We start from the raw sequence: 72,089 nt of genomic DNA, 5'->3' as shown, positions 1-72,089 counted from the left end.
CTGTCCAACCATGAGTTTCAGACCCTGCCTATAGTGACCAATCCAACCAAGACTATGGTATCCAACAACACCCCTCGTCCAAACAAAGCTGATTCCTCCAAACATGGCTACATACACCCTGTCCAAACATGAGTTTCAGACCGTGCCTATTGTGACCCCTCCAACCAAGGCTATGGTATACAACAACACCCCTCGTCCAAACAAAGCTGATTCCTCCAAACATAGCTACATACACCCTTGTCCAACCAAAGCTGACTCCTCTAACCATGGCTACATGGCATCTACGGCTCGTATCCGCTTAAGACTTGTACAGCCAAGCAAGAGTGATCCCTCCAAACAAGGCTGACAACTCGAACCATGGCTAATTCATGCAACCAAGGCTGAATATGTCGACCCTGGGTGGTGTCCAAGGACTGCTTAGTTGTTCAGTAGCATAATCAATGAACCTTGCTCTTGCACTGCTCACAGCATGCCCGGTCTACATAGTCCCTTTGTAATCATTGTGAACCATAAGCAACACTATTGTGTTTTTGGCCGTTGCTAATAGGGTGAGGAAAGGAACCGTGGGGTGTATGTACTACGCTACTTTCTCTTCTGTAGAGGTTGTATCTAATGGTGTACAATAGAACCCATGGACACAGAATAACTCTGGTATCATTGTTTATTTCGATGGCAATTACAACAGATATGGGTCACAATCATTTCAGGAAACACAAGCAAGTCTACCAGAACAAGTACAAACCGGCAATTAACAAGGTGCCTGAGACTTCAAACGACGGTATGTGTCATAAAAATAATCAAACTCTGACTTCGTCTGAAGATGTGAAGATGAATAAAGATGTCCCCAGTGTTCGGTCTTGACAAATATCCTACGGCAGTCATTCTTCAAGTAGCTGAACACAGTGTATCCTTCTGGGTAAACGTGAACACGTCTCAACCCCTTATACTCGTTGAATATGTGGTCGCCATTGCAGAACAGGAGGCTTTTAGTGGTACATTCGTGCCGCTGTTCTACCTTGTACAAGGTACACGGGATCCCGACCAGCTTCTCGACCTCACAGAGTGTCATTGGCATCATAGTCTCGAAGTAGCCACGGATTGTAGTCTGCTGACAGTGGCACTCAGTTAGGCCCATAACATGACAGTTGCATAGCAGGTCCGGACCTTGGTCTCTGGCAGACGGGTACACCCAGATGTGTATGTAACTGCAGGTCAAGTTATTCAGTCTGGCACCTAGAGCCTCCAAGGCAGAAGGGACGTACGGGTCCACGAGAATACGCCACTTGGTGGAGCATGCCAGCTGGGAAGACCTAGTAACAACACCCTTCGGCTTAGTTTGCCTCAACACGGTTTCTCCTTCCAGTGTCAAACTCGATACACCTTGCATCACTGCTGTATGGTCACATACCTCCATTGATCCAGTATACATAGAGCACAATCACCTTCTTGGTATAGAGGTTGAATACAATTGTGAGTACTAAGGAAGAATCAGAGTGCATGTAGTTGAGTCTGGTCAACGGACCCCTTGAACAGTGACACTACCTTCTCCATACCCACACTGAAACATCCATCGGTGGATACAACCTCCCCCTACACACAGTGTAGGTTGGATACATGAACCCTAGCTTGACATGTCCTACTGTCATATCTGTGCTTTATTGCTACTCTAGACTCTATAACTGAACCTTGGCCAGGTAATCCAACCTCCCATCATAGTTGTGTCTCACATCTTCTAGGCTATCATGTTTCCTATAAAAGCTAGTGGTGTAGATACTCTTTCAACAGTAGCTTCTGAAATGGCATCGAACTCAAGCTTCAATATCAAACCCACACAGGAGCCTTCAATGTTACCACTGGTATGCCAAGGTAGCAATCGCTTCCTGATGTTAACTGACGAAAGCAGCCCCTGGCTTCGGGCTGAGACGAGTGATACGGCCGATAAGACCGATACAGCTAATGATATGTTCAACCGTATGGTCGGATTTGCTACATCAGGCCCTCCTTTCACATTAACTTTCAAAGTGATGATGTCAAGCTACGACAGAGTCAATACGTTTATCTCTGTGGAGGGCAACAGAAGAATGATGGCCATGTTGCAGGATATACACGAGTGCCCGTATAGGCACAGCACCTATCACACCTATATGTATAGGGCTCACATGGTATCTAAGTCATTTATAAGCGCTGTAGGTGCTGCTGCTGACAAAGCTCCAGGAACGTCTTCTTCGGTGTCAAACTGCTCCGGCGACGTCAAACAACCAACCCAAGACGACTTTGATGTTTGCCTTACCATGGAGATTGATCAAACTCTACAGCATCAGACTAGGATTGAGACTGGTCCTAGGTGTTCCAAGAACATGATACTCATCTTGAACAAGGGACGGTGTTATAACATGGAAGACATCTGGTGCGCAATGAAGAATGTGGTGTGCCGAGTGTTGTTATCTACCTACCTGCCACTCTGCGGACTAGATGGAATGGGGAGGGATATGAGCAAGATGATGGAAGGAGCAAGTGTGGAAGGGGCAAGCTCGGAAGGAGCAGGTGTGGATGTAGGACAACCGGTAGCTGCCACGGATGAAGGGTCCGGTGTGGATGTTGGACACCCGGCATGTAACAAATAGCCCAATCTGCATTGCCAGGATAGTGGAGCAAGTTTGCTTTTATTATGTATCACTTCTATATTGTTGAGAATATAACCATGTCAATGTACCATTGTGTCTGTATCCATTGCAAATGATCCACTGCAAATGAACAATAATAAAATGATGAAATGCTGCAGAAGTGTGTGTGTACAATAAAACTCACGAACACAGAGTGCATCTGGTAACATCATGTATTTCATGTACAACTGCAACAGAAAGTGTTCACAAGCATTCATTGTGTCAGAACAAGTGTCATCTGGAGCCATGTGTTCAACTCTGGTTAACAAGTGTGTTGCACGGGTACAAGTTACAGCCTGGATCCCATAGCGGTCTTAGTCTCGACTTAGCGGTCAATCGTAGCGGCGGGTGGAGAGTGGCACTCAGTGGTTATCACATCATGCGGAGCACTTTATATATGCATCATGTCCAACCCAGTACATAGTGAGAGGGGAGTAAAATAGAACAGTATTGCCATTTCCAAAGCAGTCAAAGCCTTGCTTTGTGCACAACCAAAACAGATTTTACCCTCTGTGTAAATAGACAGACCCGGACATGCTATGCTCCCGAACTGGGACTCGGTGAGATCTCTCACGGCGATATATCCACTCAGGCGGAATGCAAGTGGAACTCCGTTATCCTGGGGTCTCTGAACCTTGGGGGGGGATAAGGAGACAGAATCAATGTGTTACACAAGCTCACTACCTTACCCTTGTCCATTTAACACAGTGACAGTGTATGACTTACAGCGCAATCAAGGTATTTCCTAATGCACATCTTAAGGTCTGTCAGACCCTTGGAGCCTGGTCCATTGTCAAAGGATGTGTTCTCTAACAGTGTCTCTATGGACAGGATACCATTCTGTGGTGAGAAGGTTCCATTTATCTGGAAGTGTAGGTGAGACCGGTATAAGTGCTGGGCCATTCTTGCAGGATAACAGCACCCTTTAATAGTGAGGGAAGATAGAACAGGTGTTTGTAGGACAGGTCCTCCAAAACTATGTTCCAATTACCAAGCTACAAGCATCATCATGGTTATATTACAAATTAATGGCTGGACTGTCTTGTCCTAATCGGTTCCTCAAAGGAACCATTGTCGGATTACCAAGCTTGAGGCAGCATCATGGTTGACTTGTGCATCTGTGGTTGGATTGGTCAGACAGATGTGGAATACACAGCACTGTTTGGTCAGACCTTAACAAACCCCTCAAAAGTCAATGAGGCTATATATAAACCACTGTAACTGAACCACTATACCAAACAGAATGGAGAAATACAAGAGAGGCCCTGTTTTAGGCAACGGTGCATATGGAACCGTGTACAAAGTTACTTGTCTGACTACTGGGAAGGAGTATGCCTTGAAATACCACACCCGCGGCGTAGAGGACACAACAGTCAGAGAGCTCTCATGTCTCGCAGCACTAAGGGGTCACCCATATGTGATTCACATGCACGATTGCTTTGTAGATAATGACACGATAGCCATGCTCATGGCCTACGTACCCTACACCTTGGGTGACGCGATCCACAATGGATACGGTGTGAACTCGTACTACGAAGAAGATCGTTACCAAGAGTGTCTCCCGTTCAGTTTCGTTGCTCACTTTAGTGCACAGGTGGCTAATGCCCTGTCCTACATGCACAGACTGAATATAGTACACAGGGACCTGACGCCTTACAACGTGCTGCTGACAGAAGATCTCACAGTGAAGGTGGCTGACATGGGCCTCTCTAGACAGTCCTCCAACTGGATGAGCCCAAATGTGGTCACCGAGACGTACAGGGCCCCTGAATTGTTCCTGGAAAGACGTAGATCTACAGAGTACACATGTGCCATAGACATGTGGAGCCTAGGGGTTTTGATAGTGGATGCAATGGAAGGGAGGGTTACATTCGCTAGCGGTGACGCCAGACGTGTGACTATGTCCACCTACGAGATTATCACAAGGACTCTATGTCCCAAAGACCACCCCAGTGCATCAAGTACACCCTGTAACCCTGACATCATAATGCCTAAAGTGATGCAGTGTGAACTGGTGAAAAGGATAGTCTTCAGATTGCTGAAATTCCATGCCCCAGAGAGACTTTTGGCTCATGAGCTGCTTCAGGACACAGAATGGATGCGTGCTGCTGATATGACCAGGGAAGACCAAGTTATAGTTAGAGACCAGATACAGCGCACTAAAAGTTCTGAGTGGTTGAGGTGTTGAGGTGAAGACAATAACACCAACAGGACAGTGTGTGATGACTCGTTTTACATGTTTATTCAATATCCTTATACATTCATGGTTGATATGGTATCATTGTACTGTCACAAAAGCAGGTATATCATCAATAAATGATTTAATAAGAAATGCATCGCATGCGTCCTATATGTCAGTGTTATATACACAAGTCCAACAGTAGAGGGTACACTATTGCTTGCACTACACAAGACAAGCTACAGGCAACATATATATTCGGCACATGACTAAATGGACATGATCAGTGTTGCCATCGTAATGAACAGTGGTGTCAGGGTGTGTGTTTGGAGGTTAGTTCCAGCAGACGGCCAAGACTTTTCCAATCCGTCTATCATCCTCTTCAGGTTCCGTATACCTGTAGGGGAGAGACAGGTTGAGCCCAATGCAAATAGTAGTAGTACTGTAATTAAAAGGAAAGAACGTGCAACACACTGTCACTGATGTTGAGCAGTTTCACCGGTCTCCTCACATCCTCCAACTCCTTCAGATCTGGCATGGTCAACATTGGGTTTCTTCGGGTTGTTGTAGTGGTGGTGGCACTCGCCGAGGCTGCTAGTTGGACATTGGAGCATGACATGTCAGCTTGCCCATGTCTCTGATACATGAAATAATGGTATTGCTTATCACCATATCCCCCGAACGTGGTGCCTTCATTGATAATGATACAGCACTGGTGTGGGCTTAACATTCTGCTCATAGTGTCATTCCACACTTCAATTAAACTCCACATGTTGCGATTTCCAGGTTCTATGTAGAGCATAGAGATTGTAATGACACCATTCAGCGGCTTAACAAAGGCTGCCCTCTTAACCGTGTCAACCTTGGCAGTATAGTAGAACATAGCACATGTGCCTGACTTCACACTCAGAGTGAAGGTCTCATTTCCTATCCTGTAAGTGCCTTCGTCGGTGCACGTGAGGAAGCGAATTATAACCTGGGACCCCACTGGGGTTGCCGTAACCTCATATATGTGTTCCCTAGCATACACAACGTTATTGTTTTTATAGAAAGGCTCAGCGGGACTCTCCAAGTATCCCGGCAACTTGACAGTGTTTCCCATTGTTGCTACAATGGTGATGGGTTCAGGTCTCTCAGGTGTAAGACCTGGCGCTCTTGTCAACGCACAACACTCAAATGTACTTGCTGCAGTGAACAGCATACACATGTTGATAACAATGTGCATTTCCATAGTGGCCGGTTCTATACAAGTGCTAGACAGAGTGGATTCTTGACTGTGTTTACAGAGAGTGCAGCCTATGAAAGGCTCCTGCGGGAGCAGTTGCTTCCTTTTATACCCCATGAAACACATCCCCTTCCCCTTACATCTATGTATCATCCACCTATGGCTGATTCAACCTACCCAATGTGAAGTCTATGAGGGGTATGATTAAGATACATACAACTGACAAGTCCACGTACAGGGGTTCCAGAGAGCTTCATCCTAGCTCTGTCACCAAAACACTGATAACATTGTAGCTCTGGGTGTGTAAAGAGAGTGGTTATCCCATATTTCCAACCAACGTATGTGGACACAGGATCAGGTATGGGAATGCTGGACTAGTAGTAAAGTGTTGAGTGTGAAACGCAATACAAAGTCTCATACACAGGTGTCACTGTTTATTACAATAAATGATACATATAGACCCAAATGTATATGCTACATAGCCTACTGAATCAGGATCAAAATATATACGCTAACAAGGAAATAAGTTTGTTCAAGAGAAACACACTCTTCAAGGAGTGAAATTCACGGATAAAGACAATTCCACCACAGGGCTGTACCACATACTGACAGTTACGCTTCCTCTCGAACACTCCAGCCTTAGATCTCCACTGTAGCTTAAGACGCATGACATACTGAGACATTGTGATATAGGTGATATGGTCCTCTGTGTACAGGAGATACGTATCCAATTGAATGTCCTCCTCCTGCTCACCGGACATGAGTGATAAACGTTTTGCGTTGCTCAAAGGCACAGGTATGTAACTGTCCAGAACAGCATCAGCATCCAGCAGATAGTCAGGGAGCTGTTGTTCAGCACTCCACTTGTCCACAAACACCGGGTTGCACAATGACTCTCCGTTCACCACATACACCTTGTTGAAACATTTGAAAAAACAGGATATCATGTCCTTCCTAGCTCCTGTGATCGAGATCAAGGGTCTGGGTATGTAACTGGAAGACACAAACAGTATGCGCCGTTCCTCTTGCTGGCATGTGCTTTCAAAGCCCTTCAGTCTATTGGTTATGTACCGTGTGTATTCATGAACAAGCAGCTCTTGGTCCAGAATAGAGCTGTACTCTCCCCTATACGATGAGTCCAGGTCTACTAAGAAGTCGTACTTAAAATCTTTATCCATCACAGTGTCATTCATAAACAGACCATGTGAGTCGAGCTCCTGTTTACCCCCTCTAATCACTATGTAATCCACAGAGAAAGTACCGTAAGCACCTCTTGTGTTCGACATTGTATCACCTGTACTGACTGTGCTGGGATTCAAACCAGTTGCAGTACTATTAACCGGAGTCACTGTTAAGTATACGAGTTACGGTTGGATAGATGTTACACTCCCTTGGCAAGGATGTATCTATTACAGTAATAAAATATGTTACAAAACCAACACATTTGATAAAAGTGCTTCCATGAAACATCAAGTCACAAGGCTTCCAGGCAAGGGAGACCAGTCACGCCTTCTGTGTGTCGTTTACTGGTGTCCTTGTAAGACCGCATGGAAGGTGTTGAACAACACATAATAGACAACCCTCTCCATAGACCTCCAGACCTTACAAAGGTCCTCATGAGTGTCCATTGTCAAGGTCTCCTTGAGATCATCGGAGCAGTTGTTGTGGACATCAATGTTGGTGTGATGTGTGAGAGCTTGATCGACGCTTAAGGTGATTGTTAAATCGAAGTCTCCGTTGTCCATTTGTCTGGGGCAGATGAACTCCGAGCTGAGCGGAGTTTGAGGCTCACTGACGGCACTTCTCCCCTTCTCCAGATAATAAACACACGGTGCTTGTACCTCGTGCATAAGGCGGTGGAAGGTGTGGTGTTCAGAGCGCAGTGTCTGTATCTCATTCAAGGTTCTATTCAATCCTGGAAAACCTAGACAGGTCATAGTTGTCTTGTATCTGGCAAAGCCTGAAAGTCTCACGGTGTAGTTCAGTTTGAACATGGGTGGAGGCATACCCAGTGCGATCATACGGTCTAGAAGCTCTCGAGTGTCTCTTTCCAGCTTGGATCGAGTGGAACACAAAGCTATCGGTACAGTTTGTTTCCCTGTGTCAAGGCCATGTCGCCGCTGGTCCACCAGGGCTTTGGCCATCATAGAATATGCAGTAGGACCTAACTATCTGATACGATCTGGAATGAGATTGTGCTGTCTGCAAAAATTCGGAGACGTTAATAGGTCAGAACAGTTCCTTGTGCAGTTGTAAGACAAGAGGTTGGACAATTGTAGAGATATACAGCAAATGGAACTGTGACTAGTGGCTCAACAGAGGCTCATGAACTACACCACATTTCACATTTACGAACATCTGCTGTATATAGCCAGACTCTCGTGACACCCATAAGAGCGTTTCGCTCGACGCATGTCCACATGTGCAACTTTTTCGAAACATTCACTAATCTGTTCCAAAAGATCACCAGGATTTGTATGGCCAGAGACACACATCTCCCCTACCAGTACAATGTACTGCCCTTTGAATGATCGGATGACTCCTTCGTAGCCGCTAGCATGAAAACAGGGGTATATAAACATCAAGGTGTCCGCTCCAGTGTACTTTTCAACTGCGTCGACACAGGACAGTTTTTCCACCATGCGGTGAGGAGGCTCGATGTCCGTCATATGAACTGTCGTTGCACCAAGTACCTTGTAAGCAATGTAGCATTCGGTTAACCCGAACCCACTGCCCACTGCTAGGATGTCATTCATCCCGGACACAGTTAGATGTGACATGTTTTCTATCAAATTGGTAAAACAACTGTTTCCGTATTGGAAACGTAGAGGTGTTTCTTTCAAAATACTGTCCATGAACACAGCTGCACCTTCCCAAAAGTCATCACATTCATCATCAACACCAGCCTTGTTCAAGTAAAGCTTCTTGATCATCTCTGAAGAGACTGGTTGATGACTCACATGCCCACACCATGCATCACATGAGAAGGTGGTGTCCACAGACACACTATCCGCCATAGTAGAGGTGAAGGGAGAGGTGAAGGGAGAGGCCGATATCACTTATGAGGTGTGTTAAAGGCTCCTTCAATGTCACAGCAGGGATTGGGCTATCCAGCAGTGGTTGGACGACGGAGCTTTGTATTGATGCTCCAAATTCCATTGGTTGGATCACCAGCAGTGGTTGGACATCCGGAACTCCATAGATGTGACATTTATTGGCTGGACAAATGAGCTTGGTTCTACAGTTCCACTTACCATAGACATGTCTTATAAAGGCTCGTGTCCTGTTACCAAAGGTGTCAGTGGCCTGCTATATACCTACAGCTCTACAATGGACTCACTTGCCAATGTCACACTGGATAATGTTACAATGTTGAATAGACCATCACACTACCCAGAGTCGGATTCACATTGTTATAGTCTCTATGAATACAGTCGCACCATTTACATCCCTTTCTTTCACACGCTGGTTATGATCACGGGCTTGGTTGTCAATTTATACATGGTCATCACGCTCTACTGTTCCTGTTCAAAGTACTCGGGGAGGCAAAGGAAGGTCCTCAGTGATGTCGACGTCTTATTTTCACATCTGGGGGTCTGTGACATAGCCACTTTGCTGACTATCCCAGTGTGGGTTACGCAGACGATTCTCGTGAGGGGCTGGGTGTTTGGCTTCGTGATGTGCAAACTGCTGAAAGGGGTGATCTCGGTAGGTAACAGCAATCTTAGCCCATGAGGACATGTACACATAAGCATGTCCAACCAGCTCAACTAACGACATGTCCTTTGTTCCCTTATTCCTTACAGTTCTGTTTCCAGTACGGAATATTTCTCATGGTCTATATCAACATAGAGAGATACATGAAGGTGGTACACAACAGGACAACACTGAAGTGTCTGGTGAACAGACGTGCTGCAAGCAGAAGGAGAATCGTGGCTCGATTGTGTGCCTGTGTACCCATGCTCTCGGCTCTCTTGGACATCTGCTATTACACTGTTCGTCCCATATCCGAGACTAACATGATCTGTGTCAACGCTATGCATCCGAGTCTCTGGCTTACAGTCTTCTGGGTGAGGATGAGCATTTGTTTCATCATACCTATTGTCGTTCTCGTTTACTGCAACGGCATGATAGTGTACAGTGTCAGACAGCACGTGAAACGGAATTTGTTTGGACTCAAGATGAAACGGGCACAGATCTTGACCTTTCTCACTGCCACGTTCTTTATGTGCTGCTGGCTACCCTTCATTGCAAGCACCATTTACTACCGCTCCCATGTCCAGTGTGAGGAGGTGAAGTACGTGGTGCTCAATGTCTGCATAGCTATAGGGAACATGCACTGTATCACCAGTCCCACCTTGTATCTAATTATGAGGGCCCGCAGGGGTGCCCAAAGCGCCTTTAGTCTCCGAAGCAGAGATACTCCTCCACCTGAGCGAAAGGGCACTGGTGCAAACACAGCCTGCTAGTCCGAACAATCCACAAGGTGTATCTGTAATGACTAGGTGTAATCCCCCCCAAAGAAGGGACATTTCTATGTGTGCAACAAGCCCAGCTACTGTATGCCAAAAATGAACTTGGACCTCAGGCAGTAGGCGAGAGGCTGGATGTCATGATGCTGTTGAAGTTGTTACCACTGATAAATGACCTTGAATCATCCATGATATGTAATATCACTGTTACATGTGGACATTGTGTGTGTGCCATCTCTGTGAAAGACATATCTAAACTAAATGTATACTGTGTATGATTCTGAATAAAACATGACAAACCCACTTTAGCTGAATGTTAGACGTGCAGTTTATTAAAACATAAAATATAGTCACTGAAACACCATTGTGCTGAAACTACACCATATCCACAGTCATATCCATGGTTTGACAACCTAGGTTTGATATCGATCGCACTCGCCCACTCGATGGGGGCATACGTCGAAGAGCTGAGCATTGTTATGCAAGGACATATCAAAGAAGTCTCTACACTGGATCTTTGGGGTGATGTCCGAGTTCTGGTTGTTGATAACATCTGTATGATGCATCGAAGGATCACTATCAGCAAATAGGTCTTGGCTGTTATCGGCCCATGTTGGACACGTCTGCCTCACAGCAAGGCTGTTCTGCTCAGGATCATCCAACCTCAAAGTGTTGTACTCGACCCAGGTTGGACACGTCTGCCTCACAGCAAGGCTGTTCTGCTCAGGGTCATCCAACCTGACGTGTCCGGTTGTGCTCATGTCATCTAACATCAAGAAGGCGCTGGCACATAGAGCTTCTATCCTCTCGAGTAGTGCTGTGTAAGAGCTGACAAAATCATCCCCGTACACCCTGTACTGATCCACAGGCATGCGGATGAACTGGATGAAACTCGTGTTCTCAAACGACATGGCAAAGCGGGACATTCCCATGACACTGAGGCACTTACTAACTAGAGGGTTGAGCTTAACCTTCTCCCGCCTCTGCTGCCTCTCTCGCCTCTCTCGTCGGTGCTGTTGAAGAGATCTAGACCGAGAATACATGATGTATGATGCACAGTCCAACGTAGTCTGTAACGTATTGTAAAATAGTATGACTTTATGGAAATGTAACTTAGAGAGCATAAGGTTCACTGTGAACACTGTGGACTGATATAGATAGCTTTACAATTAACCAGGTTGTCGTTGGTTGTATGTGTGAACAAGTCTATGTGCCTGCAGTCAATGACTGAATATGTCTGAGATGTAGACCCTTTTGTACCTAATGTCACTGCTTATGACACATGATAAATGAAAGCAAAGTAAACAGTTGTCCAACGTGTGATCTCTTCATCCAGTCATAATCTGTCATACCCATAAAGGACATTTGCCATATCATATCAAAGAGGGTGATATAATAACATAATCATTATACAGAGGTTACTGGGTTGCATGTACACTTTATTTACATGGTGTTATTTACATGGTCTTTGTTATATGTCACAACAACCATTCAGGGTCTACCAATTTATATGGGCATCTGCTCTCACATTAGTCTCAGCTGTTGTCTACACCCTCGAACCTGGGGCGTTTTCTTTTTTCCACTCTCAGCCTTTCCACAGAGCCTCTGGGCTGGTGATCATTATTAGTCCTTTTATGTCCCTTGCTACTTGTCCTGGGTACTTGATCTAGACGTTGCTTCTGAGTCCTACATTCTTGTGTGTCACTAGCAGGCCTCATACCCTTTCTCAGGGCAAGTGCTGAGCGCCCGTTTGCCTCGAGCAGTCCAGTTGTCATGGCACAGAGTTTCCGGGAATGCCAAGGCCTTGCAGTTATCAACTCTCCCTTTACATCCACCATTGTCGCAGCGTAGTCCCGTTTCAACATCTCAACCGAGAACACGTCAGTGCCGTGAACCTTGTTGAACACGTCGGTCGCGTCCTTCCACTCCCAATCCTCCTCTAACTCAGCTAAGTGACCGCGAGTGTCTCGGTTGACTCTCAACAGTATCTTTTCCTGGTGATACACGGTCCGTGTGGTGCAAAACGAGCTAACGTTTTTCACGGGTACACCAGAGTACTCCGCTGAGTAAACGCTCAGTCTGGGTCCGTGAAAGGTGCCTCTCAGGCCTAGTCTAGATTCTTTCAGGTGTCTTTTATCATAGGCTTCCTTAGGTGCATTCGGCGACATTGCCTTTCTGACAACCCCCCCATAATACAAGGGAGCAGAGCACTGGAAAGTCTCCCCTCCCAGCACGCACTTGTTGAAAGTGAGTTCGTTTAGTGGTTCTATTGCAGCCGTGGCTTCCAGTATTAGGGACCGCAGCGGATCCTTGTTGAAGTCCAAGGTGAATATCAATCTTGGCATAGGCGGCTGATCTTCACTGCTTTCATTGGCAAACTGCCCAAAAGCATTCACGTCCTGGAAGTGTCCTTTCTCGTAAGCCTCCACCATAGCTTCACCCAACTGATCCCAAAAGCCTGAGTGAGACCTTGGAGCGTATAGGGCAAGGATATCATATACCGCTTCAAGTGGAACTGTGACAGAACCTACTTTCTTGCAATGATTAGAGGCTCCTCTCCTGATATGCGGAGCATTGTGGTTTGTGGCGTATCTGTACGTACACAGCTTGTAAGTTGTTATAGCAGAGTTCGTACCCTGCCGAGCCGGGACCTTGCATGTGGAGCACAGCAAAAGCATCCCGTTCGCAACATCGTTGCCACCCTTGATCTCTTTATCAGAAAAAAACATAGCATCTATACCCAAAATGGACAGGTGTCCATTTTTCAAACTAGTCTTCAGCTGCTGCTCATGGATCTGGGTTAAGATGTACCCTAGCACCTTGCAGGCAAAGTTACCCTGTATGTCGACCGCACGGGGACATATGTCCGGAAGACAGGCCGCAGTGCACAGCTTGTAGACAGCGTTGGTCTCTAGGCAGATCTGTCCGAAGGAAAGCTGGTTCAGAGCTTTCAGCCTGTTCTTGTTCATCTGCTTCATGTAACCCCTCAGGTGGGGATAATCCTTCTCATCTGGAATCTCTGTCCACGGAGGGATCCATATGTCAAAGACAAAGTGGCATGCCAACTTCATGGCCTCAGCAAACACAAGCTGGTTGATGCAGAACGAAACCCTCCGACTGACGACTCCCGTGCACACAATGTGACTATCGTATAATGCTGCAAGGCATGCATCCCTGCTGGTGTCGAACCTCACACCGAACTGCATTATCTCGGACTCTGCAATCATGGTCGCTGACTGTATCAGGTTCTGCCTATACAGACACACTGCAGCTATACGGTCCATCTTGAGTTTGACTACTGTGTCCTGTATCTGATTGGTGCTACGCGTGCGAGTTACATGCTCGGGAAACTCAGATTCCATGATCAGACACCGGTCGGCCCAAGCGTCGCTCACAAAGCCCATTGTGTTGGTGTTCCACACAAAGCCGCAGTTGTGGACAGCGTGGTACTTCACAGTGTCCACCTTGCCGCTGCTCATGTCTCTGGTTACCACATCGCTCTCCAGTACGCTGGTGTCTAACAGGTTCTTGAACGTATTGGGGATCACGTTGGACTCTTTGTCGACTGATTTCAAGTTCTTCTCGTGTGATATATGAGCATCGTCTATCATGACTACACACGAGTTCCTCTTCTGCTTGTACTTGAAAGATTGCGGGGTGAAAGAAGTCAGAGTCTCTATGCAGCCTTTTACCTTCCTGAACTGGTAGTTTAGCACGTTGTTTGCGTAACTCTTACCTTCACCGGGACCCGTAACGTTTAAGAGCATAATCCGTTCGATGGTGTACCTGGGAGCGGTGTTGGTGATAATGTAATTGAACGTTGTAGACGCCTGAAACAACCTGCCCACTTGAAGGCTGTCACAGAACAAGTAGCGCACCAATGCTTGGTCGTACACTTTCACCGGATTCAGAGGGTCCGAATGCTCCGGATAGTCATCGTCATTGCCAGGCGCCAGGTATAGCGACTCGTGTATCTCGGTGAGGTCGTGACCGAGAGACAAGCTCGAGTTTCTCATGTTGTCGTCTATCACGTCTGTCAAACCTTGGTATAGTGAGTCTTTCTCACTGAACTGGTGCCTGACAAGGATATTGAACACCATATCCACTATGCTCTCGAACTGTCTGCGGCCTCTGTACCTGACTTTCATTTCCTTGCTGAGGCGCTCCAGTTTTCCCAGATGAGGGTACAGGTGCGCAAAGTAGTAGCTGTGGTCGTCTTTACTCACAATGAAGGGGTGATGCTCTGAGGCGTTGTAGAAACAGGAATATGAGGTCTGACACTCTCCGCTACACTCTCCAATGTGGTCCTTGGTGAGCATTGTCTTGCAATAACACTGTCCTTTCTTCAGCAAAGACGCGATAGCTTTAGTTCTGCGTCTACTCTTTACATCACGTAATACCCTGGCAATGCGGCTCTTGGTGACGGGCATGTGCCTGTGGATCAGAGAGTTGAGAAATAGGTCCGGGTTCTCCCTGTCAATGAGTTTCTCCACAGAGTACCTGAATACCAAGAGACCTCTGATGTCAACATCCATGCTTCCCGAGGACCTGTTGAGATCGACCGTGAAACGTTTCAGTCTTTCCACAAATCTCATATCCTCGGGAATGGTCGAGTTGTAGCACGTTTCAACAACCTTCTGTTTCAGCCATTGCATGCTCGTCAGTTTAGACATGATTGCTAGGAACAAGTTCTTGGATTCACCTTTGCTTGTACTGTCTGTGATCCTCCCTATGGAGGTCTCCAGAACATTGAGATTTAGGTCCATTATAGACTCTGGTAAGAAAACCACCTGCCTCCCTGACTGACAGGCTGGGGTGTACATGGAACCCTGTAGTTCCTTCACCTTCTTCCTATCCACCTTGGTAGCATTCAGTGTATCACTGCGGATATCCACCCAGTCGAACATGGAGCCTAGCTCTCCCTTGCTGTCTCTCATCACTATCATAGCATTGTTGATGGATGATGCCCTTTTCCTAACCAATTGCAGTCGCATGAAAGCGTTGAACGCCTCCTCAAAGGCTTCTGTCATGTCATTGTCAGTTGCTTGATGTGGGGACGTGTCGTAATTGGTGTCAGACCTGGCGTCATCTCCTCTGAACACATCCATGTTCACACTCATGTTCATGAGACTGAGCAACTGGGTACTGGACACATCCCCATCCGTATCACCAGAGGCGGCCAGTGTGCTTAACTGGGACTGTACAGCGAGGCTAGACGATGGCGTATTTGTTTCACATGGCTCCTCCTTACTCATGTCTAGGATAAAACAGAATAGGCGCCCCTGAGCAAAATCCTCTCTGATAGGTGGTGACATACTGCAGAAATCTGTGTTCTCCAGAGTTACTTGGAGAACCTCGCCTTTGCAGCAATATGTCAGGTAAAGGAGAAATTGGAAAGTAGCTCTGTCCTTTGGTGACAACGCTCCGAAAGACAGCTCATCTGATATCCTGTCGTGTAGTATGTCAGTGTCAACCGCTAAGAAGAAGGCTCTCCTATTTGAAGGCACCTTCACTGTTTCTAACACAGCTGTATTTGCTTGTCTGTGAGGCAAAACATTACAATAGGTTGACACCGGTGTATTTTTCTTAGTGGCCATGCTTTCATAGTGTTGTCTTCTCTGGTCTAACACAATTGAGAGCTCTAGAGCCTACTTCCTAACTCCTTGGCATACATGTTACACTAAACCTCATGTCCTTGACAGGTTACTTCAGCTCTGAACAGTGAAGTCAGTTTCTCAGAGTTGGATAAGTCAGCCGTGTTTGGATACATGAGCACGTGACTGAACCGGACACTTCAGCTCTGAACAGAGAAGTCAGTGTCTCGTATTTGGATAAGTCAGCCGTGTTTGGATACATGAGCACGTGACTGGACCGGACACTTCAGCTCTGAACAGAGAAGTCAGTGTCTCGTATTTGGATAAGTCAGCCCTGTTCGGATACATGAGCACGTGACTGGAGACAGATAATTCAGCTCTGCTCGGATGAGCCAGCCGTGGTCGGGCACCTCAGACTTGGTCACAAATGGATAACTCAGCCCTGTTCGGATACATGAGCACGTGACTGGAGACAGATAATTCAGCTCTGCTCGGATGAGCCAGCCGTGGTCGGGCACCTCAGACTTGGTCACAAATGGATAACTCAGCCCTGTTCGGATACATGAGCACGTCAGACTTGGTCACAAATGGATAACTCAGCTCTGCTCGGATGAGCCAGCCGTGGTCAGGCACCTCAGACTTGGTCACAAATGGATAACTCAGCTCTGCTCGGATGAGCCAGCTGTGGTCAGGCACCTCAGACTTGGTCACAAATGGATAACTCAGCTCTGCTCGGGTGAGCCAGCCGTGGTCAGGCACCTCAGACTTGGTCACAAATGGATAATTCAGCCCTGAACGGATAATTCAGCCCTGGTTGTGTAGGTCTGTACTTGGTTTCGATTAAGATATTTCATCCTTTGCTCTCCACATGCTCCTTAGGTCAACATTTGATATCTTAGCATCAGTTGGATGCTTGATACCATACAAAGGGTATCAGGTTGTCACTGAACAGTAGTTCTATGAAAAGATGTGAGTACACTCTGTAAAATAAAGTCCCCTAGGTCTCTTGAGTAACAATCATGAACAAAGCCGTGCCTTTCGTGGATTACTTTCCTGACATCTACCCTGAGCGTAGAGTTGTAAACTCTGACCTTGAACCTAATCTGGTAGGGGTGATGATCAAGTCTGTCCTCTTTAACAGACAGGAGGAGGCGCTGTTATGCAGAGGGTTGGTGGTGCAGGCTCGAGATATCAAAATCTACACTACGGTACACTTCAAAGTTACTGGTATAGCTCCTGTTGTGGGTTATGACCTAGACTTGGGTCGCGATCAGGATGGCGAGGAAGAGACCTGGGAGCTGGTTGGTAGAAATTGGTCTAAACACTTTGCTGCTGAGCCAGTGAACGTCCACGTTCTCCATGATGACATTAAGCGGAAAGTAAATGCTCTCGTTTTCCCGCTTAAATGTATATCCTTGGCCAAAAGGTATGTAGAATCTGTAAGGGGAGCACTCACTTTTGGAGACTTCTGCCCCGACAAGGGCTACTACATTGCTCGAGACGGTAACACGCCTGCCTTGTGCTCCAATGTCATGTTCGGTAGGGTCTATTTCATGTCTGCAAACAAGCTGAACCAGGTGCTCTCAGTGTCCGAACTCATCTATGATCACGACCTGTCTGAGGCTGAGACTAAGCTCTTTGACAGTAAACACGTGGCCTATTTCTACAAGGCAGCGTGTCTGGACATTGAGACCGTGTTTGACAAATCATACCGAGATATGTCCCTAAGATGCGACTCATTCGCTTACAGGTTCCCCTACTGCACCGAGCGTACGGTCGAGGGCATGACAGAGTACAGGACTAAGCTGGTTCACATGCTAAACACTGGCAGGTCACAATTGCCAAAACATAGTAAGCACGTCTCTATCCCTACTCTATCGCCTGACATGCCAGGTCAGCAGCACGAGATAACCTGCATCTCTCTCGTGATCCTCAACTCCCACATACCCAAGACTTCACCTGACCACCACAGGAAGAAGCTGATAGTTGTCTATAATAAATGTAAGGTAACACACAACCATCAACCAGAGGCTGACCACGAACTAGCCAGGGGTGCCGGTATAGACGATGTCACAAGGATTATGTTTTACCCGTGCTCCGGAGAAGTCGCAGTCCTGGAGAAGATGATCCAACTGCTGTACAAGTACGGCATAGAACTGCTGTACGTGTTCAACGCCGAATTCGATGTGAGAGTGATCGAGCAGCGTGTGCATTTTTACACTCAATCGAATTACACCAAGTTCCGAGACGCCGTTACCCAGGAACGAGGAGCCTCGCTATTGCGAGCCTGGTACGGCCTCTTTGTCACCAAGGCCCTGGCCCATGACATGGTACCGTTCTTCCAGTTTGAAAACGTACGTTACCTTGATATGTACAAGGAGATGCTGAAGAGCGTAGGCTCTGTGTTGCTCAACGGAACCTTGACCGAGTACAAGCTCCAACTGATATCTGTGCACATTCAAACGTTCAACAAAGAGAAGGCCAAGCTGGGCCACTTCAAGATGAACAGCTGCGGTATGAACATCATAGATCTGTACAGGATGGCGGGGACCAGAGATATAAAGTTTGCGTGTACCAGCATGAAGTTGAACGACGTGGCACCCTTTGTCATCTCCAAGGTCAGGAAGCTACACAGAAAGGCCCCAAAGGACACCAGAAAGCTTTGCAAGCTAGCGGACGTGGGTTACTCTAGCATGGACGAGATGATCAGACTCGGAGGTAGGAGTCTATTTGCCGTGCTCCTCTACAACTTGGTCGACTCACAGCTGTGCGCCAGGCTGGCTAAAGTTCTCAACCCAGTATCAGCTCTGTTTCATCGATGTAGGGCCACACTCAATATAGACGTGGTGGTACACGGAAGAGGGGATAACTTTTGCGGCTTTGTGCAGAGCATTCACTCGGTTCAGATCCCCCAGCTCAAGTTTACACTCGATACCCTCAGAGTGAAAGCGGGACCCCTGGGCATGGAATTGAACAGCCGACTGCGATGGGATCCTAATCTCGCCTCAGACAATGGTGACAGTGACATGTGGAAGGGAGGATCTGTGTGTGACCCACTCACTGGCCTACACTACTCGGGGCCAGGCATGGGTCTGGAGCTGTCCTTTGACTTCTCCAGTATGTACCCCTCGATCATGTGCGCTCTCAACATCTCACCTGAGACCACCATCCCCTGGCCTCCCGTTGACTTTCCCCACGATCTATCAGGTTGGGTGTGTTACAACTGGGAGGCCGAGGGGTTTCAGTACGCATCGCTCATTCTCAAGTACGACCACACCCAAGGCTGCTTTATCCGTGCCCCGGGCATATTCTCTTCCTCTGTAGAGTACTATCTCAACCAGCGAGCTGAGTTCAAGAGGAAACTCAAGAACCCTGACATCAGCGAGGCCGAGCGGGTCTACTACAAGCTCCAGGAGGGAGAGTGTAAAGTCCTAGCCAACTCCTTCTACGGAACCGCTCCTCGTCCCTGCGGGCCTCTCATATCTGGCCACGGCAGGCAACAGATTGCCGTTGTAAACAACTGTGTGTCTACGTTCTACCAGCACAGCTGCCCTGTTGTCTACGGAGACACTGACAGTGTCATGGTCTCAGTTGGATACGGTCCCCGGGACATCCCCGAAAGGGACGTGTCTGATGTAGTCGTGCACAGAACAGATACGCCCCGGTCCGGGGACACTGACATCAAACTACTCGAGAGCTTTGCCTGTAAGGCCCGGACGGCTGTGGGTGACATGTTTAAGAGGGCTGGTGCCCAGGTGCCTGCCTTTCTGGACTACGTGCACACGGCCTTGGTGTAGGACACTCTCGAGAGGATGTACGTGATAGGCAGAGGTAACACACACCGAAATGTAGTCAGAGACCCCAAAGGAACATTCACCAAGGAAGGATATCCCGTCTTTGTGGCAAGAGTCCCTGGGTCCGAAGAAGTTGCGGATGTCACAGGGCCCTTCGTTAAAGACAGGAGAGTCAAGCTGGAGTATGAAAACAGTTGCTCGGTCTACTGTCACGTAGCTAAGAAGACCTACGTGGCTCTCAGTCACAACCTAGACGACAAGGGTGATCTGTCTTCGATCTCCGTAAAGGTCAGGGGCCTGTCGGCCTTCAAAAGTATGCGCTCCCCTTGTGATTCTGCGGTGACGGACACCTTCATATCCTGCGTCATGAGGGGAGACTGTGTCAAACTGGAGACTGACGTGTTATCCTGCTTTTCAACCTCTCCCTGGCACCAGCTCAAGGCTGGAGATGTAATCTTATACCTGGAGAGGGAACCGATCCTGGACGATCTCGGGCAGTGGTTAGACTTACATCGAGCTAGTTCCTTCCTCACCTCTTACAGAGTGGACGATGTTATAACGTTGAAGCTGGACTCTGGGTTCTCTGCGGTCTCTACGACACTGGTTCCCATACAGGGCTACGAGTCTGCGTCGAGCGACACCATCACAGTGAGAACGCTGTACAAGGATTGGAAATACTGCATGAACCACATGTTCTCGCGCAAGGAAGCCATCCTCAGAGATCTGTTAGCGTGCAAAGCATCGCAACTCATCGCGTCCAAGATGGCAGCAGGGTTCTTTCCTTGGAGCAGTCTCATCAAATCATCAAAGAACAAGCACTTTAGTCAACAAACACTGGATCGCTTGAAGGTAGCCAACTCCAGTGTTAAAACGACCTACCTAGAAACTGTGAAGACGTGGCTACAGCACATTACAGGACTCTCTGTCAAGCCAGTCGAATGCCCAGAGTATCACAAGTGTAACCCTTGCGAAGCAGCCTTCTACAGATACCCCTTGAACCTCCAGGCTAACACAGGGTGTATCACGGCCATGTTCGGTGGATCGCTCATATGCGAGGCCAAGTGTTCCTACACAAGCGAGGTGTCTGACGGTGATAATGAACACGGGTCCAATCCCGTTAGAGATGACAACACGGAGGAGCATCACACCCCGGCCCCCAGAACCCTAACTCCAAACGATTCATCATCGTCTTACACAGAGATCATTTCACACCCCTACCAGCCTTTCAACAAATGTTTCGCCAACTCCAGGGTGCTGATAGCTCACTATGCAGACTGTACCTTGGTGAACCGCTCTGGAAAGCTTTTAGCTCACTGCATTATAGACTACTGCTTACCCCGCTACATGTACAGTTCTGCTCTTGGCTCCCACAGCCTGGATGATTGCAAAGAGCACTTGCTCACCTCAATCTCCTCAGTCAGACAGAGGTTGAAGAGGGCAACCATGGCTTTCAACACGGTAATGAACAACTGCCCTGAACACATGATACCCGTCTGCGGTAGTAGTGAGTTGGAGCACCTAAGAATGAACAGGGAAACTGTGGCGCGTCTGCCCGGTGAGAAACTCGAGGTCTGCAGCAATGTGATCACCAAGGACATGTCCCTACAGCCCCGTGATGTCTACAGGAACCTAAGCGCCTCGCTCGGGAAAAGGCTCACGGAAGCCATATCGGAAGGCATACTGTCCCTTGTCGACAACGACTCTTGCTCTGACGCCTCCATCTTGCTTTCGTTGCCGATTGTCATGTTGCAAGACGCTGGGATCACCTACTCTACTACTGGTAGGCTTTCCATAGTGAGAAGCGAGCTGTGCGAGAGGACTCTAGTTGACCTGGCAGGCCTTCTGTATCAGACTGTACTCATGTTGCAGATACAGACCCCTGACGCGTTCAGCTCTGGGCCTGTTATGTACCCAGAATCTGTTCTTTGCATCATGCCGTACTGTTGCGCCGACGCAAAAGTCATGAGAACCTGGATCGAGACCTTTAAGGAGAAAAAGTGGATCACCCCTGTCCGGGCCACGCTCGGAAAGAGGAGACGTCCTTCCTCTGACTGCAGGGTGGTTACGTATCATTGCACCGGTTGTAAAAACTTCTACAAGGACCTGTTCACCAACAATATCCCCGGTCACAGGCTTATCCAGCGTGTCTACGGTGAAGACAAGAAGAGAAGGATAGGACGGTGTGTCAATGAAAGACGGTGGCTCTCGTGATCCTGACCCGGCCTGGCAACGGTGACACTATTCAACATTTGCCTGAACGTAGATGGAGACGAAAAGCACTGTATATACCATTTTGTATACATGCATTGAGTACAGACCGGTGATAGTATACCTTTAGCATCCCAAGTACGGGTAAAGATGTCTTTCAGTCAGAAGGAGTATGTGTTCACCCAAACAATGAACAAGGTCAGTGAAGCACATCAGCCTACCATGTTCAAGATTGACTTGCAAGGGCTCATACCCTTTGGAGACTGCAGCACTCTGTTCATCATTGACAACATGACAGTTACCGCATACAAGCAAGGCACCTTGGACAAAATACCAGTCAAGTTCACTGTCCTCAATGACAACAAGACAAGGATCCTGACTAATGATCCATCTAAACTTTCATCCCAGTGGAACGTTGACATTAACGGTGGCTCCTGTATCAAGATAGCTGGCACTGACACAGTGCCTTTCAATCGAACCCTATCTGTCTATGATGACGACAACAGGCAGGCTCTCATCAATGTCTTAGCCTTCATGATGTCAAACAGTCTTTGGGCCTCGGACAGAGCGAAAGGAGCTTTAGACGTTCTGGTCGCTTCTACCCGAGGGGAGTTTCAATTCATATGCGGCCTGTGTTCGGCAAAAGGCTTTGTCAGCATTACCAGGGGACCCAGTGGAATAGCATCCTTTTCTTTCCCCCAGTGTGCAGACAGCTACGTGTGCATACCTTGCCATCAACTCAGCACTGACAAGGACTATGATGCTCTCAGAAATGTCCTAGCTCTTTGGCGATCTGCCTCCCTTGACGACCTTGGAATTCTCCACAGAGTCACTCAGGAGATGGCAATGGCAACCCCTCGAGCCTTCCAAGACCTTGACTGTACATCTTTCCCTCCTAGACACATGTATGGGGGAGGCATTGTCATCCCATATGCTGTGATGAAATACGTCACCGCACTGTACCAGACCATGAGTGAGTACGCGGACAACATTGCCATTGTAGACGAAAATAGGCCTCACATCAAAGTCTTGATCCAGAGCCCCTCTGATAACATAGGTGAAATCACTGGCCATCTCTCAATCACCATACTCTATGGAACAACACTCTGGGACATATACACCAAACTCATCCATGGGCTGAGGCTTGGGGAGGGATGTGAGGAAGAAGACATTGACAGTCTTGCTACTGTCACACAGTTAAGCACCGAGGTGTTGATCAGGAGAACCCAGTTGAAGTTTATGTTGAATAACCATATGTCCTTAAAAGATTGGTATAAGTTTTACTATGGGGTGACATATATGGACTAACAACACTGGTGTGATATGTGCAGGTGCAGGTGCACTATGTTATGCAGTAATGTTTCCTATGAATAAAAAGCAACACACATCTCTGACTGATCATTAATGAACTCCATGTTCTGTCCAATAAAGGCCAATTGCCTGGTGTGTCTTCCCATCCAAGCCGTTTTGAATAGACTTGATACTTCTTCCCCAGTGTTGAGACAGGCCGAATGTTGTAAGAGCCAAAGAACAGACCTTGCTATTTAATCATTTCCCTGTAATAAGGTTGGGTACACACCTACTACAGGCTTGGCTGAGTGCCCAGGGCTAGATAAACAATTACATTTGGAAGACTGGAGACCAGACACACTTGGCTGAGTGCCCAGGGCTAAATAAAAAAAACATAGTTGTAAGACTGGGGGAAGGGTTGATAACCCTGACAGGGGTTGAGACAGTGAGCCTGGCTGGATACAGCCATAATCTCTGGGTGGAACATGTGTGGTGGTAATGTGACTTCTCTTTGTAATCTATGTGAATAAAAACAAACAAGGCTCTGAAATGACTGGTGATTCACTTTATTGCTGTCACGTCAAACCAAGGACACATAATGGTATAGTATAATGACACACATATACTGCCTGATATTCATTGAGATGCAGGAGTTCAATGTTCATGTCCTCTATCTCTTTGCATATGGACCGGACTGCATGAAGTGTTTGAGATGGGGTGGAGTTTCCATCTCCCATTGTCTCCTGATCGGTCCTGCTACATTTTTCACCATCCTGCTCCTGCAGAGCTCTTGCAGTGTAGGAGAGGGTCTTGGTACAAAGGTCACCTTTTCAACCTTGCTCATATAGTCCAGCAAACGTGCCATGGTGTCGAAGTGTAATGCTGTGTCAATCACATTGTTGACTACTACATCTTTTACAAGCACAAACCCGTACTTATCAAATGTTACCTTGTATGAGTTGCCGTTAGCGGTTACAAGTTCGAAGAGGTATCCAATGTCGTTGTCGTCCATATGACAGATTGCTGCAGCCGGATTGGGGTGTTCCTCTTCCATTTTTTGTAGGTCCTGTATCACTTCAATGTGCTTGTATGACCCTGAGGAACTGCCCGTTAGAAGTCCCCACCATGCATGCTTTAGTTGCTGTTTCATGTAACGCATGCCTTTCACCGCAAGTGTGCCAGCCGAATTGTTCGGCCCATCGGGTATGTCTCCCGGTCTAGCCATCAAGTAACCTTCTGGGACTGCTTTAATCACATCCTCTATCATCGCAGCAGGATCACCGCTGTCCCAGTCTACAAAGTCTGTGCATTTGTAATAGCCTCGGGTGATGTATATAGCAAATGGGATGAGGCTATTGTCGGGGCTCTTCACCATACCTGAACACACACCTCCGGGCATGTCACCAACGTAGGCCGCGATGGCAATAGCTCCTACAGTAACATCGGGTCTATTTAGGTATGATATTAGCTGCTCTTCGGAGACGGAACCCCACCACTTCTCACCCAGAGATTCTAACAGTGGAAGCCACGATCTGTTCAATAGAGGCCAGTTGCCATATTCATTTCGGTAAGAGACACGGATTGAATCGAATTGTCTTCCGTTTACATAGGCCATTGTCCAAACCCGTACCTATTTTGCTATATGTGTGTAAATGGTATGATAGTTCTTTTGAAAAAAGCAATGATAAGTACCAGGGAATTGGAAGCATATCACAACCCGCAAACAGTCAATAACCCCAGGGAAAGTGCCTCATGTTTATAACTGTTGTTGCTAGGGAGGTGGCTAGTGGCTCCTCAGGATGATGCTGAGATGTAGCTCTCTGAACAGCTTACACAGCCACAATGCCTATGCCTAACCGTAACCCATCATGGGAATGTCGGTTGACCGTGACACCTACTGCAAGTGTCACGTTTACCAGCCACATATAGAACTCGTGGCACAAAAGTTACATTCCTAGCCCTTCTCATGTAGTCAATCAACTCTCGTATGGTGGAGAAGTGTAGATTGGTCCCACATCGAAAGCCAGACCTATCGAACATGACCTTGTATGACTTTCCTTTCCCTCTTACAATGTCAAAGAGGTATCCAGAGCGGTGTTCATCCATGTAACATATTGCAGCAGCAGGGTTGATGTTTTCACTTTGCATACTCTTTAGACTGTTTAACAAGGCAGTGTGCTCACATGACCCTGGGGACCTACCATTTGGCGACTGCCCAAGAGACAGTCCCCACCATGCACTCTTCAGTAACTGTATCATAGTATGCATCTCTTCCACTACACGTATGCAAGTCCCCTTGCTTTGACCACCAGGTATGGTTCTAGGTCTAGCCATCAGGTAACCTCCTGGGTATTTTGCAATCATGTCTTCTATAATTTTTGCTGGTTGACTGTATTCCCACTGTAGGAAGTCGGTGCATTTGTAACGGCCTCCAGTGACATATATGGCGAATGAGATAATGCCATAATCCCCTGTTTTCATCATACATGAACACACTCCTCCGGGCTCCGCTCCACGGTAGTCCGCTATGGCAAAAGCTCCCACCTTCACCTCGGGTCTATTGAGGAAAGATATCGTTTGTACCTCAGATACGGAACCCCACCAGTGGTCACCCAGTGACTCTACAAATGAAAGCCATGATCTGTCCAATAGAGGCCAGTTTCCATAGGTCACTTCCATCCCAGTCATTTCGAATACACACTTGATATTTCTTCCCCAGTGCTGAGACAGGCAAACTGTTTTGAGATCCTAAGAACAGACCTTGCTATTTAACTGCCTCCCTGTAATACTCGGTTGGGTAAACACAGAGAGGTGGACGAGTGCCCAGGTTGGACGAGTGCCCAGAAAAGGTTGGATGAGTGCCCAGGGCTGGATAAACAAGTAGAGCCGTTGCCCAGGTGACGGGAAGATAAACAGACTGAATGTCAGAGAAAGTTAGCCTGTGTATACAACAGCCACCTTATGATGAGTGGTAGATGAGTTACTAAACACCCTAGGTTGGATTATGGAAAGGGCCTTATGTTTTCTAACTGTTGTTGCTAGAGACCTGGCTAGTTGCTCATCATGATTATGATCACATGCAGCCTTATGAACAGCTTTCACCTCTGTACAACCACACCTAACCCATAACTTAACCCACTCATGAAAAGGTGTTTCACTGTGACACCTACTGCAACTGTCGCATTTACCAGCTAATCATGGAACTATATCTCCTTACCTCAGGCAATTGTGCATTTCCGACCTCTGATCATGTCAGAGGAGAGTGGTATAGAAACTGACAATAGCGAGCTGAGCCCGGTAAGATACACACATGTTATATCATACTCTATAGCCACCTCTTTCATAGACCATGCTAATCATAGGCATTTAGCGTGTACTGATTCTAACACTCATCTCTGTTCCACAGGTATCTACCATAATCCTGAACCGTTCTGTAGGTACTCGGTTTGATGTCCTTTCATTCACTGTTGTAAAGTATACCATGTATAAGTGATACATTTCCCATGTATTTTATACACATTCAGGAGAATGATTACATACTATCGTCTGACGATGAGGGACCTAGGAACCTTGTCTTGGATCAAGCTCCTCCACTGTTGCCCCGAGAAGTCGTCAACCAGCCTCAACCTCACCTAGCATTACCTCCTCTTCCCCAGTTGAACAATGCAGAAGATGAAATGGTAGATATGGTAGTGTATACTGTGATGACACTTTTGCTTGTGTCTATGACTTGTTGGTAATGTGGTCATGTCTCTTTTGCTCAAGTATATGGCCGATGATGAGGATGGAGCTGATGAGGATGGAGCTGATGAGGATGGAGCTGATGAGGATGGAGATGATGAGGATGGAGATGACTAGGTTGCAATGTGTTGAGACCTAACTACACTGAACCCATTTTATTCATTTTTGAGCTGCCACTATGTCCTACTTTTGGTATGGATGTATGTAAATGTTATGTACTCTGTAAATAAATGCGACCTGGTATTCATGCTCAGGATAGTATTGTCTTTATTCACAGAAATATATGGACATTGAATAATACACCACAAGCACTTTGTAATGGCACATTTACCAAGCGACATGACAGTGATTACATGTGCTCTCCACCTATATCTTTCCTACTCTAGACAGTGTGTCTGGCATCTGTGACACCTGGGTGACGTTCCAGGCCTTCATCCCCAAAGATGTGGTTCTTTGGTCGGGCTACAAAGGTTGCATCTTCAAGGCAGCAGATGCGGGAAAGAATAGATGTGATATCTGGAAAGCGTGCACCTGTCCCAATCGTAAACCCCAAGTTATCAAACGTCACCTTGAATCTCTTTCCCTTGGCAGTTACAATATCAAACAGGTATCCCAAACTGTCCTCATTCATATAATGGATTGCGGCAGCTGGGTTGGTGTGTATGTTTGTCCTCATTCGTAGAAGCTCTATCACTTTACCATGTGGTGGGGACATTTCCAAACTGAGGAAGGCAGTTCCCCACCATGAGCCTTTTATCAGCTCTACAATAAAACACAGCTCGTCCACTATTTGTGTCATAGCAAAGCATTTGGGGTTATGAGCCATCCACCTGGGTCTACGTAGCAAGTGTCCTTCGCCCAGTTTACGCACCAGAACTTTCATAATGTCAATAGGAGTTGAAAATAGACCTTGTACCATATCGGTACAGATGTACCTGCCTCGACTAATAACAACAGTAAAGGTCCTGACTGAATCCTGTGTCTTCACCATAATCGAACACACTCCTCCTTGCATGCCACCAAAGTGTGCTGCGACGACAATGTCCCCTTTGCGACTGTTAGCTGTATCCATGAATGTGACAATCTGCTCTTCAGAGACTGATCCCCACCAGCGCTCCCCCAGCCATTCTAGGAAGGAATGCCATGATGTGTTCAGTATAGACCAACTAAGCATGCTTTCCATCGAATGTTGCTTTCTCAAATCTTCCACAGCTGGAATCGAGTCGTGACCATCTTCACAGCAAACCTGTACCTCGCCGCCCTCTTCGTTGTAGCCTTCGTTGCTGTCCACCACCTCGTCATCGTCAACCTCGTCATCGTACACATCTTCACCGTCCACCACCTCGTCATCGTAAACCTCTTCATCGTACACGTCGTCACAGTCCACCAACTCGTCATCATCCACTTCTTCACATTCCATGACAGCGCCGGTGTAAACCTCTTCACCATAGACCTCTTCACAGTAGACCACCTCTTCGTCGTCAACCTGTTCACAGTAGAGATGTTCACTGTCGACGTCTTGGATGTGGACCTTGTAGTCTGACTCCTCGGAATCGTAAATGTCATAGTCCACAAGACTATCGGTTGAACGATAATGGGGACTAGTTTCAGCCTCCTCGTCTCTGGTTTCCTAATGTCAGCACCGGGAGTATTTTGGTTATGTGTATAGTCCTCTTGACAATAGTCCTGATAATCATCACACATCCAATCCTCGTAGTCACCTGACATGGCCGCTCCCGAACTGCTTTCGGAATCAGATGATTTGGAGCCTGAGGACCTAACTGCTTGTGGTATATGGCTGTTCCCAATCTCATAACCCTGGCAGTAACCGTAACAAGAGTGAGTCTGAGGCCTCTTGACACAAACAACTGTCTCATAATGGTTCTGACTATTCTCCTATATACCCTGCCTAGAGACCTGTAAACCGTTAGATCTGTATTCAATCCAACGGTTGGTATAGTATGTATATATGCTCACACCCAACATGTCTGCTGCAGCTTGAATCTCCACTTCGGTCGCCCAACTACCTAGACAGTCCATTTTAGATTTCGTAATGTACTCTGACACTGAACGGTAACACACTCTCAGGATGGTCCTATACGTATGTTGTTTGCTCTGTAGCTGCTGCACCACAGCATTTCGAATTGGCTCATGGTACTCCTCTGTACCACATAGTGCTTCACTGACCGCTCTGAAGAAACAATTTCCGTCACCTTTTATTTTCACATTCTTACACGGAGCACCTAACACACCAGACACAGTATGACTGAGAGACCTCTTCTTGCACTGCACCTTCAGCCTAGTGCACAGCAACTGGGCATCTTCAACTGTAACAGGGTTGAACTGCAGCTCTCTGCATGTGCTGCCACTAACAAAGTCAATGTCTGAGTCGTCGCTACTGTCATTGTCATTTGCTGTATTACAATATCTGAGTGTATAGCAAGACTCTGATTTCCCATGTGCCATTATACACTATTTTCTGCTTCTTGAGAGACATCCGTATAGTCATTAATATATCGCTTTGGCCCCTATTGTCAGAGACCCACAGCTCTGCAGACTGAGTCATGATAGGGCGGGCCTAAGGAAAGCGTCATAAATTACACAGAGCTTGACAGAAGCCACAGGATCCCATAAGGCTTCCAGGCTTGCTCACTGTGAGGGCTTGGGTAGCCATGTTATAGTTTATAATGCTGTTGAATGCAAGTAAAAATAAAGTATGCTCAGACAAGCAACTGTCAAGTGTAACCACTGTACTTTATTGACAAAAGAGGTCCACATCACCATAGTACCAAATTAATACAATATAACATTTCAACTGATAATTACATCTCCCCCATACTTTCTCGGAGCAGTGTCAGATTCAGTGAGACCGAAGCCGGGTCCATCATCATCACACCTTCAGTCTTCAGTACACTGAGACCCAGGGAATGTAGTCTGGCACCAGTGTTCACGTTGTATCCGGTACAGTCCACAGGACAGGCTGCGTAGTAAGGCCGATCTACCACGGCTGTTCCGGGCCCATCCATGTCTCTTCCAGATGCACAGTTCAACAAGATCTGTACACCTGCCTTGTATTGTGATCCGCTAGGTATTAGAGAGTGAATAGACGTTGTCTTCCAGTTAAACACCACAGAGAACACTGAGACGTCAGGCTTTCCTTTTCCGTAGTAGTGCACTAGAGTGATAGGCAGACATTTACCATCAAGTTTATACACTTGGTATTGTTTCATCAATGTCACTCGGTAAGTAACGTTCCAGATGTCAAATTGCCTACAAATGTTCCTGTAGCAATAACCTTTCTCTACCCCAATGAGGTCAGGCATAGAGTGGTCATCCGAACCACCTTGGATAGAGCGGGCCACTCTAGATCTCCCTTGTAATCCGGGTCTGTCAAACTCAGGGCCTCCGTTCACAAACTCAGGGCCTCTGTTCACAACCCCATTTTCTCCGTCAAACTCAGGTCCCCCATCCATACCACGATATTCTCCGTCAAGGTCAAGTCCCCCATCCACACCCAGGTACTCTTCTGCAAGCACAGGTCCATCACTGATTGCACTGTGCTTTTCGTACAGATGCACACATAGAGACAAGTGGATTGTTGCAACGAAGATGAACAGGTTACCCATAATAGTCGTACTTGTTATAGCTTCCCCAGTGTTGATAAATGTAAACTCTTGGATATTGTGGCTTTTGGGTATGGTTGTTGTTACATAATAATTATCCCTCCCGTTGTCCTCCTATTATGCCTAGCACACAGTGTCCCCCCCGGGTCACCCTGTCCCGTCTTGGCTAAAGGCCCAGTGGGCACAAGTTTGACAGTATGCGTGTGAACAGCCTTTGCAGATGTATTTCTTACACCTGCAGCACGCGGTGTAGGTCTTGGCGTCCTTCTTGGGTGGGCAGAGCTGACACCTCTTCCTCTTACTCGCCACCGGCGGGGCGGTGGGCCCAGTTCGTAGGAGGTGAAGAAATTGTCACACGTGACGTTGTGACCGCCCGGCAGTCCCTCGGTCAGATCGAGGACGACGCGGGCGCCCTGGTTCTTCTCGGGGCCTCCGCCGGCCGCCTTGCCGGTGTAGACTTGCATCTTCCAAGCGTAGCTGGACTTGGCGTCGCAGGCCACCCACGACTTGATGCCGTATTTGGCCGGCTTGCTGGGAATGTACTGTCGGAAAGGACAGCGTCCTTTCGGTGGGGAGAAGGGAGGGGAGAGGAGATTAGCAGCGTCATCGTTAAAGCGGGGACACTGCGTTTATGTTACACAAATCAAATCAAATTTATTTATATAGCCCTTCGTACATCAGCTGATATCTCAAAGTGCTGTACAGAAACCCAGCCTAAAACCCCAAACAGCAAGCAATGCAGGTGTAGAAGCACGGAGCCGCCGCCGCCGCCGCTACTGCGGATTGCTACTACTGCCCATTGCTACTACTGCCCACGCTACTAGTGCTACCTCTCTATGCTACACGCACATACACAGATACATAGACGGTACCTCTGAACGGGACCAGTTGTTCGTCCACCGTCAGGTCGGGTCCCGGGTTGTAGAGGGCCGGCAGCCGCTCCTCCCACAGGTCCCATACCTCTCTTATGGCCGCCAGTCTGTCGGTGGCGAGTCTGGCGGGTCTCGACTGGCGGTCGTCGAATCGCAGCAGCCTCGAGTACTTGTGAAACACCTTGAGCGGCATGGTGGCGCGGAACACGGTCCTGCCGCTCTCGGCGTCCCACAGGCTGGCCGCGGCCTCGCCTCGGGACCTGTAGACGCCGGCTAGGATCAGCAGCCCTACGTAGGCGCGCAGGTCGGTGGAGTCCATGGGTCGCCAGCCGTCGCCGTATTTTCTCACCCCCTGCAGATTTGTCATGTCCACAATGATCCTTTCTATCGCCGGTGTGACAAACAGCCGGAAGGTGGACTCGATGTCGAGCGCTCGCGACGCGGCGTAGGCCGTGGGGCCCGGCGTCACGACGGAGCCGGGGCGGCGGATGGCGCGGGGCCGGTCCGGGCCGCGATAGGCCACGGATGACCATTTGATTTTGCCGTTCTTTGACAGCAACGTCTCCCGTTGGGCTCGGGCGGCTGCCGCCGCGTCCTCTCTGTCTCGCTCTGGCTCTGTCTCTCTGTCTCGCTCTCGCTCTCTGTCTGGCTCTGTGTCTCGCTCTCGGGCAGCGGCCGTGTCTCCCTCTCGCTCTTCCTCCGAAGAGGAGCACGACCGTGAGGCCGAGTCGTCGTCGTAGTCGTCCGCATCACGCTCGGGGTTGTATTCCTCACCGTCTTCATCTTCCGAAACGTCCTCCTCTTCGGATTCCAAGTAGTCTTCCTTGTCTTCTTGGTCGACACTGGAGGATATCTGTTCCAGGACCTGAGCCGCGCTCAAACAAGGACTGCGAGGCGTCGTAGGCGGAGGGCTCGCACTCGGCGGGGTCGTATTCCTCCTCATCATCGTCCTCATCATAGTCCTCATCTTCTTCTGCTTCTTCTTCTTCTTCTTCTTCTTCCTGACAATATTAGTAGCCTCTGTACGGCCGGCTTACAGTCGTAGGCGGAGGGCTCACGCTCGGCGGGGTCGTATTCCTCCTCGTCGTTGTCCTCGTCGTCTTCTTCTTCTTCTTCTTCTTCTTCTTCTTCCTGACAATATTAGTAGCCTCTCTACGGCGGCCTTACAGTGGCCACGTGAATGGGACGAGGCACGCGAACGGACGAGGCGCGCGGTCGGCCCTGTCTGCTCCTTCGGACCCTTCGGCCCATCCGGTACGCTTGGCTGGCCTCCCCGTGTGATTGCAACGAGGTCTTGCACTGAGTTCTTGTGGACAAGTGGTGCCAGGGTCACTCTGACCCGGCCCAGACACAGGGGAACAACTCGTAACACAGGGCCAGGGTCACTCTGACCCAGACCAGACAGTGGTAGGAGGGTTACAACATAAACCTTGCTAACGCTGCCGGGGTCACTCTGACCCACACAGACAGGGGGGAATCAACTCGTAACGCTGGCCGGGGTCACTATGACCCGGCCCAGACAGGGGTAGGGTATTGTAACAACAACCATACCCAAAAGGCACAATTTCCACAACCAAAGGAAGGCAGTGTAGCAGGGGGGCGTTTTTAGAATCAATACCCAAACTCACAAGGGGCCCAAGGGCAGTACGCGGGGCCCAAGGGCAGTACGCACACAGGGCCCTTGCCCGGAATGTGGCGGGTGTCAATTCTGGGGCAGGACCTTTGACTAGTGTCCACCAGATGGTAGTGTTGGGTCACTATGACCCAGACCAGACAGTGGTAGGAGGGTTACAACATACACCTTGATAAGGCTGCCAGGGTCACTCTGACCCACACAGACACGGGGAATCAACTCGTAACTCTGCCCGGGGTCACTCTGACGTCACTATGATCCCGCCCACACAGGGGCGGGAGGGTTACAACATACACCTTGCTGTTTGACTAGTATCCACCAGGTGGTAGTGTTGGGTCACTATGACCCGGCCCAGACAGGAGTAGGAGGGTTACAACATACACCTTGCTAAGGCTGCCAGGGTCACTCTGACCCACACAGACACGGGTGATCAACTCGTAACCCTGCCCGGGGTCACTCTGACCCACACAGACACGGGGGATCAACTCGTAACCCTGCCCGGGGTCACTCTGACCCGCCGAGACAACAGGAGGGTTAAACAATTTTAACTAATCTGCTAGAGAACCAGTTCAGATTTAAGTGCAACTTTTGTATGACTGAAGCCTTTAGTGAGAGGTCTAATATTTATATTTTTAGTGAGGTCTAATTTTTAATAATTTCTGCCCTCTGAATTCATATTCATTATATAAATAGGCCCATTTATTTGGTCTGGCTTACCGTTCCAAGTAAAATGGATTATTTTTACTCATATAATTTCAAAAACAATTCGCTAGGTGTAGGCAAGGACATAAGCAAATAGGTCAAGTGGGATATGACTAAAGTTAAATCAGGGTGATTTTTTTCCACAAATAGACAGGTATTTTCCTTACCATGTTATTAGCAAGATCTTATCTATTTTTGCTAACTTTCTATTAAAATGTATTGCAGTGCGACCATTTCTCACACAGTCTACTCTGAACAGTTGATGTTGAGATAGGCGGCAGCATTTTCACTTGGATAGAAAACACTCTGAAGTTTCTAAAACTGTTTGAATCGTGTCTGAGTATAACAGAACTTATGTAGCAAGCAAAACCCAGAGGACTAACCTTTCAGATTTTTTTTTCCCTGTTCAGTGAGTTCTCATTGGGAAACGGTATTTCTTTGGAACTTGTTTTCAGTTCCTAACGCTTCCACTGGATGTCACCAGTCTTTGGAATTTGGTTGAGGTTATTAATTTGTGCAATGATGTAGTACGGCCATCTAGGAACTGCGTAACACTGTTGAGAGTTGCACAAGACTTGAAAAGTAGCTTGGTTTGTTGTCTTCCTGTATTAAACACAGATCGACCCGTCTACAATTTGATAGATTAATAACGTTTAAAAATACCTAAAGTTGTATTACAAAAGTAGTTTGAAATATTTTGGCAAAGTTCATAGGCAACTTTTGAAATATTTTGTAGTGACGTTGTGTTTTTTGGAAGCTGTTTTTTCTGGATCAAACGCGCTTTATAAATTGACATTTGGATATATATATATATGGACGGAATTAATCGAACAAAAGGACCAATTGTGATGTTATGGGACATATTGGAGTGCCAACAAAAGACGCTCGTCAAAAGGTAATGAATGTTTTATATTTTATTTCTGCGTGTTGTGTAGTGCCTGCAGGGTTGAAATATGCTACCCTCTTTGTTTACTATTGTGCTATCATCAGATAATAGCTTCTTATGCTTTTGCCGAAAAGCCTTTTTAAAATATGACACGTTGGCTGGATTTACAACGAGTGTAGCTTTAATTGAGTATCTTACATGTGTGATTTAATGAAAGTTAGATTTTTATATAATTTAAAAAAAATTGCAGCGCTGCATTTTCCGTTATTTTTGCCCAAGTGGGACGCAATCGTCCCCTATACCATAAGAAGTTAAGGAAAGAAATTCCACAGATTCACTTTTAACAAGGCACAGCTGTTAATTGAAATGAATTCCAGGTGACTGACTACCTCATGAAGCTAGTTCAGAGAATGCCAAGAGTGTGCAAAGCTGTCAAGTCAAAGGGTGGCTACTTTGATTTGTTTAATACTTTTTTGGTTACTACATGATTCCATATTTGTTATTTCATAATATTTGATGTCTTCACTATTATTCAACAATGTAGAAAATAGTAAAAAATAAAGAAAAGCCCAGGAATAAGTAGGTGTCCAAATTTTTGATTGGTGCTGTATATATTTCCAAAGAAGTGTGGATCACCATTATTTGGACCGTATAGATTAATGAGCCAAATCTGTTTCACCATAATGAGATACAAGTTTCAATTATATTTATTATAACATGTTTGTAAACTTACCATTCAAAAGTATGATTGAGTGTCCATATAGCTGTACCTTGATATTTGCATTGCTGCTAAGTAAAACCGCCGATAGTTCTCCACTATTCCACCTGCTAAAACTTCCCCTGTCCCTCTGGGGCCTCATTTATAAAAACAGACTTATGATCAATTTTGATCTTAAGTACGATTTACGCAGAAAACCACGTGTAAGTATTTATAAAACCTTACTTTGTAGTGGAAATGATCTTATCTCTACGAAAAGTCTAGACTTCACGTAAGTGATTTTCCTGCTGGTTATGTATGGCTATCCTTTTTTCCCCATCAGCCTTGCTGCCCCACCTTGTTCACTGCAGTGGCGACACACACCCAAGCTACCCGTTTGGCTTTGTTTGTCAACTCACTATTTTGTTCTCCGAATAATACGTGTTGCCTAACTTCAATCTCATCTACGGTCGCTGTGATCTCGTCTTCCAAAAAGCTTGCTTTTCTCATGTGGTCCATGGCGATTCCTGACTAAATCCTCATTTGTGTTAGCATTCTATAAGAGGAATCGCTGATTGTAAGGCACGTTCAGGTGCCGTCAATTTTAAGTTAATTTGAGATTGATATATCACAGGTACATAAGTTACAAATGGGCTTCTTAGAACCTGCGTAAGCAACTTTTTTATGCTCAGTATCTTATGAATCAAACGTAAGCACACTGTCGGAAATGAGCTTACAACTAAGTTCAAGTATAAATCTAAGATTTTTTTATTTTTATAAGTTTTGTCACTAAAGCACCTTATACCACCCACCACTGCGACTTGTATGCTCTAGTCGGCTGGCCCTCGCTACATATTCGTCGCCAGACCCACTGGCTCCAGGTCATCTACAAGTCCATGCTAGGTAAAGCTCCGCCTTATCTCAGTTCACTGGTTATGATGGCAACACCCATCCGTAGCACGCGCTCCAGCAGGTGTATCTCACTGATCATCCCTAAAGCCAACACCTCATTTGGCCGCCTTTCGTTCCAGTTCTCTGCTGCCTGTGACTGGAACGAATTGCAAAAATCGCTGAAGTTGGAGACTTTTATCTCCCTCACCAACTTCAAACATCTGCTATCTGAGCAGCTAACCGATCGCTGCAGCTGTACATAGTCTATTGGTAAATAGCCCACCCATTTTCACCTACCTCATCCCCATACTGTTTTTATTTATTTATTTTTCTGCTCTTTTGCACACCAATATCTCTACCTGTACATAACCATCTGATCATTTATCACTCCAGTGTTAATCTGCATAATTGTAATTATTTGCCTACCTTCTCATGCCTTTTGCACACAATGTATATATAGACTCCCCTTTTTTCTACTGTGTTATTGACTTGTTAATTGTTTACTCCATGTGTAACTCTGTGTTGTCTGTTCACACTGCTATGCCTTATCTTGGCCAGGTCGCAGTTGCAAATGAGAACTTGTTCTCAACTAGCCTACCTGGTTAAATAAAGGTGAAATAAATAAAAAAAAAATAAAAAAAAATAAATGAGGTGCCTGGATCCTATGGCCTTTGAAAGATTGGGACCCAACCTTTGAAAAGAGCACACAATTCCACCCACAGAACAGTAGCAGATCAACCACCAAAATCCTTGCCAACGCACTCACCTCGATTGTATTATATACAGTTATAAGATACAACTATTGCATATCTTAATTTATTTCCACAATTAAAAAAAATCTGCATAATAATGTAGGCAGTTCATGCTAAGGATTGTTACCTGTAACCAGGATTGCCATTACAACAATTACATTTCTGGCAAGCAATTATTTTGGCAAACAGTTATTGTGATTCATCCTATTTTGTCCTTAACATCATTACTCCACAGCAACAGATGTGGAATACACACACACTCCCCACCCTTCCCCCAGAAACAACCACAAGCTCAGATGTTCAAGTTGTTCCATTCCTGAGTCCAACTCAAGAAAGGACTTGATGTGCGAATGCATTTACAGTTTTAGCAGTTTGAGAGTCATGCAAGATTTTGCAATAATGGGGATATTTCATTAACCAATGTCAAGTCCTAGCTGATGGAGATCTGATACACACCATACACGTTTCCCGATGTGATCATTTTCCCAAGCATTTCTGTGCAGTTCTTTGATTATTTTGTGCTATCAGGGCCACAATAATTTGCCCCCTCTCTGACTGTATGACCCCCGCCCCATGCGTTACTGCAGCTAGTGTTGCCAGTACTGTCTCTACCTGGGTGTGGGCACCTCACCGGAATTCCCACCACTAGGTGCAAGGTCGTCAATGTTCTCATTAGCAGCTCTGAGAAATTCCTTGTATATTATGCTCACCAATCCAGGGGCTTTGGATTTGTAAAACCAACCCTGCAAGACAGGCTCAAAATCTTTAGGGGGCGGTGCTGCTTTAGTGGGTCTCTTACCGCATTTATCTTTCTGTCTTGTCTGTGTTTAGCCTACTTGCAGTAAGCCTATAAAACAGATAAGGTCTTCTCAGTGTATGGGTCACTTATAATGTATTTAAAAAAAAATACATTTGTCCTTCCTAACTCAGTTGCTGGATAGGAAGGAAACCACTCAGGTATTTCACCATGAGGCCAATGGAGACTAAAGCCATTCAACTCTGACTGTTTTAATCGCTTAATAATAGTAAAAAACTGCAAAAAAACTTGGCATTTTTTAAAACTTTGTCCTGAATACAAAGAGTAATGTTTGGTGCAAATCCAACACAACATCACTGAGTACCACTTAATTTTCAAGCATGGTAGTGGCTTGCTCATGTAATGGGTATGCTTGAGCTAAGCACAGGAAAATCCTAGAGAAAAACCTGCTTCAGTGTGCTTTCCAACAACACTGGGAGACAAATTCATCTTTCAAATTCATAACGTGTAATTGACTTACATAAATTAGACATTTCTGTATTTCATTCTCAATAAATGTGCAATACAATTATTAAACTCTATACATTGACAGCTTTATTATAGTAATACCAACTAAATTAACAGTAAATTAAGATTCAAGCTGTAAAAAAATGGGGAGGAAATTATGAGACAGCATACAGCTGAACCAGTAAAAAAAATGTTTAAAAAAAAGCACGATCTTTCACATTCTGTTATGGTTGGCAAGTCAGTATACATCCCTGGTGTAATGTATGATAAGAGGCAGCATTTACAGTTGAATTGTAGAATATAGCAAACCAATGGTGCAACAATTCAAAATTCCCTTAATGGAGGGTACAAGAGCAAATACACCAAACATTAGGAACACCCTCCTAATATTGTGTTGCAGCCCTCCCCTTTGCCCTCAGAACAGTCTCAATTCATGGGGTCATAGACTTTACAAAGTGTCGAAAGCATTCCACAGGGATGATGGCCCATGTTGACCAATGCTTCCCACAGTTGTGTCAAGTTCGCTGGATATCCTTTTGGGTGGTGGACCAATATTGATACACACATGGAAAATGTGCAGCGTTGCAGTTCTTGACACAAACCGTTGCGCCTGGCCCCATACTACCAAACCCCGTTCAAAGGCACAAATCTTTTGTCTTGCCCATTTACCCTCTGAATGGCACACATACACAATCCATGTCTCAATTGTCTCAAGGCTTAAAAATCCTTAATCTCTACACTGATTGAAGTGGATTTAACAAGTGACATCAATACGGGTTCATAGCTTTCACCTAGATAAACCTGGTCAGTCTACAATGGAAAGATCAGGTGTTCTTAATGTTTTGTATACTTCATCTCTTCAAACATTTTTGCTTTAAAAATCTAAATCTTCAGTCAATGTTTTGACCAACAGCAGTTTTACAATAAAATCCAGAATTACCTGAAATGCTTTAACATGACCAGGAGGATATACCTGAAAATAAGGGTGAGGAAAAAGCTTCAAACTCAACGCCTCAAAAAAGAGCAGACACTGTCAAAACATTTTGAAAATAGCATCAAAATTGCCATAGGACAAAATACTGTATGTTCAAACCCCTGACTATTGCAGGAAAGTAGTGCACAACAATACATTAAAGATACCTGGTAAATAACACAAAAGATACACAGGTATCGTAATACACAACTCCATATATTAAAATATATATTAACCATTTGGCAGATAGAAGATTAATCTTAACACGTCTGAAAGCACAATTGTTTACTGACAGCCCGGCTATCTTCGAGAAGAACATAGAGAGTAGGGGTAGCACTCTGCTAAGACCCCAGACTGTCTGTACAGGTAGCTCTAGTCCCTCAGCCATTTCAAAAACCTATTTTATTGCAGCACAAGTTAATCTAACTCTGCAAAAGACTTCCATAGTTTTATACATCCCAATGAGACTCAGTCTGTCAGGAATGATTGTTCAAACGCAAAAAGGTTACAGCTAGCTAATACCTAAGAGGTTTTAGCATCACTGAGCCTATGCAGATGGCACTGATCGAAAGCCCCGAAATAAAATAACTAACTAAAAATAAAAGCATAGTCTCTGTGGTTTAACTGGAATCGAAAGAATGTCAACTGATTTCTATCCTAAACACGGTTCTGTTTACTGAGTCTTTACTAAACAGCGTCACAATCCACTCCCTCTGTTTTATATGAGACTGCTGGGAACCTATGAAGAGCTCAGTTTATCTACCAGACAGTGATGAATGTGAAATTGAGGTCGACTTTTCCACATTTTATTACGTTATAGCCTTATTGTAAAATGTATGAAATTAATTGATTACCTCAATCTACACACAATACCCCATAATGACAAAACGAAAACAGGTTTTAAGAAATTTTATAAAAACAAAAATGCCTTATTTACATAAGTATTCAGACCCTTTGCTATGAGACTCTAAATTGAGCTCAGGTGCATCCTGTTTCCATTGATCATCCTTGAGATGTTTCTACAACTTGGAGTCCACCTATGGTAAATTCAATTGATTGGACATGATTTGAAAAAGGCACACACACCTCTATATAAAGGTCCCACAATTGACAGTGCAAGTCAGAGCAAAAACCAAGCCATGAGGTCGAAGGAATTGTCCGTGTCGCGGCAAGGACTAGGGGAAGGGTACCAAAACCATTCTGCAGCATTGAAGGTCCCCAAGAACAGTGGCCATTCTTTCTTAAAAATCGAAGAAGCTTGGAACCACCAAGACTCTTCCTAGAGCTGGCCGCCCGGCCAAACTGAGCAATCGGGGGAGAATGGCCTTGGTTAGGGAGGTGACCAAGTACCCGATGGTTACTCTGACAGAGCTCCAGAGTCCCTCTGTGGAGATGGTTGTCCTTCTGGAAGGTTCTCCCATCTGTGCAGCACTCCACCAAATCAGGCCTTTACAGTAGAGTGGCCAGATGGAAGCAAGATTCTCGGTTCTGATGAAACCAAGATTGAACTCTTTGACCAGCATGCCAAGCGTCACATCTGGAGGAAACCTGACACCATCAGCGGCAGGGAATGGGAGACTAGTCAGGATCGAGGGAAAGATGAACAGAGAAAAGTACAGAGATCCTTGATGAAAACCTGCTCCAGAGTGCTCAGGACCTCAGACTGAGGCGAAGGTTCACCTTCCAACAGGACAACGACCCTAAGCACACAGCCAAGACAACGAAGGAGTGGTTACGGGACAAGTCTCTGAATGTCCTTGAGAGGCCCAGCCAGAGCCCGGACTTGAACCTGATCGGATCATCTCTGGAGAGACTTGCAAATAGCTGTGCAGCGATGATCCCCATCCAACCTGATAGAGCTTGAGAGTATCTGCAGAGAAGAATGGGAGAAACTCCCCAAATACAGGTGTGCCAAGTTGACTCAATGCTGTAATCGCTGCCAAAGATGCTTCAATAAAGTACTGAGCAAAGCGTCTGAATACTTATGTAAATGTGATATTTCCAAAAATGGTTTGCTTTGTCATTATCGGGTATGGTGTGTAGCTTGATGAGGGGGGGAAACTATTTAATCAATTTTAGAATAAGGCTGTAATGTAACAAAATGTGGAAAAAGTCAAGGGGTCTGAATACTTTCCGAATGCATTGTAAGTACTAACTTGTTGCTCTTAAAATACAAGTTGATATTCAAGGCCTGTTTAATATGATGTCTAAAGCTCAACTATCAGCCATTTTCACTTGATAAGTGCCATTTCACCTGTGTCATTTCCTGCAATCTAGAGCAAAAACAGTTGCCTTATATGATAACTTTATTTGTTAAGTATTTTATTTCTCAAAGTGGCGCAGCTAGTTCACAAGGTGGTGCAGCGCTCCTCTTACAATCTTTGGGGAGAACCCTCCAGTCAGTGCTTAAAGGAACAACCACTAGTGCTCCTGTTCAGTGACAGTGTGGTTGAGTGCTTGGGTTGGGTTGGTCTGCTCGTGCAGTTGGTCGGTGTGGTCAGCTCAGGGATCACAGGTCACATGCAGTCCACCACGTTGCTGGAGCCCTGGCCCACGTCCCTGATCTGGCTGATGTGAGAGGAGCAGACAGCCACTCCTGCGCCGGCCCGACAGTGAGACACCGACCCCACCAGCTGCCATCTGAGGAGACACACAGATCAATATAAACGTCAACATCAGACTAACTGCTCTAAAATGTAGAATTTCCTTTCAACTGTAAAAAAAACAAACAGGATACTATAAACGGTGTCCAGTGTACAGGTGCTGGTCTAGTAGGCCAGAGATACTCTTTTATAAAATGGGTTCGCTTGATTTAGCTGACCCGATACAACCCATGTCTCACCTGAACAGAACCCCTTCTCATCCAGCTCCAGCTCACCTGTTCATACGGGGGTCAAAGGCTTCCACTGTGTTGAGGTAGATGTTCCCGTTGTGACCTCCGACCGCAAACACGCAACCCATAACCGTGGCCACACCCACTCCGCCCCGGGGCGTGGTCAGCTCAGAGATGTAGTCCCAGCGACTCAGACGGGGGTCAAAACGCTCCACAGAACTCAGCGGGGAGTTGTCATCAAAACCACCTGACAGCGCAGACAGACCGAAAGACAGAATCAAATACAAGTCTAAGTTGTACTCTTGAAAAGCTGGCTCAGTTGGTAAGAGTGTGGTGCTAGAAACGCCAAGGTTGTGGGTTGAATTCCCACAGGGATCACAAACATACTAATCTATGCACTCACTGTAAATTGCTTTGAATAACAGAGTCTAAGTCACATATCAATCCACAGTGTGATATCTTGTTTAAGTCTTGAATAGCATTATGCAGTCAGTGAAGCTGCAGACATTCAATAAAGAGCTACTCCATCCACTGAGGTCAATGCATAGACTGAGGTTATCAGTAGCTTTTCCTCCTCCAAACACACCAATGCTGACTCATGCAAACTAGGGTCAGCTAAAAGTCAGGCCAGAGCTCTGAAACAGCTTTAGATGATTCTTCAAATTCAGCAACACAATAAAATTACCCCATCCATATGGATCGCTTTTAATTAGCAACCAACTTGACAAAACAATAACTTTTCTCCCTCCTGTTTCATGTTTACAAGCCAACAACTATTGTGTGTAGTGGTGTGCGAGTGGGGGGGAGCATGTGCCCCATAGCAATAAGCAGCCAGTGGAATGATGTGAAGTATGAGAAGAAGGTTTCGTTTCCAATGATGTGGTGAATCGAAATGTGGTCGTTTTACCTACTTTGATTGAATGCACGGATTGTAGTAGAGGTCGACCAATTAATCGGAATGGCCGATTAATTAGGGCCGATTTCAAGTTCTCACGGATTTGGCCGTTTTTTTTTTTTTACACCTTTATTTAATCTTTATTTAACTAGGCAAGTCAGTTATGAACACATTCTTATTTTCAATGACGGCCTAGGAACGGTGGGTTAACTGCCTCGTTCAGGGGCAGAACGACAGATTTTCTCCTTGTCAGCTCGGGGGATCCAATCTTGCAACCTTACAGTTAACTAGCCCGACGCTATAACCACCTGCCTCTCGAGAGCTTGTTACGCGAATGCAGTAAGCCAAGGTAAGTTGCTAGCTAGCATTAAACTTATAAAAAACAATCCATCAATCAATCATAATCACTAGTTAACTACACATGGTTGATGATATTACTAGTTTATCTAGCGTGTCCTGCGTTGCATATAATGTGACTGAGCATACAAGTATCTGACTGGGCGGTGGTAGGCAGCAGCATTCGTAAGCATTCATTCAAACAGCACTTTCGTGTGTTCTGCCAGCAGCTCTTCGTTGTGCGTCAAGCATTGCGCTGTTTATGACTTCAAGCCTATCAACTCCCGAGATGAAGCTGGTGTAACCGATGTGAAATGGCTAGCTAGTTAGCGGGGTGCGCGCTAATAGCATTTCAAACATCACTCACTCAGACTTGGAGTGGTTGTTCCCCTTGCTCTGCATGGGTAACGCTGCTTCGAGGGTGGCTGTTGTCGTTGTGTTCCTGGTTCGAGCCCAGGGAGGAGCGAGGAGAGGGACGGAAGCTATACTGTTACACTGGCAATACTAAAGTGCCTATAAGAACATCCAATAGTCAAAGGTTAATGAAATACAAATGGTATAGAGGGAAATAGTCCTATAATTCCTATAATAATTACAACCTAAAACATCTTCGCTGGGAATATTGAAGACTCCTGTTAAAAGGAACCACCAGCTTTCATATGTTCTCATGTTCTGAGCAAGGAACTGAAACTTTAGCTTTCTTACATGGCACATATTGCACTTTTACTTTCTTCTCCAACACTTTGTTTTTGCATTATTTAAACCAAATTGAACATGTTTCATTATTTATTTGAGGCTAAATTGATTTTATTGATGTATTAAGTTAATACATTAAGTTAAAATAAGTGTTTATTCAGTATTGTTGTAATTGTCATTATTACAAATAAATAAATACCTTTTTATTTATTTTTAAAATCGGCCGATTAAATCGGTATCGGCTTTTTTGGTCCTCCAATAATCAGTATCGGCGTTGAAAAATCATAGTCGGTAGACCTCTAATTGTAAGTCACTCTGGATAAGACCATTTGCTAAACAGTAAACATGTCATCCCCCACAAATTATGCAGCGCCCTCTCAGGCAGATGGGCCAATTAGTAACAATTATTGAACAGGACAGGAGAAGTGCTTGTTCAAAGTACAGAATTCAAGTCGATTACTCTAGCGTCCCCCCTTGGACAAATCAGTGTAATTTTGTAAATGCCAGCTCTCTACTGCATGATGTATCATTCACTCAAGTTTCATAAAAAAAAAGAGAAAGAAATCGGGCCAGCTGGTGCCAGATATTGCGTGACTAACGTACATACAGAGACAGATCCATAGTCCCCATCCCCCCCCACGATTACTCAAATGTAATTGCAGGGGTGCTGAGCTGTGTTCTTACCCACTACATAGAGACACCCGTTGAGCTCGCCGACTCCGTTCCCTGCCCGTCTCTGGCCCATCTCCCTGACCTCTGTCCACTTGTTGAGATGTGGGTCAAACCTCTCCACACTGGATAGAGAGGCCACACCGTCGTTACCCCCCACAGCATACATGTGATTCTGACAGGACAGGAGAGTGTTAACATAAAGGTCTAACTCTGACAGGGGAGGAGAGGATTAACCCATTGAGTTCCACCACGACACCAGTGTGATTTGGACTTCTAACTCCTTTTAAACATGGTGTGTTTGAGCTACAGACTTCTGGGTTGTACCATTGGATTAATTCTATTGCTGCATCCATTAGTATGTGTGATTAACTAGGGCTGAGCTAGAGTGGCGTTTGTGAGACAAGGACCTGGGGCCAGGTCAGAATGGTTTGAGCTACACATTAAAAACTACGAAAAGATGCACAAACATGCTCATGTAACTAATGATGCTCACAAGCTACACAAGAGTCGTTAGACGTTAATGGGTTCATCGACATAAAAGATCATAGGAAATCCAAGGACATAGTCAAAAATACTGTAATAAGATCACATAGTTGCTGTCAAACTCCACAAACTTGTCACTGACTAGTTGTATATTAATTTCCCACTGAGCAAACAATTTCTGTACCTTCATCTATCAGGGTGGACCTTATTTGTTTATTGACATTGGTCAAACTCATGAATGCAACTGTTTATGTCAACTTGTTTTGTGTTCTACTTGAGCCCTGGTTGACCTGAAAAGAAAATGGTAAAACTCTTCATTGTGAGGCTAAATAGAGTAAAAAGGGCAGTTAAATGAAAGTCAGATAAATGGAAAGCAGATTTTTCCTGGGGTCTCTGGACTGATAGGGTTAACTGTTATTATGGCCTGTTATTATGCACACGAACACAGACTTCAAATCACAAACAGCTCGGGGGATAAAATCTCTTTACTCGATGTCAATGATAAAAAAAATGGTTATAAAAGCATCTGAGGATGTCATGTGTGATGAGTGTATGTATAAATGTGATGTAACACCTGGGTCGTGTCAACTAGGCACAAAACAGGGAAGAACTATCGGAATGAAAGACACTTGTTTTCTGCTGCACAATGTTTTGAAAAATGTTGCTATGGTGTGCCCTAATGAACACTTGATCCATAATATACTCAGCAAAAAAAGAAACGTCCTCTCACTGTCAACTGCGTTTATTTTCAGCAAACCTAACGTGTAAATATTTGTATGAACATAACAAGATTCAACAACTGAGACAAAGTCCCACAGACATGTGACGAACAGAAATGGAATAATGTGTCTCTGGACAAAGGGGGGGATGGAGGGGGGGGGGGCAAAATCAAAAGTAACAGTCAGTATCTGTTACAGCATTAAGTACTGCAGTGCATCTCCTACTCATGGACTGCACCAGATTTGCCAGTTCTTGCTGTGAAATGTTACCATACTCTTCCACCAAGGCACCTGCAAGTTCCCGGATATTTCTGGGGGGAATGGCCCTAGTCCACAACCGCCGATCCAACAGGTCCCAGACGTGCACAATGGGATTGAGATCCGGGTTCTTCGCTGGCCATGGCAGAACACTGACATTCCTGTCTTGCAGGAAATCACGCACAAAACGAGCAGTATGGCTGGTGGCGTTGTCATGCTGGAGGGTCATGTCAGGATGAGCCTGCCGGAAGGGTACCACATGAGGGAGGAGGATGTCTTCCCTGTAACGCACAGCGTTGAGATTGCCTGCAATGACAACAAGCTCAGTCTGATGATGCTGTGACACACCGCCCCAGACCATGACGGACCCTCCACCTCCAAATTGATTCCGCTCCAGAGTACAGGCCTCGGTATAACGCTCATTCCTTCGACGATAAACGCAAATCCGACCATCACTCCTGGTGGTGATCTGCCACTGTGAGGACGATCAGCTGTCCGTCCTGTCTCCCTGTAGTGCTGTCTTAGGCATCTCACAGTACAGACATTGCAATGTATTGCCCTGGCCACATCTGCAGTCCTCATGCCTCCTTGCAGCATGCCTAAGGCACGTTCACACAGATGAGCATGGACCCTGGGCATCTTTATTTTGCTGTTTTTCAGAGTCCGTAGAGAGGCCTCTCTAGTGTCCCAAGTTTTCATAACTGTGACCTTAATTGCTTACTGTCTGTAAGCTGTTAGTGTCTTCACGACCGTTCCACAGATGCATGTTCATTAATTGTTTATGGTTCAATGAACAAGCATGAGCAACAGTTTAAACCCTTTACAGTGAAGATCTGTGAAGTTATTTGGATTTGTATTAATTATCTTTGAAAGACAGGGTCCTGAAAAAGGGACGTTTCTTTATTTGCTGAGTTTAGTATATGATCAGTCTAGCCAGGTGTCTAGAGTGTCCTGTTCTCACCCCTAAGGCCACAGAGCCCACTCCACCTCTGGGCGTGTTCATGGGTGCCACAGCACTCCAGTGGTCGCTCTCGATGTCATATCTCTCTACATCGTTGAAACAGGAGTTGTCATCGAGACCACCGATGGCGTAGATAGGACCTTCCAGAGCTGCCAGAGCTATGCCTCTCCTTTACACAGCAATTAAAATAGTTCAGTATGAGTAGTATGAGTGTGAGAATAATTAGGTATTTTTTGGCTGTAAAACTACATTTCTACTTAATTTGCCTTTTGCCAGACATTACATACCTTTTAGTGTTCATGGAAGCTTTCATCATCCACTTGTTGGTGAGAGGATCAAACATCTCCATGTTGCCCAGGTGTTCACTACCATCATGGCCCCCTACTGCATACACTTTACCTGAGGAAGGATATAGTAAAAAAAATAAAAAAATCAGACTTCCCAGAAAGTGTTTAAGAAAAGCTTCTAGTGTGGAATGAAACCAAAGAAGAGCTGTAGATGCTTTTCTCCTGTTTTGTTCATAGCCTGAAGCTAGTTTATTTCAAGCGAATAGGCTTTTTAGAGTGGAAGCAAGCTGAACTATCAGTCTCTGTGCTCAGACCATCCCTGGGAGATTATATAATGCACTCCAAACCTAATGAAGAAAAGAGACCTATGAGAAAACACACTACTGAACTGAACCAACATGTATCCATCATATGAAAGCTATTCTCTAGGGATGTGCATCTCGCCATACAAGCACAATTCGATACACATCTAGATACTGTACATGGGCTCTGATACAATACAGGAACAATATTTTTAGTTTGAAAACATTCGGTGCGATTTGATTAGTGGAACAAATTGATGCGATTCGGTTTGATGCAAACACATTCCAAATTAATATCTGATACTGATGGAGCTCAGGAGCTGAGCGGAATCTGTCTGAGCTGAATTCTCTGAGCTTGTGCGCACTTGTATACTATCCTCGTGGGTATTGAAAATCCCCAGAAGGATACGAAAACAAGGAAGATTCTCCAGGTCCCCACGTGGACAAAGGCTAGGAGGTACAAAGAGGCACAGACAACAAAAACAGGTGGAGTATTAGGAGGGGTTCTGAAAGACACTCACGGGGTTGTCCACTGAAAGTTGAGTAGCAACAACAACTGGAACCTAGAAAGACACCCATCGTGAGCACCCACTAAATTTGCCTAAGAAGAAGCAGATTAAAAATAAAAACCCACACCAAACTTAAGACAGGAAGCAAACCAAAATGGTGGAGCAAAACTAAAACAGGGAAGATCAGACAAAGGCATGCTTGTCTAGAAATCAAATGCAGTTCAATAAATATATTTGATAAAATATTTACTAAGTAAACTAAAGACTAAACAAGTTTAATCAAAATGCAACAAGAAATGTAAATAATAACGAGGATATATATACATATATACGGGGTGCAGAGTCAATGTGCGGGGGTACAGGATAGTCAAGGTAATTTGTAAAGTGACAATGCATAGATAAACAGCGAGTAGCAGCAGTGTAAAAACAAAGGGGGGGGGGGGTCAATATAGATAGTCCGGGTGGCATTTGATTAGTTGTTCAGCAGTCTTATGGCTTGGGGAGCAATCACTAGGCAGCAATCACAGCCTCGAGTCGTCTTGGGTATGACGCTACAAGCTTGGCACACCTGTATTTGTGCAGTTTCTTCCATTCTTCTCTGCAGATCCTCTCAAGCTCTGTCAGGTTGGATGGGGAGCGTCACTGCACAGGAATTTCCAGGTTTCCAGAGAATTCTTTCGGGTTCAACTCGGGCTCTGGAGTTGAGACATTGAGACCCGTGGCTTCAGTCTGACCACTCTACCATAAAAGCCTGATTTGGTGGAGTGCTGCAGAGATAGTTGTCCTTCTGGAAGGTTCTCCCATCTCCACAGAGGAACTCTGGAGCTTTGTCAGAGTGACTATGAGGTTCTTGGTAACCTCCCTGACCGAGGCCCTTCTCCCCCGATTGCCCAGTTTGGCCGGGCGGCCAGCTCTAGGAAGAGTCTTGGTGGTACCAAACCTCTTCCATTTAAGAATGACGGAGGCCCCTGTGTTCTTGGGGACCTTCAATGCTGTAGAAATGTTTTGGCGCCCTTCCGCAGGTCTGTGCAGAGACCCAATTCTGTCTCGGAGTTATAGGAACAATTTCTTCGACCTTATGGCTTGGTTTTTGCTGACATGCACTGTCAACTGTGTGACCTTATATAGACAAGTGTGTGCCTTTCCAAATCATGTGCAACCAATTGAATTTACCACAGCTAGACTCCAAACAAGTAGTAGAAATATCAAGGACGATCAATGGAAACAGGATGCACCTGAGCTCAATTTTTAGTCTTATCTGCATAAGGCATTTGTTTTTATTTTTAAAACATTTGCAAAAAATCTTTAAAATCATTTTTAATTTGTCATTATGGTGGATTGTGCATAGATTCAGGGAAAACAAAATACGTAATAGATTTTAGAATAATGCTGTAACGTAACAAACTGTGGAAAAAAGCGGTCTGAAAGGCCACTCACCTCTTCACTGTCGACGTTGAGACTGGTGTTTTGCCGGTACTATTTATAATGAAGCTGCCAGTTGAAGACTTGTGAGGAGCCTGTTTCTCAAACTAGACACTAATGTACTTGTACTCTAGCTCAGTTGTGCACCGGGGCCTCACACTCCTATTCACCACTATTCTGGTTAGAGCCAGTTTGAGCTGTTCTGTGAAGGGAGAAGTACACAGCATTGTACGAGAATTTCAGATTCTTGCCAATTTTTCGCATGGAATAGCCTTCACTTCTCAGAACAAGAATAGACTGACAAGTTTCAGAAGAAAAGTCTTTGTTTCTGGCCATTTTGAGACTATTTTGAACCCACAAATGATAATGCTCCAGATACTCAACTAGTCTAAAGAAGGCCAGTTTTATTGCTTCGTTAGTCAGAACAACAGTTTTCAGCTGTGCTAACATAATTGCAAAAGGGTTTTCTAATGATCAATTAGCCTTTTAAAATTATACACTTGGATTAGCTAACAACGTGCCATTGGAACACAGGAGTGATGGTTGCTGATAATGGGCCTCTGTACGCCTATGTAGATATTACATAAAAAATGCTGTTTCCAGCTACAATAGTCATTTACAACATTAACCTCTCTGGGATAGGCGGGATGCAAATGTCTCACCTGGCCAATTGCCAGGAAAAATGCAGAGCGCCAAATATAAAAAAAAAATTAAAAAAAATTCAACCTTTCATTAAATCACACAACCAAATTAAAGCTACACTCATGGTGAATCCAGCCAACATGTCAGATTTAAAAAAGGCTTTTCGGCGAAAGCATAAGAAGCTATTGTCTGATGATAGCACAAGCGTAAACAAAGAGACAATAGCATATTTCAACCCTGCAGGTACCACACAAAACGCAGAAATAAAATATAAATCATGCCTTACCTTTGACGAGCTTCTTTTGTGGGCACTCCAATATGTCCCATAAACATCACAAGTGGTCCTTTTGTTCGATTAATTCCGTCCATATATATCCAAAATGTCAATTTATTTGGCGAGTTTGAGCCAGAAAAAAACAGCTTCCAATTTGCGCAACGTGACTACAAAATATCTCAAAAGTTACCTATAAACTTTGCCAAAACATTTCAAAGTACTTTTGTAATACAACTTTAGGTATTTTTAACAATGTCTACACTGACAGTTTTACAATCCAGGGTTACTCCTCAACTTGCTCAACTTCCACATTATTTATTACAAGATTTATGAGGTTTAGTGAATGATATGTCCCAAATACAATGCTTTTAGTTTTTGAAATATTTACGACTTATTCCTTGCCACCCATTATGGAACTAAGTGCAGCTCTGTTAACTTCTTATGGCTGGGGGCAGTATTGAGTAGCTTGGATGAATAAGTTGCCCAAAGTAAATGGCCTGCTCCTCAGTCTCAGTTGCTATTATATGCATATTATTATTAGTATTGGATAGAAAACTCTCTAAAGTTTCTAAAACTGTTTGAATGATGTCTGTGAGTGTAACAGAACTCATATGGCAGGCAAAATCCTGAGTTGAAATCAAAACAGGAAGTGAGAAATGTGAGCTTTGTATGTATTCAGAGTCCCCAATGAAATCCCCTGGAGATATTGATGTTGCACTGCCTTGGGGTACCACTAGATGTCAACCAATAATATACATTTTAATGAGACTTCTATGGTGTTGTGGGAGTGAATGAGAGCAGAATGCATCAGGTGTCTATCAAGCGGCCATTTTCTGATCACGCTTATTCCTCATGGTACCCACTTGCGTTCCATCTATAATTCCATGTGTATTATCATCTACATTTATGATGAGTATTTCTGTTGAATGATGTGGCTATGCAAAATCACTGGATGTTTTTGGAACTAGTGAATGTAATGCGCCAATGTAAACTCATATTTTGATAAATATGAACTTTATCAAACAAAACATACATGTATTGTGTAACATGAAGTCATATTAGTGTCATCTGATGAAGGTCATCAAAGGTTAGTGATTCATTTTATCTCTATTTGTGCTTTTTGAAACTCCTCTCTTCGGCTGGGGGAAAAAATGGCTGTGTTTATCTGTGGCTATGTGGTGAACTAACATAATCGTTTGTGGTTCTTTTGCTGCAAAGCATATTTGAAATCGGACACAATGAGAATACGAGAATAGCTTTAAAATTGTATGAGATACATGAATGTTTGAGGAATTTTAATTATGAGATTTTTGATGTTTTGAAAATGGCGCCCTACACTTTGACTGGCTGTTGTCATATCGCTCCCGTTAACGGGATTGCAGCCATAAGAAGTTAAGCTCCCTCCCTCGTCATGTCGTTGTGTAGCAAGTTGCCATATGTTGTGTCAGTCTGCCAGGGACCTTCTCCTAATGTGTATGTTTATTCTGTGTTATCATTTAGTTCATAATTAAACCAATTTGTGTAGTACTGAATCATAAGTAAGGCTGGGGATTTTGCAGATGCAGGAGTTTACGACTGTTAAGAATATGATTAATACGTTTTTTATGGACGTAATAAGTAAAGACATTAAGAGAATTCAGGAGATGGTAACTCTAAACAACCGCTCTCGTGGTGCCCCATATTCGTAATGAGTTAATTATTACATTACTATTTTAACCTTTCTAGTGCAGGCGTTCCGCTAGCGGAACTCCTTGACAACATTCTGTTGAAAAGTGAAAGCACAACCTGCTCCTGCTTACAGCGAAAGCACAACATTGGATTATGTTAGGTCATAGCCAAGTAAAAAAAAAAAAAGCAATTTTTCCAGCCAAAAAGCAGAAATATAGATAAAATGAATCACTAACCTTTGAAAATCTTCATCAGATGACACTCATAGGACATCATTTTACACAATACATGTATGTTTTGTTCGATAATGTGCATATTTATATCCAAAAATCTCAGGTTTACATTGGCGCCTTACGCGCAGTAATGTTTTGATTCCAAAACATCCGGTGATTTTGCAGAAATACTCATAATAAACATTGATAAAAGATACAACTGTTATTCACATAATTAAAGATAGACTTCTCCCTAATACAACCGCTGTGTCAGATATTTTTTTTTTTTTAAGTTACGGAAAAAGCATAATCTGAGAACAGTGCTAAGAGCCCAAAACAGCCAGAGAAATATTCGCCATTTTGGAGTCAAAAGAAGTTAGAAATAACACCATAAATATTTGCTTACCTTTGATGATCTTCATCAGAAGGCACCCCCAGGAATCCCAGTTCGACAATAAATGACTGATTTGTTCCATTAAGTCCATCATTTATGTCTAAATAGCCACTTGTTGTTAGCGTGTTCAGCCCACTAATTCATCTTCTTGAGGCGCAAGCACTTCGTCCAGACAAAAACTCAAAAAGTTCCGTTACAGTCCTTTAGAAACATGTCAAACAATGTATGGAATCAATCGTTACGATGTTTTTACCATAAAACATCAATAATGTTCCAACCGGAGAATTCCTATGTCTGAAGAAAAGCACTGGAACGAGAGGTAACTCTGTCGGGAGCACACGTCATGAGACCAAGGCACTCTGCACGACCACTGACTCAAAGAGGTCTCATGAGCCCCTCCTTCATAGTAGAATCCTCATTCAAGTTTCTAAAGACGGTTGACATCTATTGGAAGCCGTAGGAAGTGCAACTTGACTCCATAGACACTGTGTATTCGGTAGGCCAAGTTTTGAAAAACTACAAACCTCAGATGTCCCACTTCCTGGTTGGATTTTTCTCAGGTTTTCGCCTGCCATATGAGTTCTGTTATACTCACAGACATCATTCAAACAGTTTTAGAAACTTCAGTGTTTTCTATCCAATACTAATAATATGCATGTATTAGCATCTGGGACAGAGTAGGAGGCAGTTCACTCTGGGCATGCTATTCATCCAAAAGTGAAAATGCTGCCCCCTATCCCAAAAAAGTTAAAATAGTTTGCTGATTCGATAAATAACAGTCATTGGATTAATGAAAGTAAAGTCACAACATTGGCTTTACTCAAAGCCAGTGGCATGTCATTGGTAAAGATTGAAAAATGTAAGGGGCCTAGACAGCTGCCCTGGGGAATTTCTGATTCTACCTGGATTATGTTTGAGGTTTCCATTAGACAAGTAGCTCTTTATCCACAATAAAGCAGGGGGTCTAAACCCGTAACACATACGTTCTTCCATCAGCAGACTCTCGATAATGTCAAAAGCCACACTGAAGTCTAACAAAACAGCTCCCACAATCTTTTAATCATCAATTTCTCTCAACCAATCATCAGTCACTTGTGTAAGTGCTGTAAATGTTGAATGTCCCTAAGCGTGCTGAAAGTCTGACATGATGTCCAAACAAGTTCATTCGGACTAAAACCAAGAGATCCCTGAACAACTTCCTACGCTGCAAAGAGTACAAAGTCCAAACGTTGAAAATAATTTCACCAGGGCCTTAACGATACTGGGAGTCGTGATTTTCCTCAGTGGAATGGCCTCAGGGAAACAAGTGGCAGCACATCTTGGCTTTGGGCAAAGGAACAACGCAATCCACCAGAACCCTGCTGAAAGGTTTGTCAAAAGCAAGAATAGGCTTCAAAGATGCAACCACATAATGACTAACGAGGTGATGCCAATCGGTGCGCCCTAAGTGATAACGAGCCATACGTGCTAAAGTCCAACATCAAAACATAATTGAAAAACCAAAGCCTGTAACAATAGTAAAACATATGCTGCGCCTGCATGTATGATGCAATAGTGTAGACTGACCATCTACCACTATAAGATGGGAAAGTTGTTTTCATCCCCCCACTTTTTATCTGAAATCCTCATCACCCACTGATTAACTTGTCATGTAGCAGATAAAACAATTTTGACCTAGTAATATGTCAACACTTACCTTGAGAAATTATGACTAGAGCCATATTTTTGACTAGAGCCATATATTTTTTGGTCTGATACAGCGGGGAAATGAAAAAGTGTGTACTCATTAAGAAAGAAAGAAATTCCACAAATGTACTTTTAACAAGGCACACCTGTTATTTGAAATGCATTCCAGGTGACTACCTCATGAAGCTGGTTGAGAGAATGCCAATTGTTTGCAAAGCTGTCATCAAGGCAAAGGGTGGCTACTTCGAAGAATCTCAAATATATTTTGATTTGTTTAACACTTTTTTGGTTACTACATGATTCCTATACATGTAATTTCTTAGTTTGTCTTCACAATTATTCTACAATGTAGAAAACAGTAAAAAAAACTGAATGGAGTAGGTGTGTCCAAACTTTTGACTGTTAAATAAAAAAAAATTATAACAGCTTCAGATTTCACCTCTGTCTCAAAAGCAAATGGTTTTGACCGTTTGGAACTTTACAGAGGAGAGCTGCTGTCTTTTCCGGTTCCGACCAGTACGGCTTGCAAAAATTATTGCTGATTGCTATGAAATTACACCTTTACCCTGTTCATGTAAAAATGACTTTTTAAAGGAGAACTACCAAAATCATTTCATATGGATAATCTGGCAGTCAAAAAGCCCCAATCAGCAGCTAGAGGTACAATCAGCAAGATGTGAGATGTGTCCACTCCGGTAGCCTACACAGCATATTGGTAACAATGACTCAGCAAATTACATGGGTTATCCCTCAATTAATAAAGCCCATGATTTAATATTGCAAAAGCCATTTTACAAACATCTGAATGCTAAAGGTGCCGCGCAGACATAGCCTACGAATATTTGAAAAAGGGATAGGGTAGGCCTACCTCTTGTTGGCATGAGCAGCTGCATCTCCCACACTGTACAAACAGTTGTTATCTGACTTGTAGATCAATGTCATACGCAGTTACATGCATAAAAGTTCAATAAGCTGAAGGAGGACGCTTCAATTCAAAAATAAGTATTTTTGGAATAAGGCAGAAAAAAAAGAATGAGTAAAAAACGTTAGTGAACCAGCAATTCGTAATGTTGTAATCGGTTGTCATTTGGATCGGTTTTGGCTTCCGCATATTGATGCACTTGCATCTTAAACAATTGAACTGGGGACCGATGTGTATCGGTGAGTCGCTGCATCCATGTTCTCCCAACACCATAGACATCGCATCACTGTATCCGTCTAATTAAGGCGTCAGAGCATGGACAATGCCATTGAGGCCATCTCCAATTTTCTTCTTCACAAGTGTAATTCATTGGCTGATCCCTCTTGATGACCCAGTTGGAGTCATTTGATCCTTCCTTAACCCATTGGAAGTCCCACCCTGTTGACTCCTTCAAAATGATGAAAGTCCTCAATGGCGCTACCCATGCTAAAACAGGCTTTTGGCCACTAGAATCCTATATCCATCTATTCACCATCTCTCCTTTCACCTTTCTCATCCCTCCATCTCTCACCTCCTACAGAAATTACTCCAACATGGCGTCTCCTGCTGTTCATCTCAGGCCCGAAGAACCAACTGTTCTTGCTAATGGAGTAACACTCGATGCTGCGGAACGGGTCACCAGAACCTCCCCGGCCACCAACACAGAACAATACACCTGAGGAGAGTTGGGGGGCAAAGGTAGGACCAGTGAAAAAAACAACACTGCAATGCCAGCTCAACATATAAATACACACTCAGAGGAATCAAAAGACCGAAGGTTTTGTTATTTGTCAGGCTCGTAATAAATACAAGTGACATGAAGAATTGCAGGAATTCCAGCTTTTTCTTGATCATTGTTCTGCATTGTACAAGCTCAACCCTATTACGTAGTTGATTGCTTAATAGTTGGACAGGAAACCAGTCTGTTACCTGCAGTATGTTTCCTAGGTGTGGTGCGGACTGAGTACTCAAAGTCAGGCACCATCTTGTTGCTGAGGTGCAGGTGATAGTTCCTGGCCTCATCCAGCAGATCCCGGCAGCTCAGATTTATTTTGATCATCTCCTCCTTGGCCACCGTGCCTGTCAGGAAGTCTACTGGGAGCAGGGGGAGGCGCACCTACAGGACACGCATATATACCACAGAGTTAACATACACTCGGACATAAAACACAGAAGCACCTGCAGGGCAGCCGGGTAACACAGCACAGATTCAAACACCACACACAGGAGTAGTGGTAATGCAAAAACTCCATAAACAGACAACAAAGTCAATGTACACACAGAAACACAAAAGCACCAACAAGCATACCTACATCTGAAAATTCATTAAAATGCAAAGACTGAGATGTGTGCAACTACTATCGGACCTGAGTCATGATCTGGTCCAGCCAGGCCTCATGGTGCTGGGGGTTGGCCTTCAGCCACTTGACAGCAGCATTGTAAACCTGTGTCTCAGAGTGGATGTTCAGTTCGCTGGAGGACAGCAGGGTTCTCAGGTGCTGAGGCGACACGCACAGGAAGTCCTCACAGTTCACCACCTCCCGGAAGTGCTCGCAAGCATAACGGTCCGCCATCTCCATCAGGTCGACGCGGTTGTGGCTCTCGGCAAAGGTGCGGACAGCCAGACAGTTGGAGGGGTGGAAGTGTGCCTTCATGTACTCACAGCAGGCCCTGGCGACCAGCTCCACCTGCAGAATACAGGCTGCATAGAGAAGAGGCTGCACGTTGTCCACTGTCAGGGTCAGGCGGGAGGAGTAGGCAAAACGCACCAGGTCGTGGATGGCATCTCCGTCAAAGTCCTTGATCTCTATCAGGTCCTGTTTGGCCTCTGACATCTCAGACAAGAACATGGCCCTGAAGTAAGGGATGACACAGGCCAGCACCAGCTTGTGGCATGGTATCAGCCTGCTTCCCACCTGAACACGGTGAGAACAGAGAGAAAGACAGGGAGAGGGAGGGAGAAAGGGCAGAAACAAGTTCATGTCAGCTCAAAAGTTATTAATTCCCTGAGCTATTCATTCCACAAGCTTCAGTTTTTTCAATTGAGCCTTTAAAAAAAAAAAAAAAAAAAGACGAGGGCTTTCACCAACTATTCAACGATTCAAACTAATTTGATTCAATAGGCCTAACTGGTCTCCAATAAACTTCACAAAAACAGACATGAAAAGGCTTTGTCGTCAAAAATGACACTTCAGTTTCATGTTTACTTACTTTTCCTACCATGATATGGCTAACTGAGTATGAAGAGTATTGTGACAACAGGGCCATACTTTGCCTACCTTCAGTGTAACATCACAGAGCTCCCCCACTTCGTAGAACTGGCGCAAAGAGTTGTGGAAGTCCTTCCATGCCTCGTGGGCCTCAAAGACAAAAGATCCATCTGGCTCAGAGTCTCCATCAGGCCTGGTGGTGCTCTGAAGCTTCTCCTTCTCCTGCTTGAGCTTATGCTGCTTGGCATGTTCCGGCACCATATCACCTGGGGCCATCACCGTCTACAGGGAGCCAAACCTAGGGAAGAGAGGTCAAAACGAATGGGAGATAAAAAATGCTCTCAAACAATAAATCTGTCATTTACATGTTAAAGGACCCATGAGCACTGACTTGACTATCATTAATGTGATGAATGCTATTTATCGAATCATTATCTGTTTAATTGTTATTAGATTAAATAGAGCCCTCAGCTGGCCACTTACACAATGTAGTCGTTTACGCTCATTCTTCAACATAAAGGCTTGAAACTACGTCAAAATGCTGTAGACACTTTAGGGAATACGTCGAAAAAGGAATCTGGTTGATATCCCTTTCAATGGCCAATAGGGGTGCATAGGACTACAACAGTTACAAAACATGAGTCACTTCCTGATTGGATTTTCTTAGGCTTTCGCCTGCAATATCAGTTCTGTTATACTCACAGACAATATTTTTACAGTTTTGGAAACTTTAAAGTGTTTTCTATCCCAAGCTGTCAATTATATGCATATTCTTTTTTTTACAATTTTTTTTTTACCCCTTTTTCTCCCCAATTTCGTGGTATCCAATTGTTGTAGTAGCTACTATCTTGTCTCATCGCTACAACTCCCGTACGGGCTCGGGAGAGACGAAGGTTGAAAGTCATGCGTCCTCCGATACACAACCCAACCAGCCGCACTGCTTCTTAACAGCGCACATCCAACCTGGAAGCCTGCCGCACCAATGTGTCGGAGGCTACACCGTGCACCTGGCAACCTTGGTTAGCGCGCACTGCGCCCGGCCCGCCACAGGAGTCGCTGGTGCGCGATGAGACAAGGACATCCCTACCGACCAAGCCCTCCCTAACCCGGGCGACGCTAGGCCAATTGTGCGTCGCCCCACGGACCTCCCGGTCGCGGTCGGTTACGACAGAATTATATGCATATTCTAGCATCTGGTCCTGAGAAATAAGCCGTTTTCTCTGGGAACGTTATTTTTCCAAAAATGAAAATAGTGCCCCCTAGCTTCAAGAGGTTAATTGCCTCGTTCAGGGGCAGAACGACAGATTTTCCCCTTGTCAGCTTGGGGGACCCAAACTTGCTACATGTTAACTAGTCCAAAGCAATAACGACCTGCCTCTCTCTCGTTGCACTCAACAAGGAGACTGCCTGTTACGCGAATGCAGTAAGCCAAGTTAAGTTGCTAGCTAGCATTAAACTTATCTTATAAAAAACAATCAATCATAATCACTAGTTAACTACACATGGTTGATGATATTATTAGATATTATCTAGAGATAATTTTGTACCCGTTTCCTCCAGCACCTTCAGTGTTTAATTTGTGTCATTAGTTGAAGCAGACTGTGTTTGTCTATTGTTGTGACCTAGATGAAGTTCAGATCAAATTTTAATACCAACTGATGTAGAAATCTAGGTATTTCCAAAGGGTTCACATACCTTTTCTTGCTACTGTACGTTAATAGAAACATCCTATTTTCCTAAGTTCAGCAAAATTAACATTGGTAAATATTTTAATTTTGTATGAACATAACAAGATTCAACAACTGAGACAAACTGAACAAGTTCCACAGTCATGTGACGAACAGAAATGGAATAAAGTGTCCCTGAACAAAGGGGGGGGGGGCAAAATCAAAAGTAACCGTCAGTATCTGCTGCATTAAGTACTGCAGTGCATCTCCTCCTGATGGATTGCACCAAATTTGCCAGTTCTTGCTGTGAGATGTTACCACACTCTTCCACCAAGGCACCTGCCAGTTCCCGGACATTTCTGGGGAAGGCACAGCGTTGAGATTGCCTGCAGTGACAACGAGCTCAGTCCGATGATTAGACACACCACCCCAGACACCCCAGACCATGACGTACCCTTCACCTCCAAATCGATCCCGCTCCAGAGTACAGGCCTCGGTGTAACGCTCATCCCTTCGACGAAAAACGCAAATCAGACCATAACCCCTGGTGAGACAAAAACTTGACTCGTCAGTCAAGAGCACTTTTTGACAGTGCTGTCCAGCGGAGTTGGATTTGTGCCCATAGGCGACGTTGTTGCCGGTGATGTCTGGTGAAGACCTACCTTACAACAGGCCTACAAGCCCTCAGTCCAACCTCTCTCAGCCTATTGCGGACAGTCTCTGAGCACTGATGGAGGGATTGTGCGTTCCTGGTGTAACTCGGACAGTTGTTGTTGCCATCCTGTACTTGTCCCGCAGGTGTGATGTTCAGATTTACCGATCCTGTGCAGGTGTTGTTCCATGTGGTCTGCCACTGCGAGGATGATCAGCTGTGTCCTGTCTCCCTATAGCGCTGTCTTAGGAGTCTCAGTATGGACATTGCAATTTCTTGCCCTGGCCACATCTGCAGTCCTGATACCTCCTTGCAGCATGCCTAAGGCACGTTCACGCAGATGAGCAGGGACCCTGGGCATCTTTCTTTTGGTGTCTTTCATTCAGTAGAAAGGCCTCTCTAGTGTCCTAAGTTTTCATAACTGTGACCTTAATTGCTTACCGTCTGTAAGTTGTTAGTGTCTTCACGACCGTTCAACAGGTGCATGTTCATTAATTGTTTATGGTTCAATGAACAAGCATGAGAAACAGTGTTTAAACCCTTTACAATGAAGATCTGTGAAGTTATTTGGATGGATTTTTACAAAATATCTGTGAAATACAGGGTCCTGAAAAAGGGATGTTTCTTTTTTTCTGAGTTTAGGTATGCACGTCAGCTTTCACATCGGTTTTGCACATCGGCGTTAATAAACTAGACAACGTCGGCCGATACCGATGTTGGCATTTCTAGCTAATGTCGGACGATTCCGATATATCATGCATCCCTAATCAATAGTTATAAAAGAGACATTAGGGGTGCCATAATGAAGCTTGGGAGGGGCTGAGTGCAGGGAAAATGGTCACGTGGAACCGTTAACACTCAGCCCCCTCCCTAGCAATAATGATGCAATGTTTAGCGATAAAGAGGAAACTCCACCCAAAGTGGCATTTGTATACTTTCACGGGTGAAACCATGTCTTTGTCTAATGCAGCTGTACTGACCCTCTGGGAAGAATAAACTTGGGTTGAGCTTTCAATGTGTCCGTTGAGTTTTTACTCTGAGAATTAGAACCTAACAGAGCGTTGGGCCAGTAACCCAAAAGGTTGCTGGATCAAATCCCCGAGCTGAAAAGGTAAAAAAAAATGTTGTTCTGCCCCAGAAAAAGGCAGTTAACCCACTGTAGGCCATCATTGTAAATACGAATTAGTCCTTAACTGACTTGCCTAGTAAAATAAATGGTTAAATAAATAAAAATACAAAAAATAAATGTTTAGGTGGCCATGATGGTATGAGGCCCAGATTGGGAATTTAGCCAGGACACCGGGGTTAGCCCCCCTACTTTTACAATAAGAACCATGGTCACTAAAGATCACACAGAGAGCCAGGACACCCGTTTAACATCCCATCCAAAAGACGGCACCCAAAACAGGTCAATGTCCCCAATCACTGCCCTGGGGGATTGGGATATTTGTTTTAGACCGGAGGATATAGTTCCTCCTACTGGTCCTCCGACACCACTTCCAGTAGCATCTGATCTCCCATCCAGGGCCAGACCAGGACCAACCCTGCTTAGCTTCCCAGGCAAGCCAGCAGTGGGATGCAGGGTGGTATGCTTCTGGCTCCACCTCGATAATCACTAATCCTCGGTGTGAATGAGCAATGGCCTATAGGCTACGAGTTCCATGCGCTCATTTCTTTTGCTGCCAATGGACCAGTGTATCGATGTGTCCATATGGTAGAGGCTGGTGATCCCGCATTAGACTTTCAGATTACCATTTTAATTCCGATTTTTATTATTACCCATATGACAATGATTGAGAAATAAAAACAATTATTATTGAAATTAAACTGTTCCATGAAAATGTGCTTATGAAAAGAATAACTGGCACGCAGAACAGCTTATGAAGTCTTTATGAAAATAAAAATATTTTCCACAGTTGGATTTTGCCTACAAGCTACTTTGAAGCAAGGTAAGACATGCCTCATAACATTAAATAAAACATTCAAGTTTCAAACAATTAAGAATGATCTCAAAATGCATACTGCCTCCAGCTCACATTGTAGTGGTGGGTGACGCACTAATAGCTTGTTGCATGAACTTGAATGGGACATGATGACTAACAAAAATACACAGACCAATTTAACTCCACTAAATTATGCAAATTAGAACAATAAACATGATGGTATTTAAGTCAACTGGTTTTCTATTAATGAATAAAAAGCATTATTTTGCAATAGTATTTTCTTTCCTCCCAGTACTTTTGGCCGGCAACAGTTTTATTTAAACAGTCCGAAAGCCGGCCAATTGCAGGCTAAATTGCCAGCTAACTGACATCCTGGCTGACACCCCATTATTTCTGCAGACATTGTTGAATCTTTAATTGGAAAACGTGGTCAGAGAGAGATTTTACAGAAATTGTGTTAGCACATTTTGCATTACACAGTTTTTCCAGTAAATGTGTTTTTGTAAAATGTAAATTGTTAAAAGTAGTCCTTGTGCATGGAGTTGTATGGTTTGTTGAACTTTGAAATCAATAGTTTTTGTTTGGCATACATTTTAAAAGTGAACAATCTGAGTCTCAGCACAATTCTGTTACTATCGAATTGCCCTATCAGGACAATTCAGGAAGCTTGTGAGAAGGTAGAGGACTTTAGAACAGTACATTTGGCCTACAGCCAACCAAATGCTCAAGTTGAGTCTGTTCTGTTCTCTCCCTCACAAGTGCACACTCAATGGAAAAAGAGGTCAGGCTAATTCTCACAGGAGGCTCAATGTATGATGACACTGTTGGCAATAGAGAGATGTAGGACAGATGCCATTGAGCCCCAGCCAAGTGTGGAGGTCTCTCTCCTGCCAAACAAATATGGCACAGCTTGAAAATGGAGCATCACAAACGAGAACACATTTCCACCCACACTTGACAGATTATGTGGCCTCTAGTGAGCTTTCTAGCACTGAATAGATTCCATGTGACAACACCTCAGCAACACAAAGCCTCAGTATTTTACCAAGCTCAAAGGGCAGAAGACATATACTGCAGAGATAATGTGGTCAAAGGGCACCCGAGTGGCAGAGTGGTCTAAGGCACTGCATCTCAGCGCTAAATGTGTCATCCACCGCTGCCCCTTGGACACTGATCACTTGACTACATAGCTGATGCATGCTGGACTGTCCATTAATCACGGTAATCCATTCTGCTTGTTTATGTTTTATCTGTCGGCCCCAGCCGCACTTAGGCTCTGTGTGTAGTTAATCCGACCCTCTCTGCCTAATCAATCGCCATTCTACCTGCTGTTGTTGTGCTAGCTGATTAGCTGTTGTCTCACCTACTGTTTTAGCTAGCTCTCCCAATTCAACACCTGTGATTACTGTATGCCTCGCTGTATGTCTCTCTCATATGTCAATATGCCTTGTATACTGTTGTGCTGGTTAGTTATCATTGTTTTTAGTTTACAATGGAGCCCCTAGTTCCACTCTTTATACCCCTGTTACCTCCTTTGTCCCACCCCCCACACATGCGGTGACCTCACCCATTACAACCAGCATGTCCAGAGATACAACCTCTCTCATCATCACCCAGTGCCTGGGCTTACCTCCGCTGTACCCGCACCCCACCATACCCCTGTTTGCGCATTATGCCCTGAATATATTCTACCATGCCCAGAAACCTGCTCCTCTTATTCTCTGTCCCCAACGCCCTAGGCGACCAGTTTTGATAGCCTTCAGCCGCACCCTCATACTACTCCTTCTCTGTTCCGCGGGTGATGTGGAGGTAAACCCAGGCCCTGCATGTCCCCAGGCACCCTCATTTGTTGACTTCTGTGATCGAAAAAGCCTTGGTTTCATGCATGTCAACATCAGAAGCCTCCTCCCTAAGTTTGTCTTACTCACTGCTCTAGCACACTCTGCTAACCCTGATGTCCTTGCCGTGTCTGAATCCTGGCTCAGGAAGGCCACCAAAAATTCTGAGATTTCCATACCCAACTATAACATCTTCCGTCAAGATAGAACTGCCAAAGGAGGAGGAGTTGCAGTCTACTGCAGAGAGAGCCTGCAAAGTAATGTCATACTTTCCAGGTCCATACCCAAACAGTTCGAACTACTAATTTTGAAAATTACTCTCTCCAGAAATAAGTCTCTCACTGTTGCCGCCTGCTACCGACCCCCCTCAGCTCCCAGCTGTGCCCTGGACACCATTTGTGAATTGATCGCCCCCCATCTAGCTTCAGAGTTTGTTCTGTTAGGTGACCTAAACTGGGATATGCTTAACACCCCGGCAGTCCTACAATCTAAGCTAGATGCCCTCAATCTCACTCAAATCATCAAGGAACCCACCAGGTACAACCCTAACTCTGTAAACAAGGGCACCCTCATTGACGTCATCCTGACCAACTGGCCCTCCAAATACACCTCCGCTGTCTTCAACCAGGATCTCAGCGATCACTGCCTCATTGCCTGTATCCGCTACGGAGCCGCAGTCAAACGACCACCCCTCATCACTGTCAAACGCTCCCTAAAACACTTCTGTGAGCAGGCCTTTCTAATCGACCTGGCCCGGGTATCCTGGAAGGACATTGACCTCATCCCGTCAGTTGAGGATGCCTGGTCTTTCTTTAAAAGTAACTTCCTCACCATTTTAGATAAGCATGCTCCGTTCAAAAAATGCAGAACTAAGAACAGATATAGCCCCTGGTTCACTCCAGACCTGACTGCCCTCGACCAGCACAAAAACATCCTGTGGCGGACTGCACTAACATCGAACAGTCCCCGCGATATGCAACTGTTCAGGGAAGTCAGGAACCAATACACACAGTCAGTCAGGAAAGCTAAAGCCAACTTCTTCAGGCAGAAGTTTGCATCCTGTAGCTCCAACTCCAAAAAGTTCTGGGACACTGTGAAGTCCATGGAGAACAAGAGCACCTCCTCCCAGCTGCCCACTGCACTGAGGCTAGGTAACACGGTCACCACCGATAAATCCATGATTATCGAAAACTTCAACAAGCATTTCTCAACGGCTGGCCATGCCTTCCGCCTGGCTACTCCAACCTCGTCCAACAGCTCCCCCCCCCCCCGCAGCTACTCGCCCAAGCCTCTCCAGGTTCTCCTTTACCCAAATCCAGATAGCAGATGTTCTGAAAGAGCTGCAAAACCTGGACCCGTACAAATCAGCTGGGCTTGACAATCTGGACCCTCTATTCCTGAAACTATCCGCCGCCATTGTCGCAACCCCTATTACCAGCCTGTTCAACCTCTCTTTCATATCGTCTGAGATCCCCAAGGATTGGAAAGCTGCCGCAGTCATCCCCCTCTTCAAAGGGGGCGACACCCTGTACCCAAACTGTTACAGACCAATATCCATCCTGCCCTGCCTATCTAAGGTCTTCGAAAGCCAAGTCAACAAACAGATCACTGACCATCTTGAATCCCACCGTACCTTCTCCGCTGTGCAATCTGGTTTCCGAGCTGGTCACGGGTGTACCTCAGCCACGCTCAAGGTGCTAAACGATATCATAACCGCCATCGATAAAAGACAGTACTGTGCAGCCGTCTTCATAGACCTTGCCAAGGCTTTCGACTCTGTCAATCACCGTATTCTTATTGGCAGACTCAGTAGCCTCGGTTTTTCGGATGACTGCCTTGCCTGGTTCACCAATTACTTTGCAGACAGAGTTCAGTGTGTCAAATCGGAGGGCATGCTGTCCGGTCCTCTGGCAGTCTCTATGGGGGTGCCACAGGGTTCAATTCTCGGGCCGACTCTTTTCTCTGTATATATCAATGATGTTTCTCATGCTGCGGGCGATTCCCTGATCCACCTCTACGCAGACGACACCATTCTATATACTTCCGGCCCGTCCTTGGACACTGTGCTATCTAACCTCCAAACGAGCTTCAATGCCATACAGCACTCCTTCCGTGGCCTCCAACTGCTCTTAAACGCTAGTAAAACCAAATGCATGCTTTTCAACCGTTCGCTGCCTGCACCCGCACGCCTGACCAGCATCACCACCCTGGATGGTTCTGACCTTGAATATGTGGACATCTATAAGTACCTAGGTGTCTGGCTAGACTCTAAACTCTCCTTCCAGACCCATATCAAACATCTCCAATCGAAAATCAAATCAAGAGTCGGCTTTCTATTCCGCAACAAAGCCTCCTTCACTCACGCCGCCAAACTTACCCTAGTAAAACTGACTATCCTACCGATCCTCGACTTCGGCGATGTCATCTACAAAATTGCTTCCAACACTCTACTCAGCAAACTGGATGCAGTTTATCACAGTGCCATCCGTTTTGTCACTAAAGCACCTTATACCACCCACCACTGCGACTTGTATGCTCTAATCGGCTGGCCCTCGCTACGTATTCGTCGCCAGACCCACTGGCTCCAGCTCATCTACAAGTCCATGCTAGGTAAAGCTCCGCCTTATCTCAGTTCACTGGTTACGATGGCAACACCCATCCGTAGCACGCGCTCCAGCAGGTGTATCTCACTGATCATCCCTAAAGCCAACACCTCATTTGGCCGCCTTTCGTTCCAGTTCTCTGCTGCCTGTGATTGGAACGAATTGCAAAAATCACTGAAGTTGGAGACTTTTATCTCCCTCACCAACTTCAAACATCTGCTATCTGAGCAGCTAACCGATCGCTGCAGCTGTACATAGTCTATTGGTAAATAGCCCACCCTTTTTCACCTACCTCATCCCCATACTGTTTTTATTTATTTATTTTTCTGCTCTTTTGCACACCAATATCTCTACCTTTACATAACCATCTGATCATTTATCACTCCAGTGTTAATCTGCATAATTGTAATTATTTGCCTACCTTCTCATGCCTTTTGCACACAATGTATATATAGACTCCCCTTTTTTCTACTGTGTTATTGACTTGTTAATTGTTTACTCCATGTGTAACTCTGTGTTGTCTGTTCACACTGCTATGCCTTATCTTGGCCAGGTCGCAGTTGCAAATGAGAACTTGTTCTCAACTAGCCTACCTGGTTAAATAAAGGTGAAAAAAAAAAATAAATAAAAAAAACTACAGACACCCTGGTATGAATCAAGGCTGTATCACAACCGGCCGTGATTGGAAGTCCCATAGGGCGGTGCACAATTGGCCCAGCGTCATCCGGGTTTGGCTGGTGTAAGCCGTCATTATAAATAAGTACGTGTTCTTAACTGACTTGCCTAGTTAAATAAAATAAAACTTTAAAGGCTCTTTATTTCCTTGACAACTCGTTAAATCTAGAAACCATCCCATCTAAGTCTGTCTAAAAGACATATACTGATAAAACTGTAGGCAATGAGTGTATTGAAAATTACATACAGTACCAGTCAAAAGTATGGACACCAACTCATTCAAGGGCTATTGTTTTTATTTTTTACATTATATAATAAAATTAATGGAACCATGTAGTAAATCAAATCAAATTTATTTTATATAGCCCTTCGTACATCAGCTGATATCTCAAAGTGCTGTACTGAAACCCAGCCTAAAACCCCAAACAGCAAGCAATGCAGGTGTAGAAGCACGGTGGCTAGGAAAAACTCCCTAGAAAGGCCAAAACCTAGGAAGAAACCAGGCTATGTGGGGTGGCCAGTCCTCTTCTGGCTGTGCCGGGTGGAGATTATAACAGAAAATGGCCAAGATGTTCAAATGTTCATAAATTACCAGCATGGTCGAATAATAATAAGGCAAAAAGTAGTAACCAAAGAAAGAGTATTTTATATTTGAGAGTTGCCACCCTTTGCCTTGATGACAGCTTTGCACACACTTGGCATTCTCTCAACCAGCTTCATGAGGTAGTCACCTGGAATGCATTTCAATTAACAGGTGTACCCTGTTAAAAGTTGCTTTGTGGAATTTCCTTCTTAATGCATTTGAGCCAATCAGGGTGATATACAGAGGATTGATCTATTTGGTAAAAAACCATGTCCATATTAGGTCAAGAACAGCTCAAATAAGCAAAGAGAAACAACAGGCCATCAATACTTTAAGACATGAAGGTAAGCCAATCCGGAAAATGTCAAGAACTTTGTAAGTTTCTTCAAGTGCAGTCTCAAAAACCATCAAGCGCTATGATGAAACTGGCTCTCATGAAGACAACCACCGGAAAGGAAGAGTTACCTTTGCTACAGAGGATCAGGTTATTAGAGTTACCAGCCTCAGATTACAGCCCAAATAAACACTTCAGAGTTCAAGTAACAGACATTTCAACATCAACTGTTCAGAGGAGACTGCGTGAATGAGGCCTTCATGGTCAAATTGCTGCAAAGAAACCACTACAAAAAGGACACCGATAAGAAGAGACTTGCTTGGGCCAAGAAACACAAGCAATGAGCATTAGACCGGTGGAAATCTGTCAAAATGTGAGATTTTTGCTTCCAACCGCCGTGTCTTTGTGAGACACAGAGTAGACAAACTGCATGTGTGGTTCCCACCGTGAAGCATGGAGGTGGTGTGATGGTGGTTTGCTGGTGACACTGTCAGTGATTTATTTTGAATTCAAGGCACACTTAACCAGCATGGCTACCACAGCATTCTGCAGGGATACACCATCCCATCTGGTTTGCGCTTAGTGGGACTAGAATATGTTTTTCAACAGGACAATGACCCAACACACCTCCAGGCTGTGTAAGGGCTATTTTACCAAGAGTGATGAGTGCTGCATCACATGACCTGGCCTCCACAATCACCCAACCTCAACCCAATTGAGATGGATTGGGATGAGTTGGACCGCAGAGTGAAAGAAAAGCAGCCAACAAAAGCTCAGCATTTATAGGAACTCCTTCAAGACTATTGGAAAAGCATTCCAGGTAAAGCTGGTTCAGAGAATGCCAAGTGTGCAAAGCTGTCATCAAGGCAAAGGGTGGCTACTCAGAAAAATCTAACAATATATTTAGATTTGTTTAACAGTTTTTTGGTTACGACATGATTCCATGTGTTATTTCATTTCATTCTACAATGTAGAAAATAGTAAAAATAAAGAAAAGCCCTTGAATGAGCAGGTGTGTCCAAACTTTTGACTGGTACTGTAAATTAACTGACTAGGGTTGAAAGCAAGTGCACTGCACCCATACCCTTATTAAAATTCAGTCCACCAACAGTTGGGGTTTTCTATCCGTGTGTGTGTGTGTGTGTGTGTGAGAGAGAGAGAGAGAGAGAGAGAGACAAGGCTCATTGCCAACTGTTTGACAGTGTGCCAGCTTTGAATCAGGGATTTCCACTGTGCAAAGTGACATGTGTAGCCATGATGAGACACACACAAAGCAAACACGCCACCATATCAACCTACTTTTGGCATATCTAATTACTTAATCTACTTCCCAGAACTGAAAAAGGACATTTTCAATTTTTAGAGCCATGTTTCTCTATGTGAGTCTCTCTGCAATAGGTTAATTAGGCTGCCCCGTCTCATCCACCATGATTTTACTAAGCAGATGTGTCCCAATGCCATGTGTTAAAGTTACCCTGACCCATCGAGCAATAAATATCTCTTTGAATGAGGTTGAAGACTGAATAAGTAAAGAAAAACAGCACTGTTGTTACAGTATGACCGTATGTTCAGTGACACATGGCCAGAGAGCAATTACAGCATGTCTCAGGGCTTATGGACAAATGGCATTGAGAAGATAAAGTTGACCTTCTGGACAACCAACACCTTGCTTACTATGCTAGTTAGTCTTTGGCAACCAACCAAACCATAGCTAGCCAACTATCCACCTGCTCCATATTTATGTGTTTAACCAAATAAGCTCACCTAGTTATGTTTATTGTTGCGCTAGCTAACATGCTAATACTAGCTAGGTAAATAGGATGCTAGAGCAAACTAGCTAGCAAACGTTACCTTCATTGGCTAGCTAACTTTACAGGTTGCAAGCGTCTAACGTTAGATGTCAGAAAGTCTGCGTCTCTTATTTTGCAGTGCAAGTAAGTCCGTAGTAGTATGGGAAACTTAAAATAATAGTTAGCTATTGCCGTTTATTTTTGCTAGCTAACAACAAGGAAAGTTAGCCAACGTTAGCTTGCTAGCTAACAATATCCTGAACTTGTTGACATCAAATCACTAATGCAAGATGTGGAGGAAACCAATTAATGCCAGCCTTGCTGCACATTTAATACATGGACACTTTGAGACAATCTACATGAAACAAATGTATTTTTTTCTGTTACCTCAGCTTGTACAAATCCATGCACACTTCAATCCAATTGCATTTCTTGCAGTGAAGAAATAACCAATTCGATTCGTTTTAGCAAAGATGTTGTAATTTGCAATGCTTTATGGGAGATGTGGTCGACTTCCAGCTCAGCGCAGTTGTCATCATATGAAACATGTTAACATTGTAAGATACAGTAAATAATACATGCGTTATCTATTACTTCAAAAAAGTACATCTTATAAATTAAACACATACACTGCATTACATTTCTTTTTAGTTTGGATATTGGTTTGATATTCGGGGTTTGCTCGTAAATACTTCCTCTAGAAAGGTCCTAGACAGGGCTGGTCCTGGACATTCTGCCGCCCTAGGCAAGACAAAAGTATGCAAACCCCTACCCCACACAAAATAGAAGTTTCAGGAAATAATGGAGATATAGACATTCTTACCATATTTCTCAGTGTCAAACTAGAGTGTCTTGTTTGCAAATAATTACATCGTAGACATCCTAATGAATTTAAGCATGGCCCTTTCAAGTGAACTTTCCACCCAGACAGAGGCTCTCCTGACTCAGAAAAATGTAAGCTTCAACTGCTGGCTACTCGTTGTATAACACAAGGAAGATAACTCCTGAAATGAATGGAGGTGTCTGTATGTCATGAGCCTCGGTAGAGAACAGCCCCTTCAATTCCTACTACCATCAGGAGAAGACTTCAAACCACAGTACCCACCTACAGAGAGCGTGAAATAGACAGACAGGGATGCCAGTAAACCAGTGTCTGAGGATTTGTAGCATGACAATAACAAGATACTAAAAAGTAGACAGATTTGACATACCCCCAAGATCTTTCTTGCTGCTTTGGGCCACTTGTAGTTCACAAATACACCCAATGCTACAGGGACTACCAAGGTGATCAGAGTGATGCCTAAAAAAATAATATGTTTATACATAGGCCTACATGGCAGCTAATACATATTGAATAACATCAGACCAGAAGTATGACTCCAAATCTCCAACATGTTATGTAGCCCTCGTTTCAAGCCCTAATCATAGGCTGATGGTGAACTTTTATTCCATTCCAATGCATTTGACGATTCTTACGATTTCTGACCTACTGAGTTTATCACACTGCGCTCTCCAATGTTAAAAGGTTAAAGATTCAGATGGAAAACGTGAGAGAGAATGAGAGCGAGAGAAAGAGAGAGAAGTAAATAGTGAGACCGAAGAGAGAGAAGATTCAAAACATCAAGGTGGCAAAAAATAATATCTTTTTTTATTAAAATGTGAAAGAACCAAAAGGTCATTACCAATATTAAAGTAAGGTATTCTGATGGTGCCTGCCTCCACACAGGAGTGTGTGTAGACGAACAGACCCAGAGGCATCATACCCATACCAAGAACTGTAGAAATTGTCATCATGGTGATGCTACAGCAATAGACGGGCAACAGACAAAACAACAGACAGACGTGTTAGCCTAGCAGGATGACCAGCCCATGACCTTGTATTGGTAGGAGACACGTTCACAGAGAACCAGCAGATCATGGGGTATAAGTGTCAACTCCATCATGTTCTGAATGGAGCCCCTGCGTCACCTGAGGTAATGCTTACACTGGACCACTTTAATATGACCCTCACTGTTTGATTCATTATCCAACAAAATGGCTGTAAATGGCTGGAATCTAACATACCTTATGTAACAGTATAACTTTAGACCGTCCCCTCGCCCATACCCGGGCACGAACCAGGGAC

The 72,089-nt window shown here is 44.9% G+C and overlaps 2 protein-coding genes across 4 annotated transcripts; one reads left to right on the top strand and one right to left on the bottom strand.

The window, feature by feature from the left end:
* The first annotated feature begins 3,906 nt into the window (after nt 1-3,906).
* Nucleotides 3,907-4,851, top strand: LOC139409701 (uncharacterized). The gene has a single exon (XM_071155103.1). It carries the CDS (start codon nt 3,907-3,909, stop codon nt 4,849-4,851), a length of 945 nt encoding a protein of 314 aa, XP_071011204.1.
* Nucleotides 4,852-38,550: 33,699 nt separating this feature from the next.
* LOC139408942 (kelch-like protein 8) lies at nt 38,551-70,430 on the bottom strand. Of its 3 annotated transcripts, none has more exons than XM_071153443.1 (11): nt 70,352-70,410; nt 57,949-58,177; nt 57,037-57,585; nt 56,600-56,786; nt 56,202-56,345; nt 47,600-47,711; nt 47,313-47,481; nt 44,904-45,063; nt 43,891-43,965; nt 42,338-42,539; nt 38,551-42,099 (listed from the first exon to the last, which is right to left on the bottom strand). In XM_071153443.1, exons 2-11 carry the CDS (start codon nt 58,153-58,155, stop codon nt 41,976-41,978), a joined length of 1,929 nt encoding a protein of 642 aa, XP_071009544.1. In that variant the 5' UTR covers nt 58,156-58,177; nt 70,352-70,410; the 3' UTR covers nt 38,551-41,975. The 3 variants fall into 3 exon arrangements, 2 of the variants coding, with proteins under 2 accessions (XP_071009544.1, XP_071009546.1); XR_011634336.1 differs by lacking the exon at nt 43,891-43,965 and having other exon boundaries at nt 41,480-41,713; nt 41,852-42,099; XM_071153445.1 differs by lacking the exon at nt 43,891-43,965 and having other exon boundaries at nt 70,352-70,430.
* Between the last annotated feature and the right edge of the window lie 1,659 nt (nt 70,431-72,089).

Source organism: Oncorhynchus clarkii, chromosome 5 (genome assembly GCF_045791955.1).
Source record: "Oncorhynchus clarkii lewisi isolate Uvic-CL-2024 chromosome 5, UVic_Ocla_1.0, whole genome shotgun sequence".
NCBI classification, from domain to species: Eukaryota; Metazoa; Chordata; class Actinopteri; order Salmoniformes; family Salmonidae; genus Oncorhynchus; species Oncorhynchus clarkii.
Note: the sequence above shows the minus strand (reverse complement) of the source record. Positions and strands in the feature narration are given on the sequence as shown.

Coding starts and splice junctions, on each gene's coding strand:
- LOC139409701 (XM_071155103.1), top strand. CDS start 3,907: ATGGAGAAATACAAGAGAGGCCCTGTTTTAGGCAACGGTGCATATGGA.
- LOC139408942 (XM_071153443.1), bottom strand. CDS start 58,155: ATGGCCCCAGGTGATATGGTGCCGGAACATGCCAAGCAGCATAAGCTC. Junction 47,482..47,599: donor GCTTCCATGAACACTAAAAG/GTATGTAATGTC, acceptor TGCTGTGTAAAG/GAGAGGCATAGCTCTGGCAG. Junction 43,966..44,903: donor CGGGTGTCTCTATGTAGTGG/GTAAGAACACAG, acceptor GGCTCGAACCAG/GAACACAACGACAACAGCCA.